This window comes from Diabrotica undecimpunctata, chromosome 10 (genome assembly GCF_040954645.1).
Source record: "Diabrotica undecimpunctata isolate CICGRU chromosome 10, icDiaUnde3, whole genome shotgun sequence".
NCBI classification, from domain to species: Eukaryota; Metazoa; Arthropoda; class Insecta; order Coleoptera; family Chrysomelidae; genus Diabrotica; species Diabrotica undecimpunctata.
Window position 1 is genome coordinate 26293664 of NC_092812.1, and position 72089 is coordinate 26365752.

Consider the following 72089-nt stretch of genomic DNA (forward strand, 5'->3'; position numbering starts at 1 on the left):
TGCAAAATAGTTCATTTGGTCTATAACAGGTATAGACCAAATAGGTATACACTGTCATCAAGTGCCACCAATCACGCACTTCGATGTTCATCGCCCTTCCTTCTGGAACGTATAATTAAATTTAATTGGTTGAGAAATGAAAAAGTTTCATATAAAGGTTAATTTATCTTTAAATATGGGACATTTTCGGATCTCAGGTCAGTCAAGAGAGTACAGTGTACAGTGTGTGTTTTACCCGTGTAGGGTAGCTCCCTAGAGCACTTTGCTCGAAGGGCTCTGTTTCTTTCTAAGACTCTGAAGCTGAGTTTTTTTCTTCTTAGAAAGAATGTGTTTTATTTCTACCACCTAATAAAACCACAATGGCATTGTCTCTTCAAGATAATGCCACAATAAGAGCGTACCGGCCAACTACGCAATATTACACCATATTGCGCAATAGTTGGATAAATTAATAAACATGGAAACTTGCACCAAGTTGCAATCAGTTTTTCATACGTTTATTAATTACACCGGAGACGACAACACCTTATTTGTTCTAATCTTTACTATATTTACGCTAAAAATTAAGACGTGTTTCACACGGTGACTGTATCAAACAAAAAAAAAGAACAAAACAAGAGGAAGTAGTAAATATAATAATTTGGAAATTCCAGGTATGTCCTATTATTAATAAAACAAGGGAAAGTAGTAATTTGGCTATTTAAAAATGACAATATGTAATGATTTATAAATAAATGGTCATTTAATAAATTTATAATCAAGTTAATGGGCCTGCGTGGCGCAAGCGGTAGGATGCTTGCCTCGCAAGCCGGTGGTCCTGACTTCGAATCCTACCGCCGGCAAGAACATCTAGACATTTTAAAAATGTCTATAGGCCCCAGGTCAACTCAGCCTGAATAAAAATGAGTACCTTGGGTAAAACCAGGGGTAATAATAGACGGTTGAAGCGTAGCACTGGCCATGTTACCTTCCTTGTATACCGTAGGCCCTAGATATAGCAGACTACCCTGCTATACTCCCAAAGCCGCGACAGCGGTATAAAACGGGAGACTATTATTATTATTATTAATCAAGTTAATCTTACAAAATCAGAATTTTATTAATAAAATAACTATTTCATTATTAATACACTCATGAAATAAAAACCAAATTTAGCTAACCATACAAAACAAATTATTTTAGACGAGATGTGCGAATTTATAATTATTTCTAGATAAGAAAATATCAAAATGGATAGGTACTAGGATGAATCAGTTTCTCCTTGAGACACTTTTTTTGGATTTCGAAATAACCCTGAACGTGTGCCAATAGAAAAATGGCAAACAGCTACGACATCGTCGATCCGCACAGAGGGAGGAGAATCCGATAATATAAAAATGTTCGCTGATGTTCAACATATACTCTGAGGAAATCTTTCAAGAAGTAGTAGACTAGAGGATGTTGAACCCGGAATTCTAATTAACGGAGAATGTATCAATAAGATCAGATATGCCGAAGAGACGGTGGTATTCGCAGCCCTCCAGGAGTGAATAAATACGATCACAAAAGTAAGTCAGAGATAGGTATGGATTTCACTAAGAAAACATTAAGAAAACAAAATGAAAACTTCAAGAAGCAATTTAGATGAATCTGTGTGGACGGTCAACAAATAGAAAGTGTAAAAACACTTATATACTTTACTTTTATTTATAAAGCCTTTTTTAATCCCTCAGATAAATCATTTGCCTTGTTTTTCGGACGAGGTCATCTTTTGCCCGGCTTAGAAAGAATATGATTATGTTCTTTCACTTTTATAATTATACATACTGTTTGTCGTGATATTTTCAATGCAGCAGCTACCCTTCTCCTTCAATGCAACAGCTACTACTAAAGAATTGTTGAATGATTTTCATAGACGAACGTACATTTCAATATGTTACCTGTTGAACAGATGAAAATGGCTCCAAAGGCCCTTCATTAATTTTTTCTAATTCAAAATATTCCAATACATTTAGCAAAAGTTGTTGTGATCGTACTCAAAGTTTTGGCACTCATTTTGGAACCATCATCAAGAGGGATATGGTTCCGTTTGAGTATATTTTATTATTATTCGAGTAAATAACATGAAAATTCATATGAACCATGTAATAGAGCGTAACTGGGTAAATACTGGAATTTGAAGAAGTTCTGGGGCAAAAAGGTATTTTAAAACTTTTATAAACTTATAAAGTTTACAATAACTGAAAAAATCGATTTCGTTTAATAACTTTAGAGTTGTAACTTTGTAACTGAAAATATATACAAAAGTATGTTCAATCAAATTCAATCGAACTATTTTTTGGGTAGAGAACATGCGGTGTAATTGATAGCCTACCCTTCGTTGGCAACCTAAATAACAATGTTTAGTATTACGTTTTACAAAAGCTAATTACCACTGGTGGATGAAAGAATAATTTTAAATAAAAAGCTCTTGAAACGGACTACACAAATGAAACGGAATATGCAATAAATTTGTAGCATCCATTTGGGCCTTTCAGATATGGCAAAGAGAATAGTTTTACGCATCGATTGAAAGCAGTGTTGCCGAAAAAATTGATTAGGGGAGAATACTAAAGCAGCAATAAAATCCTAACAAACTGAATTCGTTGTTTGAATAACACAATACAAAGAATTTGATCGTAAATTCGTATAATAGATGTTGCATTCTTTCACAACCACCATTTTCGATCAGTGTTTTCAATGATATATTCCCACTCCAAGCACACTCCCATTCGCATGTTCTCAGCTTCCTCTTTATCGTGATAAATCAGTCGCAAATCTCACTTCTGCGTGTTATATATGAAATATCCTTTCAATATTTCCTTTTTATGGTTTATTTGTTGTATGCAAACATACAAATACACAAAAGCTATGAGGATGATGATTATACTAATGTTAAACATAAATTTAAATTTAATAATTCAATAAATTTGACCGATTTTAAATGTAATAATTTTAAACACTTTATTTGGTTTCTAATCTAACGAAAAACAGAAATAAACGCATAAATAAAAAAATAATTTGGTACGTGCTTTTTAAAATATGAATATATTATGCTATGTACACATTATAGATAGACTAATGTATCCCAAGTTTTCATTATGCGCGACAATAACTTTATCCCTCTATAGCTCTTTCGTGCTGAATGTCCTCTTTATCTTCATACAGTGATACCATCACGCTCTCGCTTAATGCATTGGTCATCCTTTCTGCGTCATATATCCTACATTATTTGTCACAACACATCAACCCCTTCCTCTCAAGAGCCTTTCAAACCTCCACAGATATTAGATCAGGTCCTACTGCCTTGACATCTGTAAATAAAATCGTGCTTTTCTGTAGGTCAATCTGCATTGTGGGTCAAAAATTGGCAACATTGGACTCTGGCAAAGATATTCTTTAATTCGAATGAAGGTTGCCTCGCATTTGTCTGGGCAAATGTTTAATAGATTTAAGTTATCGTGATGTGAATTGTAAGCTAGAACGTGACCTAAATACTTCACAGAAAACTGAGCCAATTTACATTCTAATAGTTTTAACAGAAACCCTTCTTGCATGAATGCACGAAGTAATTGTTCTATGTGATGGAGATGTTGTTTAAAATCGGAAGAAAAGATTAAAATGTCATCAATATAATTTATACAAATGCCCTGAAGTCTGTAACGTTGAACTGTAGTGGCAAGTATTCGTTGAAAAATTGCTGGAGATATTTTTAAACCAAAAGGATATTTCTTCTATTGATAATGGCTGGACTGTGAAACAAATTCCGTCTTATAGCGATCTTTTTTCTTACTGGTATTGTCCAAAAAGCTGAATTAATATCCAAAACTGTATACCGCATGCAATTCCGAGCCTTTACTTTAATGTCCTCGATTCTCGGGAACGGTTGTGATTCCGGTAAACTTACCACTGGCATTTGCAGACGATGTCGATCTAATAGGAAACACACGATTAAGGATAAGGGAGACTTTCGTAAGGTTCGAGAAGGAAGCAGAGAAGATGGGGCTCCAAATCAACGAAAACAAGATGAAATATATGTATATGAACTGCAATAACCAAAGCAGAGACAGAATCGGTCAGAACATCACTATCGATGACTTTAACTTTGAGCGCGTTAGAGAATTCAAGTATCTTGGAACAACAATAACTGAAGACAATAACGGATCACAAGAAATAAACAACAGGATCCAGGCTAGCGACAGATGTCTTTTTGCCCTCCAAAACCTTATAAAATCGAAACAACTAACAAGACTTACGAAGATACAGGTCTATAAAACAATCATTCGACCCGTTGTGATGTATGGAAGCGAAACGAGGACGATAACAAAAGCAAACGAAGAGAGACTATGTGTTTGGGAAAGAAAAATCCTAAGGAAGATCTTTGGCCCTGCGCTGGATGAAGCGTCAGGACAATATAGGATAAGAACTAACAAAGAGTTCGAAGAACTTTACCGAGATGCCAACATCATAAAAGAAATAAAGTCCATAAGACTCCAATGGGCAGGACACCTCAGAAGACATTCTAACGAACGAACAGTAAGACTGGTGTGGGAGGAGGTCCCAACTGGAAGAAGACCACGCGGACGCCCTCGTCTCCGGTGGCGAGATAATATAGCAGGAGACCTAAGCACTATGGGCGAGGAGAACTGGATGGAGGTTGCTCAAGACAGAAAACAGTGGAGGCATGTTATCGAGTCGGCTAAAACCCACGATGGATTGTAACGCCACGGAGTAAGTGAGTAAGTAAGTTGTGATTCCGGTACCAAAATTTTATTCAGTTCACGAAAATCAACGCAGAGTCTAGATCGTCTTCCTTTTTCTTTCTTATAAGCCAGTGTGACTGGTGAGCAAAAGGAGATTCACATTCCTTTATCAGTTCTGCTTCAAGTATCTTGGTTATTTGACTGTCAATTCCACGTTCATCCGAAATAGAATATAAATAAGGTTTCTTTGAAATATATGGAATATAGGGATAATATATGGAAGGAATATTCCATTGTTAGCCCAAACTTCTCTTTAAACAGATATTCCTAAAACTCCTTGATATAACTCCTAAGTTTTTTAATGTACCTAGAAAATATGTTACCACGATCACAAGACTGAGATTTGGACATGCTTGTTACACCAAACATTTATTTAAACTTAAGGTTTTAGATAATGATTAATGTGAATTTTGTACAGAAGAAGGAAACCTAGATCATATATTTTTCAGTTGCCTCAGAAATACTATAATTTTATCCAGATTAATAAATAATTTACATAAACACAATATATTAGCCCCTTGGAACCTTCAGTACTTATTATCACTAGACTCGAGAGCAGTGTATGATTTCTTAGTTATGTTTTTAAAAGATAGTAAAATAACCATATAAATAATTATGCATTAGTTAATAACGTAAGCTTTGTTTTTAACCCAATTGTTAAATTCCTTTCTTACCGTGGCCTAGTGTTGTATGTTTAAAAAAATTGCCTTGATGGGCCCCTAGGCGAGAAGAGAGTGACCCTGTCAGACAACAATTTCTACCATGTTGAGTCTGGCTGAATGACTAAAAGTCTATGCCAAAAAAAAAAAACCTTTTCTGGCATAAATCTTGATTCACATACATATTTTATAGCAAAATGAACCATCTTGTATGCCTTACTTGACTGTAAAAACTAGCTGAACAAATACATTACCACGTTTATGAGCCCCTTATAAGGCGGGTAATTTTAATAAACATTGTTTACCGAATTATTTGCTCTATACTCTTTTGTTCAAAAGTATATACAGATAATACGATTCAATTAATTTTTGGAAATTGTCTTTTCCTTATTGTGCAGACTTCCTTCGAAAGTTAATTAATGACTTTTAATTTATATATAACTGTCCTCAAGAGCCAAAGTGATTTATTGTAGAAACTGTCTACCTAAACAAATATAAATTCATGAAATTCCTATTCATCTTAGATAGCGCTTTAGTTGAAATATTTCCTAAGTGATCGGCTGAAGAAACTTTTTTTTGTACTTTTCATTACATCGTGTAATATTATAGTTTTCACCATTTTAAGGTTCAGTATTCTCCTGTTTAACCATCTTTAAAATGACTCTAGGCATTTAACTATAAATGTTTAGGGTTGCGGATTCCATGTCGTGGATAAGGATTATAATATGTAATCTATATTTAAGTATAGCAATTTTTATTTAAGAGAACACTCTTTTAAAGCAGAGTTTTTTATTTTTACAAAGAGTATTATATTTAACTCCTTGTCAGCTTTCTCGTATCTGTTGAGTAATGAAAACAAAGAAAAATAGCAGAAAATATGAAGCAAGAATATCAAATATGTTACAGTTTCATTAATGAAGTCAGTAACCGAATATTCCAATGAAAAAAAGACGCCCGATACAAACTTTATTAAACCATGGTGGAATAATGAATGCAGGGATGCCATAAAATATCAAAAAGAGGCTTAATTACAGTTTAATAGGTATCTTGATGTCAAAATTAGTTAAAGTACATAATTTAAAAATAATTAACTAAAAGAGCTTCAATAAGATGCCGTATGTTGTATTCTATTTAGCATCACATTAGAGAAAATAATCAGAGATTGATATGTCAACACAATTGGTACAATAATAAAAGTTTACAAATACTAGAGTTTGCAGATAACATCGATATCATACCTAGAGACAAAAGAGACATGATCGAAGCATTTAATTTGATAGAAAGAGCGGCACAAAAGAGTGGCCTACAAATGAATGAAATGAAAATGAAATACATGAACGTCAGCAAAACAGCAGTACCTAACCATAGAAGATTAGAACATTGAAAGCGTTAAAACTTTTATACACCTAAACCAAGTATTCCTTGTAGATAACAATATCAGCGAAGAGCTTATGGTAAGAATACATATTGTGAATAATTTGTTTTTATAAAATAATAAAACACTTGTTTCCAAATTTGTATTTAAACGAAGATTATAATTTTGATTTTAACCGTTGTTATTTAGAGGAATTAGTAGAGAATAATACTTCGATTAATACTCCGGTTTCGTTAGAAAAAACAGAGAAAACTATACAAATAAAAACTATAAAAACAAAATACAAATATTGCGTCTTTTTCTGGAACATAATGTTATAGAATTATATAGCTCAACTTTATGTAAGTTAACTGTGCATAGAGCATGATCCGAATGGGAAAATTCCTTATTAGAAACTTATGGCGATAAAACTGGGCGAACTTAGTATACGCGAATATTTAGCATACACTTCTTCTTCTTCTTCAGCCTGTATTTGTCCACTGCTGAACACAGACCTCTTCCATTTGCTTCCATTGATTTCTACTTTTGGCAATTCTTATCCACGGCTTGCCCGCAACTTGTTTGATATCATCTGCCCACCTTTTCTGTGGTCTGCCTACTCCTCGCCTGTTCTCTCTTGGTCTCCAGTTTGTTAATCTCTGTGTCCATTTTTCGGAATTATCTCGGGCAACATGTCCGACCCATTGCCACTTGAGCCTTTCTATACGTTCTGCGACATCAGTAATCTTTGTTCTTTCACGAATGTCGATATTTCGAATCCTGTCTCTCAAACTAATCCCTAGCATGGCCCTCTCCATCGCTCTTTTGGTTGTACTGAGCTGCTCTAAGTTTTTCTTTGTAAAGGCCATGGCCTCCAGTCCATATGTAGTTACAGGCAAGATACATTTGTCATAAACTCTACGTTTTAGACACATTGGTATATCTTTATTCTTCAAAATAAAGCTTAACTTCTTACATTATCAATGGTTTTAATGGTAAGGTTATGAATTGTTGGCGGTAAATTTGAGTGGCCAAGCACTGTATCTTAAATATGTCCATGTTATAATGATTGCCCTAACGGCCAATTACTGTAATTACTTTCAATTAAAATATTTATTATAATTTATCATAAATATAAATATAAATGATATGCAACATACAAGATATTTCTGTTATTACAGAAAAAAATTAACTTTCGGATATTCGACTTTAACTTCCAGAAAACAGTGATGTTACATATAATATAAAAGATGTCACAGAAGATACAATGGCTTTAGATATTCAATCGACATCCAATAATCTACCTTTACTTAATCAAGACAACTCATTATCTAAAGAAATGACATCTTTTTCGACAAATTCTTTTTTTGGCCAAAAACCCCAGAAAGGGCAAAAAGCAAACAGAAAGGTTGCCTTTCGTGCACACTTCTTCAGATCGTCAAAGTGCAGAGAGGCGTAAAATTAAAGAAAAAGCAGAACAAGAAAAAATAAAATAAAACGAAAACAAAAGCGAATTGACGCAAAAGCAAACAATACAGGTCAAAAAATAAAGAAACCAAGATGAAAGTAATAAAAAAATTGCCAAAAGAGTCATTTCCGGGAGCAAAAAATGTTAAACTGTTGTGAAGAGTAAAGAAAATGTTACAGTAAATACAGGTGATATTGCAGACACAAATATTTTGAAAGCAGACACACGTATTCATCATATAATTAAAAACACTACTTTGAAAAGTGTAGTTAGAGTAAATATACCAGAAGTTATTAACCTAAAAAAACAAGAATCGTCACGGAATCAATTTTCTGATTCTGTAGAAGAAAACGTTAATCTGCCCACAAATGATAACATATTTTTTGATGTCTGCAACAATATGAATTCATCAAATTTGAAAAATGTATCCCAAACCAAATGTACAAATTTGGTAACCAGCAAAGAAAACCGTGCTGGTGAATTGGCTAAAGGAAAGTTATTTTGAAACCGAGGGATATCCAGAACATGAAAAAATACAAATTCTCTCAGATATAACGTTGAAACAATCAGACGTCACCAACACACCTGTAAATGACTTTTTGTATACAGGATTATGTTATTCTTGTTCCTATAATATATCTAAATCAAAAGTTGGAATAAAATGTCTATTTTGTGTTAGAGGCTTCCATATTGGTACTTGGGCAAAGAAACAACAAGAAATTGAAAACACAAATAGTTTTGTGATCCTTACCTGCACAAACAAAAAAAGGAAATTAGGAATTATTACAAATGGCCAATGACTGTAATTCTATATGCCAGTAACTATGTTTGTATGGCCAATATCTGTGTAGTTCTGTAAGTTTTCAAATTTGTGTTAATTTTTTATATACATTATTATTTCTGATTAAAATAACCTGAGTTCTTATAAAATTTGATGTTTTATTGCTATTAAAAAACCCTTCAATTGGCAATTCCTTAAATGGCCAATCACTGTAGTTATTACCCTATCTACATCAGCAAGTAACAATAGTTTTTGGTTTTTTTTTTTATTTAAAAAATAAATATTTAAATTATAAGTTGTTTATAGTTTATTACCCCACGAAACGAAGCCGAAAAATCACTTGAAAAATCAAAAAAATTACTGGGTGCTGTTATTTAACTGGAATATCTAGGGGAAGGCAATAGAAAAGGCGTATTATCTCGTTGTTATCGAAACTTTTACTGCGTCATGACATTTAAGCAAAAAAAGCGACTTTTTTCATTCATTTCAATATTGTGAAAAAACTACGCATTCTAGATAAAAACGTTTAATAGACGGCTTTCTTGAAAATACTTTCTCTTTAAAATGAGATTATGAAATTATATTATAATAAATGTTTATAAACAAAAAATTATTGTAAATTAAACCCGAAAGTAATCATGTTTTTCAATTATTTATAATTATTAAAACAAACAATAAAAATATTCAAAACACATTTCATAATGTGAGTTCTTATGTAGTTACTACATTTGCCGAAAGGTGGACACAATTGGTCAGGTAGTTTTTAAACAATTCTATTTTTTATCCCATTTGAGAGAACAAAGGTCATCTTCAAATGGTTATACAGGTACTTTGTTAATACTTCTAATGTAATGTCAAATTCCCATATTTTTTTAAAAACTATAATAATTTTTAATTGTTTACTTACAAATAATTGATACAGATTGAAGTACCAATACCATATTGTCAATATACCTAACTCGCGCAGTATATTTCTGATAAAATAGTTCTTTTACCTACAGCTCTTGTAAATATCAGATATTTTAATGGTGAATAAATGATGACAAGAGCGTTACTAGATTCTGCTAGCCAAATGAGTCTCACTGAAAGCTCCTTTGCAAAGAATTTGCAGCTGTCCCCTCGTACATAAGTTTATTTATTTGATTATCCACATTCTCTCACATAATATGTTCAACAGTACTACTTAAAATAATTTTGACAATTTGTTGTCTGAAAATGTAGATACATTGTTCCGTATACGTGATCCTCGAAAAAGAAGGATCCCATGACATAATTTCCAAGAATTCCAGCCCAAACATTTAATGATCATGTGTGGGTGAAAATTTTCTTGTAAATTGGAACTTGAGTATCTAATATTGGAGATTACGTTTGTTTACAATACAGTTGTTGTGGAAAACAGCTTCGTCTCAAAAAAAAACGTATTCCAAGAAATATGCATCATTCTGAATGTGTTCCTACATCCACCGACAAAACTCTACTCTTTTATTATAGTTATCCTCATGGTGCAACTGTGCACAATATGAATGCAACTTTTTTTAGCATCACTAATTTCAAATCATCCTACCAGGATTCATCACAAAAAGCGTATAAGCAAATATACAGAGAGACTATACGTGAAATCAAATCTTAACTGTCTTTTCTTTTATTCTAGTAAATTTTGAAAAGCTTCTCTTCTTGGTCTATTGTCTATCTGGTAATTGTTGGTAGTAGCACATTTTTGTTTTATCCTCCTGGCAGAAAAGCTGTACCAATTCGCTCCCCGTTAAAAAATTCATGTTAGTAATAGTAACAAAGCTACAGGAACTATAAAATTAGTCTAATGTTAAACTTTTAATCAAGTTTAGTGTAAAAGTCATAGCCAACTAGGTAGAATATTATGTTTTTATTAATATTTTACACACCAACAATACTAAGTATTTATGTATTTTGATATCTCATCCAATACTGACAAACTAAGGAGCAGTCTAGATTATTATGTATGTTTTTCGAAAAATTTGTTTTGATTCAATATTTTCACGGTCACCCTTATCAAATTTCACCTTATTTTTGTTGCAATTAATGTTTGGTTCAAAAAATCACGAATAACTCATAAATTAAGGAAGCTAGGTATAGGGAATGCTTAATAAATAATAAAGTATCATAAAATATAATTTCATTACAATACTAAAATATAGAGTGTTCCATTTAAAAAATACTCATCCTGAGTTTCGACCAACCCTGTATATCAAAATTATCAAAATTAAATATTTCGCTATGTTAATAATTTTAGACAGAAGTAGACTGTATTAAAAATCTTAACATAAATATATTTTTTGATGTCAAATCCTACAATTATACAGAGTGTTAATATTGCTACAAAATTAATAAAAAAAAATCGGTTGCCTGTAAAGTCGGTTTTACGGGCGAATATTTTACGTGACAACGTCTTTTTCTCGGTAGAATATTTATTGATATGAATATTATTAAATTGCACAATAGGAACAAGGAATTGAATGAAAATAAGAATTGCACAAATTTTAACTATAGAAATATATTTTGTTTACTAAAACATTGTACATGTAAACTTAAACTTAACTAATTTCTATTTGAGTGATTTTGTTGAGGATAGGATGATGATAGGAGAAATATGAAATGAAAGGAAGTGTTTCTGCTGTAATGTGTCTTGAACGCCAAGAACGCTCGAGAAAGACAGAGACACAAGCACGGAAGCACGCACCGATTCAACGCGCCTAATTCTCTAGTGCAGCGCGCGCAGCGGACCGATCATGTTTGAGTGGGAGAGAGACGCAAGGCATTCGCCGGTCCGGCGGGCCTCTCTCTCGTTCGGTGACTCACTGTAACAGACGTGAGCGGGCGTTACACTTTTTCATGAATGACTACGAGCCACAACCTAATTTAAGACGTTGTCACGTCAAAAAGGAAATTGCCTTTCCCTCGTAAAACACTGCCAAACGTTATACACTCTGGGCTAAAATTAACCGGCCACCTTAAAAATGCGTAATTTTTGATGTCATATCTCCTAAACCTGTTGTCCGATTTAAGTGATTTTTTTAATGTTTTAGCCTTATTCCTTGACAATATTATTATATTATGTAATAATATGGTTGCTAAACAGGTAAATTTTCATTGTATACCGGGTGTACGAATTAAACTGTGTTTTTTTCTTAAAGTTTGCATCACCCTGTGGAATATTCTAGCATTTATAAAATATTGAAATTAAAACCTAACTATAGCCTCGTGTTTTCTCAACATTTTGTTTTTTAATTCATTAGCTTATGTTGGATAATACAAAAGTTAGGTAGTTTAACAACTAGCCATGTTTTTCATTAATACAAACGATTTAACTCACCAGCAAAATTAACCCCACCACCTTTATTATTGTTTTGTTTCCATTACCTGTGACAGTTTGTTTCCTAAATTTATATGATCGAAGCATTTTTGACATATAGTCGTTGTACGGCATTGTTGCAAATCTGTTTCCGTGTTAATAACAATTCTTGAACAATTTGTAATTAAAATTAAATTTGTAATTAAAATTAACAATTAAAATTGTAATTTTATATCATTGTGAGCGAATATTGTTTAAGTTGAAATTTTAGTGCTTATTTATTGTTTGTGGGTTTAAAAATTCCACTCGTTCCAACTGATGTTGCTAGGGCAGTGGCTTTAGTTGATGCTGGTTACAGTCAACGTTATATCGCTGGTATACTCGATGTACCCAGAACTACGGTACAAGATGCCATCAGACGATTTCGGGAGACAGGATCGTACAACCGCAGGCCAGGTCAAGGCCGAAAACGATGCACTTCAGTTCGAGATAACCGCTTCATTGTCACTAAAGTATTGAGAAATCGCTTTTCACCGCTCCTGAAGCTCTTAGGTCTCTTCTTGAGGTAAGAAACGTTAGTATGAGTAGACAAACGATTAGAAGAAGACTATCAGAAATAAACTTAAGGGCTTTTCGTCCAGCTCGCGCATCACAACTGCTTCCACAACACTGTAGGGCTAGACTTCATTTTGCGCGAGAATATGCTAACTGGACTATGGCGGAATGGAAGAATATACTGTTCTCAGATGAGAACAAAATAGCCCTAAAAGCTCCAGATAAACGCCAACGTGTCTATAGGCGTCAAAATGAAAGGTTTGCTGCATGCGCTATAACCGAAACAGTGGCTTACCGAGGAGGGTCAATAATGATTTGGGAAGCTATTTCTTACAAAGCGCGTGCTGATCTTGTTGTGTTCGGTATAGGGAGTGTAAATGCCCAAGAATACGTGCAAGAAGTTCTCCAAGACCATGTCATGCCTTTTGCAACATTCATTGGTGATAACTTCAGACTTCTTCTTCTTATGGTGCCGTGCACCTATAGTGCGTCTTTTGCGGCATGCAAAAGTTCGCCAGTGTTAGTTACGCCTGTCCAGTTCTTTATATTTCGCAGCCACGACATTTGTTTGCGACCTACTCCTCTCTTGCCCTCAATCTTTCCTTGGATAATTAGTTGAGGGATTGCGTATTTTTCCCCCCTCAGAATGTGGCCCAGGTATCCAATCTTTCGTGCCTTGATCAAGCCGAGCAATTCTCTCTCAGTATTTGCTCTTCTTAGGACTTCCTCGTTTCTCACCCTATCTGTCCATGGTATGCGGAACATTCTTCGCAAGGTCCACATTTCGAAGGCTTCCAACTTGTTAATGGAAGATATTTTCAACGTCCATGTCTCCATGCCGTTTAGCAATATGGACCATACATAGCACTTAACCATTCTGTAACGGAGATTGAAGGAAAGATTGCGGTTACAAAGTAGCGGTTTAAATTTAAGAAAAGCTTGTCTTGCTTGTTCGGTACGGCATTTTGGGCTTCAGACTAATGCATGACAATCCACGTTGCCATACAGCAAGATCTACCCGTGAGTACCTTAATGAGGTCGGGATTCAAGTTCTACGATCGCCAGCATACAGTCCCGATCTTAACCCAATTGAGCATATCTGGGACAACCTCAAAAGACGGGTAAGAGCAAGATTACCAACCCCTGCATCCTTTGAAGAGCTGAAGACAACTGTGGTATAGGAGTGGCACAATATCCCCCAATCTAGGGATGGGAAAAACCTACCGGTTTTAACCGAATTCGGTTTTTTTACTTCGCAATAACCGGTTTATCGGTTGTTTTTTTGTCCCGGTTATAACTGGTTTTTTATTTTTAAAGTAAAAACCGGTTATTAGGTTTTTACCGTAATTAGGATTAGGTTAGGTATTATTTTGGATACCAATCATAATTATTATTCACAAGTAATTATTCCATTAAAACCATAATTCAAATTTTATTTTATTTTATAAATACAGAAACAAACTGAAAGTGCAAACTTACATCAGCCAGAAACAATTAAGTTTTATTATAATATTTCGTTGAAAAGGTATTTGTAGTCGTAATATTTACATAAGAAGCGATCTGGTACATCATCTATTTTTCACACTTGACTCTTGACATTGAAAGTGGGAGAATGGCTTTTTCTGATTACCAAAAATAATGTTCTGACTATGAATATCGAATTACCGATTACGAATACGAATCTCCAAGGATTTTCCAATTTATTTTTAAGTAAAATATTTATGTTGATATTATTTTTTTTAAATCCCATTTGAAAAAGTCTGGGACATTTTTTATAAGTTGAAATGATTGGGGTGGGGAATTTTTTGGGTTTGGAAGGAGAGGAAAATTGGTGGGTATTTTAGAAGATTATATTTTTAAATGGTAAATTAAATTTGCATCATTAATTAAATACAATAATTGCATATTATATTCTACTCTCATAATATATTCAATGACAATAGAACCTGAATTATTTTAGCGCTTTCTGTTGAGCAGTAGTATAATAATTTTGGTTTACTGTTCTCTACATCTGACTACTGAAGTTTTATCGTCTTTCGATGAGGCCACAAAGGAGATCTCGGGTTCCCAGTACATTACTGCTAGCCATGTTATCCCCCTTGTGTCTATTATCGAAAGATCTTTAAAAAAACCTCAAGCCAAACCGTACAGCCCAAAAGTTATACCAAAAGCTTATAACTAGCCTTTAAGAGAGGGGCACTAAGCTTTTACGAAACCCCCTCCTTTGCCATGCTACAATCACGGACCCGAGGTTCAAAAAACTATATCTGAAACCGTCTATGGCGGAGACAGTCACATCCAATTTAGGCTCGTAATTTAGGACGTATCTTACCGAAATCGAATAACTTTCTCCTTCCAGAATGAAGAAGCTAAAGTGAGTTTAAAATCAAACCCTCTTTGGTCTTCACACGATCTGGAGTTGGTGAACAGTGGTTCCAGTTCTGATTGACTCTATATCTGCAGCAGCCTTTGCTGCCGAGATTAAGTGATCCGTTTTCATTCTAGGAGCAGAACAGAACCTGTATGCCAGGCTTGGCTTTTATAGCTAAAAAATACATGTCGTTAGTTGGAAGTTCGGTGGCATCACAGAGACTGGTGTCATCATTGAATGATATTGTGTCAGATGAGAGAAGCCGCTTAACCGACCAACATATATATGAACTAGTTTTTCTCAATAGAGTTCATGAAAAATACTGGCCAACATAATGCTAAATCCATTTCATATAATATAACCTATTTGTAACCTTCTAACCTATACTTTTTTACTTAAAATATTACTTCATTCTACTTATATTATACTTTTATTGTGTATTATTGTAATATGTATATATTAATCTTACTATTATATATAATAATAATCAATAAATATATAATAATAATAAAATAATAAATAAATATAATAATTAGTAGAATAAAATGGTTTTATTAAAAATTTTGTTTTATTTATATTTATATTGATGTTCTTTCGATAGTACTAATTTTGATTATATTGATATCGAGTCGAATGTAGTATCGCAAACTAAAGTGCATTGTAAGTGCAATGTAACTTTGTAACCTATTTTATTAAAAAAAACCAAAAACCGGTTTTTGAAAAAACCGGTTTTTTTGGCCGGTTATAACTGCCAGGTTAAACCGTAAGCAAAAAAAACCGGTATAACCGAAAACCGGTGTTTTGTCAAAAACCGCCATCCCTACCCCAATCTGATATCTAGGATATCATGAATGGATTGCCAAACCGGCTCCAAGAAGTCCTAAGGCCTAGAGGCGGCAACACCTATTATTGATACCCAATTTTTTTTCAATTAGACTTTGATTTCCAAAATATTGTTAATTTGAATTTTCTTCGAAGATTTTATTCATTGGATTTTTACTGTAACAAATGACTTTTTTTCAAAAAGATTATTTTTTCTCTTCCGCGGAGATAAAAATTGATAAAAAAAACATGTCTAGTTGTTAAAGCACCTAACTTTTGTATTATGCAACATAAGCGAATCAATCAGAAAACAAAATATTGAGAAAGCATGAGGCTATAGTTACGATTTAATTTCAGTATTCTACAAATGCTAGAATATTCCACAGGGTGATGCAAACTTTAAGAAAAAAACACAGTTTGATTCGTACACACGGTATACGATGAAAATTTACCTGTTTAGCAACAATATTATTATAAAGATATTGTCAGGGAATAAGGATATAACATATTAAAAAATCACTTAAATCGGACAACAGGTTTAGGAGATATAAGAAATCAAAAATTACCCATTTTTAAGGTGGCCGTTTAATTTTGGCCCAGAGTGTATTAACAAAAAAGAGAACATCGAGAAGAGACCAAAAATATAAAAATATACAGGTTGTTCCATTAAAAAAAGATAAGTTTGGTCCACCCTGTCAGTTCTAATGAATGTACATAACTCTGATTGGGCATTGGGTGCCACACCTGAATATTCTGCAAGTATACTGCGACAAAATAAGATAGAATAAAAAGTGTGAAGCAGGGTATTTTCGCATTTCATTCACTTAAATGGAGTATTTATGTGAAGCAAATAAAGAATCACGCAGAAAATTATAAACCGATTGTCGTGAAACTAATGTGGCTTAATGTGACGACCATATAAAAACAACAGCGTGAAACCAGGTTGAACTCATGTGGCACTCAACGTGTTAATACTAAAAACTTTTTAACTGTAAAATCGCAAGTGTTTAGGTTCCCTTTCTATATTTTAATTAATCATAATTACGACTAATGAAGATGGACTGCCGTTAAATATATTTAGTTTTAAAAGTTTAATTAAGAATGAAAAGATATTAATTGTGATTGCTAATTGTTTGTTTGGTAAAAGTTTCATTAAAACTTTGAAATCCTTTTAAAGATTCTACAAGATCCAACCGTTGGTGGATAAATTAAAAGTACGTAAAGTAAGTAAAGCAAATATTTTATACAGAATTTATATACTAGGAGCAGGATTAAACTAAGAGTGCAAAATATGAAAATGAAATGTTAAATATTAGTATTTTGGTTTTTAAAAACTTTATTGGTCAATTTAATTATAAACAATAATTCTGTACTTACTTTTAAGTAGTTATTGGTTAAGAACAAAAATAGATAGCATCACACATTTCAGGAATTATTTGGTTCAACGCTAGTTTGGAAGTTATTGAGACTACGTCCTGTGCAAGATATCTGAGGGTTGCTGTGAGCCTTTCAAGGGGTGGTGCTTTTCTCATGTAGGTGTCTTGTTTCAGTATATCGCTCGCTTTAGTTCTGACCCCCAGAGGAAGTGTAATACTCATCATAATGCCGTGTATTGTACATTTCCAAAGATCTCTGTCTCTAGTCATTTCCTTTAATTCATGAATAGGTCTTTTGCATTTTCAAGAAGTTTGTGTCATTTGCAAAACCAACTCTAGCAATTGACAATGAGATGTCCATTCGCAAATAATTGTGCCAGTCATCAGGTTCGTCCCTCAGTTCTTTCAGTAACGAGACATGGGAATACTAGCTTCTTTTCAGGAACCACTCCCTTCACCATCTTATCTTTTCCTTATTCATCCTCCCTTTTCCTCTCAGTCGTGTCGTTATAGTTGAAAAAATAAAAGAAAAAAGCCGTGCTTTGTCCATAATAAAAAATGACTCTCAAAAAGATTCACTAAAGAAATTTCAGCCAACTGAAGAGTCTGGACTAGAACTGAGGTAAAAAGCGCAATGAAAAACACGTAATGTATAAACTTTCTGAACAATAGGTACGTTTTTTATGCCCAAAAAAAAACGTATAGTAAGACGTACCGTATAAACTGACCTTTAGAAAGGCGCGCTACTAAAACGAACAAAAGTCATCAAAAATTCTTCACTATTCAATTTATGATAGCAATTTAAGTTCACTATTATTAAAATCTTATTTTTCAACGTAAATTTTGAATTCAAAAGTAAGTAAAGACTTATGCTGCTAGGAAAAAATGTACATATATTATTTTCTCTGTATTCTAAAAACACATAATAGGGGCATACAGCCTTAACACTAAACTTATTGGCTCTAAATCATTTTTTTCTCAGTTGTGGTTTCCAATTGTGAGTCTGATGGCGGTTCTTGCGAACCGTTCAGTAAGGACGGAGTTCTTTTTAAGAGATAAAAGAAATTTTTTGGTATTAACTGATTTGATAAGTATTAAGAAGGAAAACTTATTATGTAAAATTTAAATTTTATCTTATTTTACAAGATACAACGTGTTGCAAAAACGCACGCAAGTTCTGAGGACTATCATAATATACTAAACTAACCATAATGTATAAAATTTGCTGCGAAAGTAAAAAATTACACTTTTTACACATTCCAACGTTGCACTTTATACGATATATTCGTATAATACATAGATCGTACACAAAGGAGACGTACACAATCTCCAGCAGATCGACATCATTTCTTATTTGCACTAGATTTACTTGAGTCTAAAATATGACCTGCATTGTTATAACCCTAATCGTCACCAAATTTTGATCAGCAACTGCTTGATACACTCATTGAAGGGTGACCACCTTGAGTTGGAACTGGAATTGACATATTTATATAGTAAAGTAACTTTTGACAATTTCTCTTCTGAACTACAGTAAAGTTAATCTGTTTTCAGCATGAAAAACAAAAGATATCCACAGCATCTTAAAACCAAAGTATACAATCAATGCGTACTCCCTGTTCTCACTTATGGTTCCCAAACGTGGACATTTACAAAAGCAAACATGGACAAAATCATAAAAACCCAAAGAGCAATGGAAAGACAAATGTTGCACATAAGACTAATGGATAAAAAGAGAAACGAGTGGATAAGAGAGAAAACAAAAGTGAGGGATGTTAGACAAAAAGTTGCAAAATTGAAATGGAGATTTGCAGGACACAATATAAGACAAAAAGAAGACCGATGGAACAAAATTGTTATAAGATGGACACCGTGGAAATATAAAGGAAGCAGAGGAAGGCCCCAAATGAGATGGGCAGATGATATCAAGAAGCAAGTGGGCTCTAGGTGGATGACTATAGCGACAGACAGTAAAGAATGGAAAAGGATTGGGGAGGCCTATGTCCAAAGATGGACCGAAGAAGACTAATTAGATAGATAGATAGTAATAGATTCCGCCATCACTTTTATTGGGAATAAGCCACAATTTTACTTTGTTGCTTACAAGTGGACACTGGTGTCTAGAAACTCATAGACAGTGCCATGATGCACAGTATGCGTTTTAAAGTAAAAAAAGATGGGTAATATTTTAAAAAATGGACATATACTGAGTAGGGAAAGGGGAATATGATGGGGTAGCTAAGGAAAATAACAAAAATGCAGCACAATTATTATATTAATTATTCTTATTAATTTATGGCGCGTTATATGGTTAATCTAACTATGATTTGGTAAAATCTTTGGAAAATCAACTATCACGTTTTTTAACAATTAGGCATTACGAACATTATGAAAACCATCTTGCTCCATACTATGGAGTATGATGGGGTAATGGAATTGGGGCATGATGGTGATGCTAATTATTCTCACAAAACCAACAAATGTGTATTTCCTCCAGATTTTCATTGTTCACCCCAGCACAAGCATTATGAGCCCAACGTCCACAGATCTGACAATATAAGCAAATGGCATCTTTATCACTACTCTTTTGAGTTTTGGTTTTTTGTTTATTTTAGCATTTCTTTTGAGGCGAAAATCATTATTATTCGATGTTTTCCCCGGCTTTTCCAAACGGAGTTAAGATAATAATGGCTGTTTTTCTTGCCGGTATTGTTTCCTTTTTTCTGGTCGTTGAATAGAAGGAATTGACAAAATATTACTAGGGGATGCATTTTCAAAGCTAGACGTCAACTTACGGCACGCTGTATAAATAGGAGGTTTAAATAACTACATGGAAAAGAAAATGCGAAGGCATGGGAGTACCGGTACGAAACGACTACCTATATACATTAAGTTTTGCAGACGATCAAGTAGTGATTGCACAAGACCAAGACGACCTCAGCTACATGATGAAAAAACTACAAGAAGAATATACCAAAGCTGGCCTAGATATTAACCTCGCGAAAACAGAGTACCTATCTACAAGTGAAGAAGACATAGAAGATAAACAGATTGATGACAACGTAACAATCAAAGGAAAGGATAAATTCAAATACCTGGGGTTTATAATCACGAAAAAGGCAACAACAGAGGAAGAAATTACATAAAGATTAGGACAAACAAGAACAGCAATCCGACAACTTAACTCAGTATGGTGGGATAGACACCTAAATACGAAGACAAAAACGCAGATTTATAAAACATTAGTGCGAAGTATTATGACATATGGGGCTGAAAATTGGATCATAAACAAGAAAACCAGCAGTAAGATAGTAGCAACAGAGATGGAATGCCTGCGAAGATGCTGCAGAGTAACAAGAATGGATAGGAGAAGTAATGACGAAATAAAGCAAAGAACATCAATAGAAACAGACATACTAACATATATAGAACAAAAAAGACTAAAGTGGTATGGACATGTAAGAAGAACTAGCGACAGCAGATGGATAAAGAAAATAACCGAATGGAGCCCCATAGGAAGGAGGAAAGAGGACGACCCCGAAAATCCTGGAGGAACGAAGTAGACGACGCCATGAGTAAGAGAGGACTGAACGATGGAGAATGGAACAACAGAGAGAGATGGAAACGGTTGAGCGAGGGAAGGCAGTGAATACTGTAGAATCCCTAAATATATATATATATATATATATATATATATATATATATATATATATATATATATATATATATATATATATTAAATGAATAAGAAGGTCCAGGTTCAGGCTCCAAGACGGGTATTTGATCAGCTGTTGGCGTAAGTCGTTCGTAATATTTGGTGATTAACTCTGTTTTAGGTGGAGTGGAAGATGTTGTTGTAGCTTCAGCTTCTGTTGCAAGAGTTTAAGTGTAAGAAGATATTGTATCCAGTTGCAACTATTTTTGTTGAAGATAGATACGGTACTACCCCAGGTTAAAGATCTTCGGCTTCTGATAGCCTTTGTCGTTCAAGATTTGACGAGTCTGCAATATTTGATATGTTTGTAGTCGCAGCAGAAATGGACCGCAAACTGCTGTTTTATTTGTTGTCTCGGAAAAATCATCAGTGGAGGCATATAGGTTCTAGCAGCGTTAAAACATATTTATACTGTAATAGTGTTCATCCTCGTTCAGCAGATGATAAAGAACCCACTTGTTTTCGTCTTTTGTAGTCAGTAGCGCACCTAGAATTTGCCTTTGGGGGGGTTTTGGTTGGTCACCGAAATTTTTTTATGATGTTACCTCCATTTTGAGTTCCTAAAATGTGTAAGTAACAATGACGGAATAGGGTCCGGGGGGGTTAACCCCCCTCCTTCGTGCGCCACTGTTTGTAGCTAATAATTTGCTCTTGGTTTTAGAAACAAGGGAAATTTCAGTTCATCGCAGTTATATATTTTGTCAGGGGTCAATTTAAAAATTATCAAAAATATCTCTAAGCAACTTACAGAATTTACTTACAGCCACTTTGTTGAATCTCATTGCTCTAGCTACTGATCTGGCTTCAGGTTTGCGAATTGATAAATTTTGATGACGTTTAAAAAAAACTTTGAGCCAATCAACACCAATCATCTTCTTATTAGTACTGCAATTGTGTGCCTTTCCATTTTTAACTGACAATTGATATACTAGGCGTCTCAATTAGATAATTATTAATCCAAAAAGACGCTGTTCCATATATTTCAGATATGCTTCCATTTCGTCTTCTGCTTTAGGTGTAAATATTGTTTTTTCTGGCCTAAAGATAAACCAATAGTATCTTCGCCGTCTCCCTTCATTTTCTTTTCTTAATATGTCGTTCTAAAATAGTCTGAGGCACTGAGTATGCAGAAGCAGCTGTTTTCTATCCCATCTCTTTACTTAAAACTTTATCTATAGGTGTTTTCATAGCATCTGTCGACCACTATCCTCTTTTTGTTTTTTTCTTGTAAGTATGTGCCAATTACCTAAAATATTCCAATGTTATTTATTAAGAAATTTAAACTAACCCAGACCTACAACCCCACTTTACTCCTAATCCCTCATCATACCCCGGAAAAAATACCCCATCTTGCCTCGCAGCATCGTCATGCCACTTTCCCTACCAGCCATGTTTTTTTTTTAAGGTGGGAAGCTAACGTGTTAAAAGAATTTCTGATTTAGTGCAAATTTTTAAATTTCTCATGATTCGATATCAAAATTCATTTAATTGCGAAAACTCTCTGGGGTAAAGCATCATTGGTCAAGTATAGCAATACCCTGTATATGAAAATAAATTACCTCGATAAATGCATAATTAATTCATAACTACCAACTTAATACAAATAGTATATTTCTCGTAAATTTGTTCACAAATCCATAATAGATATTTGTAGTCATATGAGAATTATATATTTAGGAGGAATACCAATTATTTATGTTACCACAAAATTACACCAAATTCTAGTTTAACAGTCAATGTATTCTTTATTATTTCGCGAATTGATTACTTGAAATTTAAAATTTTAAGAAACTGTCGTATATCTATACGAGAATATAAAATAAAATGGAATTAAGCCAAAAGCCAAACTCAGCAAGATATTTAATTTACATATTTTTTAGGTCCGCCATTGGTAAGTTTCGCCATGACATCTTCTGGCTCTGGGTTTAACTCCCTCCCAGAGAGTGAAACGCTGCCTTCACTACCCATGGGACCACCTGCAATTCCACAAAATCGTTTCGATCCCTACTTCGATGCAATGACTCCCAGCAACGTCACGGCTCTTGTTGGGAAATCAGCCTATCTCAGTTGCCGAGTTAGAAATTTAGGAAATAAAACGGTAAGAAATTTATTTATTGAAAACATTTAAGTTGGGGGAACTAAAAATACCGGGTGCGCAATATATTTCGCTGAGTATGTGGTTAACTTTTTACAATAATTTTATAAGAAAATATTTTTAGTAATAAATAGCAAAAGTAGTATATATTATGTCACCTGGTAAAAAATCAGGTCTGATTTTAAAAAGTTAGTACGTTTTGTTCATAGAAAAAATTTCGGACATCGTTAAAGAGGAGACAACCAGAGTATAGCCGCAAAAGTCAACCATGCAACAAATTATTTCAGTTTGACAGTGTGGGCATGTTTTTATAATGTATATATGTTTTATGCTTCAAATACACTCACCGGCAAAATTAACGGAACACCTTAACAATGGGTTATGTTGGATGTCTCGAATTTCCTAAACCTGTTGTCCGATTTGAGTGATTTTTTTATTATGGTATAGCTATATTATTTTACAATATCGATGTAATAATATTATTTCTAGACAGGTCAGTATCATTTTATACCGGGTGTAACAATCATACTGTGTTTTTTCCTTAAAGTTCGGAACACCCTGTGGAATATTCTAGCATATATAAAATATTGAAATTAAAACTCAATTATAGCCTCAGGCTTTCTTAACATTTTCTTTTTTGATTCATTTGCTTGTGTTGGATAATAAAAAAGTTAGGTACTTTAACAACTAGCCATGTTTTTCATCAATAAACGCTCATTTTCTGCTTAGTTTCACCGGCATATTTAAAGGAACAACCATAAAATCTGAGTATTTTCTCTCTAGTCTATATATTGTTAATATTGTTTAGATAAAATTATAATACGAATGTTGGTGACGTATTTTGAATTTATATTACAATGGTAGTACAATATGAAACCTGTTTAAGAAGAAATATAACACAAAGATGTCAGACTCAAACAAAATACGGATTTTAAACACATTAACTTTATTGTACAGTTTGAACTTAAATTGGTTTTTTATGCATTTTTTTTTTTTGGCTTTTATAGCGTGTGTTTCCCCCACGAGCCCTTACAACTGTCTCTCCCATTCCTCAATCAAAGCAATTCTGACTTCCTCTCTGTTTTGAATAGCAGGAACCCATGCCCTAAGTTTTCTGCCTAGCATGTCCCACACATTCTCTATCGGGTTCAGGTCTGGGGAACAAGCTGGCCAATTCATCGTTGTTATACCCACTTGTAATAAGAAATCTCTTACACAGCCTGCGACGTGTGGGCGCTCATTATCCTGCATTAAAATAAAATTTTCGCCAATATATGGTGCAAAAGGTACCACATGATCTTGGAGAATATCTCTGATATACCTATCTGCTGTTAATGCTCCATCATCAATCGCCATTAACTCTGTTCTTACTCCCAAACATATACCGCCCCACACCATAATTAAACCTCCACCAAAGGGGACGGTGGTAGTAAAATTGAAAGGGGCATTTCGTTCTCCTTGGCGTCGATACAATCTTTCTCTACCGTCGATGTAATTTACACAGAAACGACTCTCGTCCGTAAAGAGAATTTGACTCCAGTGGTTATCATTCCAATTTTGATGTACTCGACCAACTTGTAGTCGTACTAAACGATGTTGTCTCTGGAGTCTGGGAGATTTTATTGGCACATATGACTTAAGACCGGCTTCTTTAAGTCTCCTTCTTACTGTGCGCTCACTTATGGTAGTTTCACGAACATTTTGCAACAGGTTTTTGGTTTGAACTGCCGTTTGACGTCTACTACGTAATGTTTACAAAGTTATAAATCGATCATCTACAACCGTGGTTAAACGTTTTCTACCTTGTCCCCTTCTTCTTACATACTCCCTGGTTTGTCTCCAACGACTTACACAACGATGGATGGTTGATGGTGATTTACCAAATATTCCAGCAACTTCCCTGTACGTTCGACCATTGTTGCGGCCCTAGCAATATTAGTCGGTATTAAATCACCCATTTTTACTTACTCTTTGCAATAAGAACACCACTGATTAGAACAAATCAACAGAAAAATCACATCCAACAAACTCAAACAAATTAACTTATCAATTAAATACAAGTTTGTACTTGTTATCAACAGACAGAACGACTGTAAAATGTAAAACACAATACAAATAAACAAATTAATTTGACATTTTGACATTTAAGACTTTCTTGTGTCAAGGAGCATTCAAAGCTATGTAGATATAGTCTATAAAATAGAAATATAAACAAATATTGCATTAATAACTTGTTCCTTTAAATTTGTCGGTGTGTGTATTAAATTGTTAACTTCTCATAGCCTACTTTAGGCTTGTTTATTAAACTAAGCAGAAAATGATGATTTATTGATAAAAAACATGGCTAGTTGTTAACTTACCTAACTTTTTTATTACCAAACACAAGCAAATGAATCAAAAAAGAAAATGTTAAGAAAGCCTGAGGCTATAATTGAGTTTTAATTTCAATATTTTATATATGCTAGAATATTCCCTAGCGTGTTCCGAACTTTAAGGAAAAAACACAGTATGATTGTTACACCCGGTATAAAATGATATTGACCTGTCTAGCATCAGTATTATTACATCGATATTCTTAAATAATATAACTATAACATACTAAAAAATCACTAAAATCGGACAACAGGTTTAGGAAATTCGAGACATCTAACATGTCCCATTTTTAAGGTGTTCCGTTAATTTTGCCGGTGTGTGTATAAAGAGAGAAAGCTTTTAAAAAATACATTTTGATTACATTATTTTAGAAATTCTGCAATTTTTAATTTATATAAAATAAAAAAGAGTAATTATTTATTTTTATCGAGATTACCTAATTGCAGTTATTAGAATTTCTTATACAACTTCGCTTTGACAGATTAGCGAATAGATTTGAGAATTTTTAAACCACCAATTGCTAACACTTCGATGGCCTGGTTCCAAAAGTGGCTAACTACAAAATTGTCGTTTTCGATTAAACGAAATTTTTTAACCCTGTCGATCAAATCAGGTCTTTCAAATAGAATTATTGTTTCTCTATAAAATATTAGGTAGTAATACTGACAAACACATTAGATAAGTATAAGAATAATAAATAGTTCTTTAAATTAGTAGTTTGGGGAGGGTTTTTCGTAATAAAATGCACATAGCTACATTTGGAACTTAACTTTATTTTAAATTGAAAAATGAATAGTGGTTATCTACAATATTACAACTACAGTAAAATTTATAAAAATAAGTAATAAATAAACAACGGTGTAAACTTCTTGTAAAATTAATATTTCAAAAAAAATCTTGCTCTTCCTGGTCATTTATATCGGGTAATACCGTCTCGTCCTCAATATTTGGATCTCCAATTAAGTCTCTATAAAAGGTTCTGCAATCGTCGGGAAAATTTACGGCACTACTGATTTCTTTTAAGTTTTCAAGTTTTGCAGCCGATATTTTTCTTTTTTCTTCAAATAAAAGCTTTAAACAATTTTCCATGGTGGACGTAACTCTTCGACCCCTACGAGGAACAATCAATATTTTGTGAAATAGTTCTTCATCTAAATAGGTTTTAACGTGCATCACAAAAGGATTACCTTTTTCATAACGAATCCACTTAATGTCACGCCAATTAATCACAGTTACATCTTCAGCTTTGTTTCGATTAACCATTATAAGTTTTGCAAGGGATTTTCAATCAATAAAGCTAAGGTCAGGTGTTGTATAAACTTCATATTTTGGAGCAGCATTTCGTTTTGCGTTCTTTGCAATAGTAACCCATTTATGCGGCAAATATGTAGGGATATTTTTGGCCGCGGTTTCTATTCTAGCATGCATTGAGTCACATTCCATTTGACTGTGACCAGAAATAAGAAATTTTTGATCGATTACTTCAATAGGTAAAACCTAAACAGCATAAAGAAACATGGAAGCAATAAATTGATTTTTGTTCTGACCACCGCAAGTGTCACTGAATAGTCTAACTCTTTTAAATGTTTGAAGGAGACTCCTAAGATGCTGAAACAAGCAAGACACTACTTCTGAGGGCCCACGTCTATCCTCAATCTCAGTTAACATGAAACATTTACCAGTATTATTTCGAGTATTGAAAATCGTAAAATTATAAGTAGCAAGTTTCATTTTATAAAATAGAACCGGATTTGTCGGATCCGTTGGAACGTACAGGACCTGTTGCAGGTCAAAATTACAGGCGTGTATGGTTGAGTTATTTAACGCAGCGGCAATTTTATCAGAATTTTTTTCATCTCTTGCCCTGTTCTTTAATTATATGTGGCAGTTGTAGTTCTGCTAAAGCGTGTGCTTGTCTGCAGGATTTGCTTTTTCATAGTACATGTCAGACACTGATCTTTCTTTGGCGTATAAAAGGATAAATTAAAATGATTATTAAATACTTTTCGGTATTACGATTCTTTGAGACAAGTTTTATTGTTTACCATGCACTCTGATTGATAAAGTTTGAACATGGTAGAAATATTCAATTTTGGATCTAAGTAAAATCTTTTTGAGTCTTTGCGGCAATAATGAGATTCCATAGTGGGAAACTTTTTGATATGTTCTTTCATAAATTTCAAAAATATTGATGATTCATCGGATATTTTTGATGTTCCATAGTCGCCTCTTTTATCATGTTCAGTACTAGTACTATTAGGAAAACGTTTTTTAATTGCAAAATTTGGTACTCCTTTTTTTATGCCTAGAGTTTGTAAAAATATCGACCTACATACTCTTTGACGAATATTTCCAATAATAAAATGAAAGTTTAAAGTTCTTGATCGTCTTGAATTTTCCTCTGTTATGATCCTTCTTTTGCAATCTCCAACTTCTACTAAACTATTTATAAAATCACGTTGTCTCTCAATGTTTCCAAGTTTCCAGTAAGATTTAAAAATAAGAAGCCGCTCTTCCTTGTCTATTTGTGCATTACATTTGAGCCTACAATTGCAAAATATGAAGATTAAATTTGCAAAAAGAGTAATATATTTTACATTACCTACAACTAGATTTTAGAAATCAATTTATATATATTTATATATATATATATATATATATATATATATATATATATATATATATATATATGGGAACCCTAGAGCTAAGATTAATACTATTATAAAAATTAATATTAAACTCACCAGTCTTACGGGTTGAACCGCGTCGATATCCATTTTGCCGAGCTTTCGACATCCTCTCTGATGTCTTTTTCAGGGCTTCCGAGGTCTCAGTCTCCCGAGCCCCCAGACACTACTACACTCACTAGTCACTTCTAGTTCACTCACTAGTTCACTACTAGGACTGGGACCAGGGGACGGTTCATTTATACCGTCGATGGTGACGTGGCCTAGGTAGTGGTTAGGGTGGGGATTGGCTCGAGAGTTGGCGCGAACATTTCCGACAGTGGGATTTTGACTCGAGGATGGAGGGGGCGATATTTTGTTTATGAGAGGTCTCCATGTAGAAGGTAACCGTATGGCGTCATCTCTTTTATATATATATACAAGGATTTCCACAGTTTTCACTGTATTCCTTCACTCAACCGTTTTCTCCAATTTTTCCTGTTTAGCCAGTCCCCTTCCTGTAGGTTTCTTCTACTCATTGCTTCGTCCACCTCATCTCTGAAAGATCTTCGGGGTCTGCCTCTCTTTCTTCTTCCTATCGGGCTCCACTCTGTTATTCTATTTATCCACCGATTTTGGTCTGCTCTTCTGACATGTCCGTACCAGGTTAACCTCTTCTGTTCGATGTAGTCTATTATGTCGGAGTTCATGCCCATTCTCCTCTTAATCTCCATGTTATTTATCCTATCTCTTCTTGTTACTCTGCAGCTTCTCCTTAGAAATTCCATCTCTGTTGCTCTTATTTTGTTTTTGGTTTTCTTATTTATTGTCCAATTTTCACACCCATAAGTGAGGATACTTCTTGTCATGGTATTATATATTTTTTTCTTTGTTTTCATGCTGATGTTCTTATCCCATAGTACCGGGTTCAATTTTCGTATGCAGTCTCTTGTTTGTCCTAGTCTATTTTTTATATCTTCCTCCGTTGTTCCTTTGTTTGATATTATGAAACCTAAATACTTATACTTGTCTGTTCCTTTGATTTGTTTACCTTCGTCTATTTCCAGCTGTTTTATTTCTGTATTCTCCGTTGTTAGGTATTCAGTTTTCTTTATTTTTATTTCCATCCCATTCTTTGTATATTCCTGCTTCAGTTTTCTCATGATAAAACTGAGGTCGAGGATGACCTCTTGTGCGATCACTATTTGGTCGTCGGCAAAACTTAGCGTATATAGATATTCGTTCCTTACTGGTATACCCATTCCTTCGCACTTTCTTTTCCATGGTTTCAGGGTTTTTTCCAGGAATATTTTGAACAGGGTGGGGGATGTGGAGCAACCCTGTAGTAGTCCCTTTGTCGTCTTAAATGGACTGCATATTCTATTGCCCGTTTTGATAGCTACTTCGTTATTCTTGTAGAGTGCTTTTACCGCGTTTATTAATCTTCGTGGAACTTCGATGTTTTCCATTGCTTCCCATAGCTTGGTTCTAGGTATTGAGTCATATGCCTTCTTAAGATCAACAAAAGCCAGATGGACGGATCTATTTTTGGCCATTCTTTTTTCTATTAGTTGTTCGACCGTGTAAATGTGATCTAAGCATGCTTTCCCCGCTGTGAAACCTGCCTGGTCTTCTCCGATTTTATCTTGTACATATATTTCTAATTTTTCCTTTATGGTCTTTCCATACAGTCTGCCTATAGACGATATAATGCTGATTCCCCGATAGTTTTCGCAGTTTTTTCTATTTCCTTTCTTGTATATTGATGTCATATATGCTTGGGTCCATTCTGCCGGTAAGTCTTCTCCATTCAGTGCTCTCTCAAACATTTTATGTATCATACGGAATAACTTTTCCGATCCGTTTTTTATCAATTCATTTGGTATTCCGCCGGGACCTTCTGCTTTTTTGTTCTTTAGAGTTTTGATCGTTCTTTTTACCTCTGCTAGGCTTAATTCGATTTCGTCATGTGTGTAGATTTCTATTCCGTCTATTTCGGATTGTTTGAATTCGGGGCGGTCTTCGGTTAGCAATTTTTTATAGTATTCTTGCCATTCGTTTTCTTTGATTTGACCGATCTTGATTTTCTCTGTCTTATTTCTTTGGAGCGATTTTAAGATGCGCCATGACTCTGAATTTCTCGTTCCTCCTATGTGCTGTTCTATCTCTGTGCATGTTTTTTCCCATCTTTCGTTTTTTTTCATTTGCTACTTTTCTTTTCACTTCTTTATTTTTTTTTCTGTATAGTTCCAAGTCCTCATAGTTTTTTGTGTTCAGGTATTTTATATGAAGTTCTTTTTTCTCTTTTATGCATGTTAGTGTGTCTTCGGTTAATTTCGTAGTTTGGTGGGTGTATTTTTGGTCCGGTTCTCCAAGAGCTTCTAGGGCTGCTGTCTTCATGCAGGTTTTTATGTGTTCGTATGTTTGTTCTAATGATTCATACCGAAACTCTTCTAGCTTTTGGTCCAATCTTCGCTTATATAGGTCTTTTATTGAGTCTTCTTCTAATAAATTGATTTTGAATTTCTTTTCTTGTGTTGAGCACGTATTGACAGCTGTAGCCGGAGCCGTAACTTGGTCAGACTCTCCCTGGGTCGGTTTCTGTTGGGTCCATATGAAGGGGAATTCCATCCAAGCGATTACTAGTTTGTGATCTGTGCCGCATTCTGCGCCTCGCTTTACTCTCACGTCTTTTATTTTTATCGAGCTTTCGTGGTTACTATAACATAATCAATAATAGACCTCAATTTTCTTGTTTCTTGTGTCCAAGTGTATTTGTGTATGTCTTTATGTTTGTAGAAGCCGTTTGTGATCTTTAAGTTGTTTATTTCGCATAGCTCAATCAATCTCTCCCCGTTATCGTTCATTATATCTTCTCCAAATCTACCAACTGTTCTGTCGTTTTCTTTTCTTCCTGTTCTTCCATTTAGGTCACCGGCGATAATTATTTCTTGGTTCTTCTTTCTCTTTTCGATTTCTTCTTGCAGTTGTTCTATGAATTGTTCTTTTTCTGCAATTGAGCTGTCTTCTGTTGGACCGTATACTGCTAGTAAGATAATTTGTCTTCCGTATACTTTTAAGTTAAGCTTGGCAATTCTTTCGTTTATTGGTTCCCAGTTTTCGATTGCGTGTTCCCATTTCTTTTTCAGTATAATTGCAATTCCTGCTTTTGCCCTTTCTTTCTTATCTATTCCGCTCCAACAGTGAATGACTTCTCCCATTTTTTCGGTACCGTTTCCTTTCTTTTTCGTCTCAGTCATTATCATTATATCTAGTTTCATTCTTTCGAATTCCGCTATTACCTCTTTGTCTTTTGTTCGCCATCCTTGTACGTTCCATGTGCCGAGTGCGAGTTTTCTCTGGCTTTTCTTTCTTTTTGTTGTTGTTGTTTGGTTGAGTTTTGAAGCTGGGCTTCTTTCACTTAAAGCAAAACTGCCCCTGTCATCTCTTTTATTAAGGCAATTTGGTCTTTTTTCTATTTCTATGGCTTCTCGGATAATTATTGGTTTATAAAAGCGGATGGGGGCTATGGTTCTGGAGTTTTCAAAATCAATTTTGTGACCTGTATGAAAATGGTGTTGACCGAGAGCTGAAATTGAATCGGAATTGCGAACAGAAATGTAATGTTCATGGCCTATATAGGATCGGGGACAGACTGCACAAGGAATTTCATAAACTCCGTGCTGTTCATTTGGAATATTGTCTTTGATTGATCGGACAATAGATGAAAGTTTTTGTTGGGGGGTAAATATGGTTTTTATTCCTCTTGGTTTAAGAATTTTGTCGATTTTGTCAGTGACATCTTTGATGTAAGGAAGAAAAGCTTTCGTATGATAAGGGTCTGAGTCTTTGGATTGAGATTGAGTGGGAGATTGATGTTTGTGGATGCGCCTATTGATGTGATTTTCGCGGTAACCGTTTTGGATGAGTCTTTTATTAATGATGGTTAGAATTACTTTGCTCGCATGTGATATCAATGCTACTGTATGGTAATTACTGTAATTTGTCGGTGAACCTTTTTTATATATGGGAATAAACGTAAGTTTATTCCCATATTCCGATATTCCAGATCTCATTGCAAATTCTAAGCATTACTTCCGTTCCTAATTCTCCCATTTCTTTGAGTGTTTCAGCTGGTATCCCATCTTCTCCTTCTGCTTTTTTGAATTTTAGCTTTTTAATTGCCACCTTAATTTCTGATTTCAGTATTTGAGGTTCGTTTTCATAACTTCTTTTCTGGATCGTTTTTAGAGAATAGTATTTCACAATATTGTTTCCACACCTCTGCGATACCGTCTGGGTTTGTTATGGTATTTCCACTATTGCGAGATGCATATAGGCACAACATTTTCGCACACTATAAATATTGCTTAACTTATAGGTAACACTAGGATATTAAGGGTTAAAATTCAGTATAGCCCAAAATAAACAGTACTGAACTTATACTGAAATAAACAGTAATTATTTTATTGTTTTAAAAAATACATATTATTGACATTTGATAACATGTTCTAAATGAGCTCCTCCTTTCTCAAGACAGACTTCATACCGATATTCCAGATTTCTCGTAATGTTATGGAATAAAGTTTTAGCCATGTCCCAAATATAAGCATCTGGAAATGTTAAGTCTGGAGAATGTGCAGGATAGGGGAAATCAGTAAATCGTAAAATGAATTTGTTTGGAAAATATCCCTAAAGAAATTGAAAATGTTAGAAGAAGTTAAAATGTGTATGTACCTCTGTTGATTAAGTGTGACTTGCCTACCATTTTCTTCGATAAAGTATGGACCAATGATTTCGTGTCCCGAAACTGCACACCAGACACTCACTTTTGCGCTATGTAAAGGAACTTCTTGAACTTTATCTGGTCTGGCAAAGCCCAGAAATCGATTTGTGCGACAATTTACATGACCCGAAAAATGAAAATGTACTTCGTCTGAAAACAATACATTTTTCAAAAATTTAGGATTTTCATACTGTAATGCAAGAATTCTGGCACGATATTCCACTGTACTTTGATAATCCATGGAATGTAATTGTTAATGTACCTGAATCACATACGAAAATGCACCCAGCTCCTTCAGGATTCTTTGCAAGGAAGTTCGTTTTAAGCCAAGATGCATTGTCTGGCTGGCTTTCGGATTTTCCAAGATTCTCTTAAAAACACGTTCATGGTTATCGTTGTTGTTAACTGTCCTGGGACGCCCTGAGTTTCCTTTTCATTGGCACAATACATTACCCGTATTTCTAAACTTTTCAACAACTTTCAAAGTTACAGAGAACTTAACAGAGAACCATTACTTGGAGAACGTTTATTAAACCTTTGTGTGAATTGATCACACACGTATTGCAGATTTGCAGTATTACCTCGGCTGATTCCGTATGAGCGAAAATAGTGCTCCACCAGAAACACTTTCTCCTCTGTACTTAACACCATTTTTAACAATTAGGCCTTAATAATTAATTGTTAAAGGATTACTTGACAGGTCTATACTAGTTAATTTGAATATGACAGCCGCACAAAGAGACATCTATGTTTCAGTTTTAGTACTGTTTATTTTGGGCAATACTGTATTAATGTGAAAAAGCAGATAAATACACCAAAAATATAGAGATTGGTCATAATGACACAATAGCTATTCACTATCGAAATAATAATGTCTATAAATAAGTATTGATGGTTACAAATATACTAAGGGAGTTACAAATAGGTTTAAATTTAATACATGTTTCAGGTTTCTCGTATATACGAGAATAATTCGGTCTCAGGGATAAGGTGTAATCCTTCGAAACTGCCACCTTATCCTGCATAACTTTACAAATAATTTGCAATGGTAGAGGTAGTAAACTATTCCAAGATTAAACACTAGTATAAGTTGGGAGCATAGTTATTTGGGGTGGTTTCGCTAAATAATTTATTTAGTTTTATTTTGATTTTTTAAGTATAACTCAAAAATCATAGTTATTTGAGGTGGTTTCCAAATATTTACTATTTTTGTTGGGAATAAGTCACTAAGGTGCCCTTCATAGCGACTTTTTTTTACACAAACATTACAGGCAACGGTTAAAGGCAAATGGCATAAAAGGAAAGACACTGAAAAAGGCAGTTTAGATTTTCCGTTTAGTGCGTTTGAAAAATTCCAATAAAATCGATCTAATAGTTTAGTTTAAATAAAACAGTTTCTCTGTCTTTGTCGAAACGACAAAGACAGAGAAAACTAAGAATCGGCTGGAGAACAAAAGCCAGTGAAGTAACATCAGAATTCGAAAAGATGAATCTCGATATCCTCGTCACAACGGAAACAAAAAAGAAAGGAAACGGCACGGAAAGAATAGGGGAACTAATCCATTGTTGGAGCGGAGTAGAAAAGAAAGACCGCGCAAAAGCTGGAGTTGGAATTCTACTAAAGAAAAAATGGGAAAAATCTATAGACGATTGGGAACCCATAAACGAGAGAATTGCCAAACTGAAAATCAAGATGTATGGCAGAGAAATTATAATACTAGCAACATACGGTCCAACGGAAGACAGTCCAGCCAATGAGAAAGAACGATTTATCGAACAACTTCAGGAACAAATGGATAAGAGAAAACCTAAACAAGAAATAATAATAGTGGGGGATCTAAATGGAAGAGTCGGAAGAAAAGACAATGACAGAACAGTTGGTCCATTTGGAGAAGACACAATTAACGACAACGGAGAAAGATTGGTAGAACTATGTGAAGTAAATGATTTAAAAATTATGAACGGATTCTACAAACACAAAAATATACATAAGTACACATGGACTCAAGAGACAAGAAAACTAAGATCCATTATTGACTACATTATCATGAACCACAAAAGCTCCATCAAAGTGAAAGACACCAGAGTGAAAAGAGGGGCAGAGTGTGGAACAGATCACAAACTTGTGGTGACATGGATGGAATTCCCCTATATCTGGACAAAATAAAAACATACATCGATTGTTACAACGGGAACGACAATAAACGAAAAGAGGCTCAAATTACATCTATTGCAGGAAGAATCGATAAAAGATTTATACAAAAGAAGACTAGACCAAAAACTAGAAGAATTCAGATATGACACGTTAGATGAAATGCATGAACACATAAAAACCTGCCTGATTTCAGCGGCCTTAGAAGCTCTTGGAGAAGACGACCAAAGAAACACCCATCAGAATATCAAATTAAGGGAAGACACATTGAAATGCATAAAAGAAAAGAAAAAACTACACATAAAATACCTAAACACCAAAAAACAGAAAGACTTAGACCTATATAGAGTGAAAAACAGGGAGGTAAAGAAAAAAGTAACAAATGAAAAGAACGAACGATGGGAACAAGCATGCACAGAGATAGAACGACATATCGGAGGAACGAGAAATTCAGAATCATGGCGAATATTAAAAGCACTTCAACGAAATAAGACAGAGAAAACCCAGATCGGCAAAATTAGTGAAAACGAGTGGCAAGAATAATACGTAGAACTACTTACAGAAAACCGTCCCCAATTTCAGGAAGAGAATATAGAACATACAGGAAATGGGGCATACGACCAGATAGAAATAAGCCTGGCAGAAGTTAAGAGATCAATCAAGACATTGAAGAACAAAAAAGCCAAAGGACCCGGAGGAATACCAAACGAACTAATTAAAAACGGAACGGAAAAGTTATTCCGCATGCTACATAGAATGTTCGAAAGAGGACTAAATGGAGAAGAAATACCTGCGGAATGGACACAAGCATACATCACATCCATACATAAGAAAGGAAACAGGAAAAAATGTGAAAACTATAGAGGAATTAGTATAATATCGTCGGTAGGTAGACTTTACGGGAAAATTATTAAGGAAAAACTAGAAACTGAAATAATAGGAAAAATTGGAGAAGACCAAGCAGGGTTCACAGTAGGAAAATCATGCCTAGATCATACGTACACATTAGAACAACTGATAGAGAAGAAAATGGCAAAAGGTAGACCGGTCCATCTGGCCTTTGTTGATCTAAAGAAAGCATATGACTCAATACCTAGAGTCAAATTATGGGAAGCAATGAATGATCTCGGAATCCGACAAACACTAATAAAAGCAGTTAAAGCATTATACAAAGAAAACAAAGTAGCTATTAAATGTGGAAATAAAGCCTACAATCCATTTAAGACGACAAAAGGACTTCTACAAGGCTGTGCTACGTCCCCTACTCTGTTTAAAATATTCTTGGAAAAGACACTCAAACCATGGAGGAGAAAGTGCGAAGGAATGGGCATACCAGTAAGAGACGAATACCTATACACCTTAAGTTTTGCCGACGATCAAGTAGTCATCGCACAAGATGAAGAAGATCTCAGCTTTATGCTCAGAAAACTAGAAGAAGAATATAAAAACAACGGAATGGAAATAAACTTAGAGAAAACCGAATACCTAACAACAGAAAACAAGGATATGAGAAACCTAGAGATAGAAGAGGGAAGACAAATAAATGGAACAGATAAATTCAAGTATTTAGGAACCATAATATCGAACCAGGGAACAGCAGAATAAGATATAAACAACAGACTGAGACAAACAAGAAACTGTATAAGACAACTAAACTCAGTGTTGTGGGATAAGAACATTACGATAAAGACAAAAAAAGAGAATATATAATACCCTGACAAGAAGTATCCTGACATATGGGTCCGAAAACTGGACAATAAACAAGACTGGTAGAATAAGAGCAGTAGAAATGGAGTTCCTGAGGAGAAGCTGTAGACTTACAAAAAGAGACAGAATTGAAAACGCAGAGATTAAACGGAGAATGGGAGTGCAATCAGACATAATCGACTATATAGAGGAGAAGAGACTCTCCTGGTACGGCCACGTCAGAAGAGCGGACAGAGGACGCTGGATAAACAAAATCACAGAATGGAGCCCGATTGGAAGAAGAAAGAGAGGAAGACCCCGAAGGTCATTCAGAGATGAAATCGACGAGGCTATGGAGAAAAGAACCCTGCGAGATGGAGACTGGAATGACAGGGAAAATTGGAGAAAACGGTTGAGTGAAGGAAGACAGTAAAAACTGTGGAAATCCTTAGTAGTAGTAGTAATATTGAGCAATCTGATTTTAATTTGTACTGAAAATAATCTTGAATATTGTCTATGTAAATGGCACAGCCAACACCAGCAGGCGATTTTGAGCCATCCGTATAAATTTTACAAGAATTTTTACAGTCTTCCAGCTTGTTCTGTACTACTAAATCTTCGTGAACAATTGAAACAGATAAAGGGATTACTACAGCGGGTTTATATTCATATAGTATGTCATAATTGGAGCTAAAGAATGGAATCTCCTCTGCATTAAATGAATATTGTGATAAATTGAAAAAAGCAACAGCTAGAGTTGGAGAGTTTTTATTTGCCCACCATTTGTTTGTTAGGTTTTCAACAGAGAGACAAGACATTTTTTGTAATAAGCTGTTTTGATTATTAAACTGGCATTTAAGAATAAATTTTTCTGCCAAAAATAGACGTCTTAAATGTAAAGGTGGCTCGTTACATTCTGCCAAAAGGGCTGATGTGGGAGTAGATTTGAGAACTCCTAGGACTAGCCTTAAAGCTTTGTATTGTATTCAATCCACTTTAATCAAACGAGATGCTTTCGCTGAGCCCTGAGGTAACCCTTTGTTAACTATCCTTGGGCAATAAGTGAATTATGTAAACGAATATGGACTTGTCTATATAAGTTGATCAAGCAGCAGGTCGAGAATATGCACCAGAAATCCCAGATCCACAGATAAAGAAGCTGTATCGTGGTTTTTAGAATAAGTTAACTGGATATCTGTTGCCAAGTGTGAAATGCAATCCATAGTTCCTTTCCCTCTACGAAACCTAAGCTGACCTTCTGGGAAAGGTTGTTACTTTCCATCCACCATTCTAATCAATTTTTCATGATTCGTTCAAATGTTTTCAATATACATGACATAAGAGGTATCGGTCTTAGGACATTGGGATCATTAGCTTTTGGGATAGGTATTACAGACACTACTTCAAAGAATCACAGTTATCACCTTTAATTAGAATATTGTTAAAAATATCACGGAGAAATTGAAGTACTATTGTAGGCAAGTTATATATCATAACTTAAGATAATTGATACCATCAATCCCAGGGGAAAAACTCTTAAGGCGGGTACACATTTGCGAGCAGAACTGTTCGCGAACCGTTTGTGAACGCTATATTCGTTAATGTGTATGGCAGAAAAAACCGCTTGCGTACTGTTTCATCGTGACTCGTCGCGAACCAAATTGTTGCGGTTTATTTCACGACTTCAAAGGAAGCTCGGCTTTCAGTTTGGACGGCGCTTACTAGACGCAGCGAACATTTTTATTGTGTCATCAAATCGACATTGTGTGAATGACGTGTTCCTTCCTAGAGAGACGTGAGAAAACAGTAAACTGATTATTGTCATGGACGTATAAATAAAGATAAAATCTTTATTTATACGTCGATGATTACTGTACATAATTTTATTTTTGTTAAACAAGCAAAAACAGGAACATAAATCAGTACCCAAATTATAAATAAAATGAATCATTTCGCACATGTTTGTTCGTTGTTGGTTTGTCGCTTTCCATGGATCGAGATAAGTATGCGATTGGTACGATGTAGAATATTTTTCAAGGATCTGTACGCGTACTGTACGTATACCGTTTGGCTCGCATATGTGTACCCACCTTTAAGAGAACCTAACAAACCGTTATCGTAGAGAACCATTTCTTCAGCAGTTAGTTCATTGATACTAATAGGAGATAACAAAAAATGTGATTTAAATTTATCTTCAGTGGGATATATTGGAGAAGGAACATAGCAAGGAGCTATTTTATGAAACAAATTTTCAACGATATTTTCGTCGTGCACATACAGTTTTTTATTTTTTTTTTATTTTCTTAATTCTATCCCATATATCAGTTGGATGAGTTTGTCTGTTCAGATTGAGACAGAAGTTGGCCCAACGATTTCTACATTTCTGTTTAAAGGTTCGTTTACATTTAGCATTTATTTTTGATATTCAGCAAAGTTTTCCAGACACATAGTTTGTTTGTACCCTTTGCATGCAATTTTTCTCTTATTCGATATCTCACGGCATTCCTCGTCTCACCATTTAGGTGATTTGAATGATATATTTGAGGATGGTCTTTGAATTTTGCAAGCTTTGTTCGCAGCATTCTTAATCTGTTCCAATAAAAATATACACATACCGTTGGTATCGTTGGTATAAGTATACCTACTTACCATGTAGGGATTATTCCCAACAGGCTTTATTGGCTTATTCCTAACAAAAATAGTAAATTGCATTAAGATGTCACAAGAAAACAGCTTCAGAACAAGATAAAAAATCATAGTTATTTGAGGTGGTTTTGCTAAAATATTTATTTAAATTTATTTAGATTGTCCAAGAACTAGTACAAGTTAAAAATGATCAATATTTAGGGTGGTTTTGCTAAAATATTTATTTATATTATTTTAGGCGAGCGGTTTACCCCTAAAATGACGCTTAGAAACGAAATATACCAACTACAATTGCCTTTTTTTTTAATGTAGCGAGATTAAATAAAACGAGCGGTTCGAATTTATATAAATATATTTATTTATAAGTTTACAGTTCGGTACTCTTATCAACTAACTCTACTCCTAACATCGTTACATATATATACCAAAAGTATTATGTTCGAGAATATTCTGGAGTAGTCCCACCTCTAATTCGTCTCATCGAAAGCGCATCGAAGACGGTCGGTATTGAAATGCCAATTCTTGAGTTCTCTAGATCTTTCTTTCTAAGAATTATGACGTATCGGAGATGGGCTATTTCGTTACATTAATTTTATCAAGTTGACCGGAAATTGTTATTAACAAATAACAAATAACAAAAAAACAATTTCCCGAAATGCTTCTAGTAAATTTTTTTAAATGTATTTAATCGAAGTAACTACTTTTTTTCTTATTTATTTTTCGAAAAATGCTTCTTTTTTTTTCTAAAAAACTATTATAATTCTACAAAACCTTTACGTATAAGTAAAAATTATTATATACAGTGATATATTGCTCGAAATGCATATTATTCGAAATATTTGGTTCCATGTTTTGAGCAAGACGGAATCCATTTATCCTTGTCACAATATTCTTACTTATACCTGAAGGTTTAAAGGTTATAAGGATTTTTATAGAATTGTAATTCATTTGGCAGCTTTTTAGAAAAAAAATCACTAATTAAGACCTTTTTTGAAAAAAAAATTGCATATAACTCGAAAAAGAAGCATTTTTCGAAAAATTACCAAGATAGCAAAAGTATTTATTTCGATGAGATATGCTTAAAAATGTTTTTCGAAGCGATTCGGGAAAGTTCAAAATCATAGTTATTCCGAGTGGTTTTCTTCACGAGATTTTCGCATGTTTACGAAACCGTTGAAGTATGAGAAGCTCATGAGACGTCTTTTGGTAATGCGATTCTGTTAATTCGACTCTCCTGTTGAATCTTGGGCCCCGATTTCCATTTCCGACTCTATGTCCAATTTGTAGTTAAATGTTTAATGGCATATTGCTTTTTCTGGGGAATCATTATTTAATACAGTAGTTTCTTATTGCCTTCGGTGTCCATATAGCGTTAACCATTCATTTGTATATCCATCTTTGTAGCCGGCTTCTCAACCCCAGAACAAAAGAGTGCCCAGTAAGAGAAGGTAAATTAGTCGGTAAATTCTTATACGATTGTCATACACAATAAGGCTTAAGCAACCTAATAGACATGGTCATCATTATCATTATCATCAATATCAATCGCGTCACAACTCCTTGTGAGTTTTTGTCGTGTTAACTATTTTCTTAAATTTTTATCGGTCCTGTGCCACTATATCCCACTGTCTTACTCCCATTTTCTGCAGATCATCTTTAACTGTATGTTTCCACCATTCTGTTACACTATCTCCGCAAGAACTATTTGGCAAAATCGAAGGATTTAAAGTTTCCACATTAGCGATTTATTCACCTCTTTTTTTGTTAGCGTTCATATTTAGTATATATTAACCTACTAGACAGGAGTCTGAAACTTCTCTGACCCAAAATTAGACTTAAACTATAGTTTAACTGCGGAAGATGGTTAGAAAAAGAACTGTTAGTGGCTAAATGGGATATTATGCTCATATTCTTTAAATCAGGGGAGTCATCAAACTTGTCAAAAGCTAATAGGGCCAAATAAAGAATGCTTAACTTATGGTGGGCGGGAAAAAAATTAATGTTCATAGAAATAAATATATTTTTTAATAGTACAGTGTAATAGACATATACCATGTGGTCCATATTTATGGAATAAATTCATTTTCGGCGTTATTATGTACTATCTGAAAAAAAACCTGAAACAGGTCGATTTTTATTCTTAAATTGACAATTTACAGTATCAAAATATTATCCCCTTCCAGCACCCCCTTTGAATTATAAGCACCCCCTCGAACATTTTAAATAACAAAGGGGGTCGTGTGACACCTTATTAGAAAGGGATTTTAGTTCTCTATTCAGAAATATAAAGTTTTTTAAATTTGGTGCAATTATAACTGAGAAAATTGATTTTTAAGATGTAAAATTTGATAATGTCTCTATCCCCAAACTTAAGGTTGAATGAAGATAATAATGTTACATAATATTTAGAATGTATTTTTCAATGTAATTTTCAATTAAATTCTTCTTCTTCTTCTTCTTCTAATGGCGCTACAACCCTTTGTGAGTCTTGGCCTGCTTAACAATGTTCTTCCATTCTGCCCTGTCGGATACTTTCCTTCGCCACTGCCTGATGTTCATGGTTTTAAGATCCCTCTCTACGTCGTCTATCCATCTTTTACGGGGCCTTCCTCTTGTTCTGTTTCCTTGGGGCTTCCATCTTTGGACTACTTTTACAGCTCGATTATCTGGCATTCTTTCTAGGTGACCAAGCCAGTTTAGTCTTTGTGACTTTACAAATCTGACAATATCTGCGCTCTGCATTAGTTCATCCAGCTCGTGATTCATTTTAATTCTCCACGAACCATCGCTGCATTGGGTTGGTCCAAATATCTTCCTTAGTATTTTGCGCTCAAATATTCTCAGTTTTCAATTAAATTAAATGTTCAAAATAACCACCATTCACTTCTTGACAATCGCCGAGGCGATTTTGGAATTCTCGCACAACATTTTGTACGACCTCGGGGGTCATTTTATTCATTTCTTCCGTTATCCTAACTTTTAAATCAGCAATACTGTTTGTTTTATTAAAATATACTTTAGATTTTAAATAACCCCATAAGAATTAATCGGGAGGAGTCAAATCGGGGATCTAGCCGGCCATTCGATCGTTCCACGTCTTCCAATCCACCTGTTGGGAAAAACTTCGTTTAAATAATTTCTAACTATACGTGCAAAATGGGGAAGAGCTCTGTCTTGTTGGTATTAAATAAATCGATCTATCTCATTTGGATGATTCATATCAGGAAAAAATCTTCCTAATGTAGGCACCAAAAAATTAATCAAAAAATCTAGATAAACCTCACCATCAACTATGTCCTCAAAAAAATAAGGACCAATAATTTTATTGTAAATGATACCAGCCCAAATGTTAATTTTTTTAGGATACTGCGTGAGTCTTACAGTAAGTATTTTCTCTGAGTTTATTAACCGTTCCGTTTAAATGAAACGTCGCATCATCAGAAAAAACTATTTTGTTTATTAACTGCAAATCTGCGTTTATTCTGCTCATCATCATTTCACAGAATTCTTGCCTTCTATCAGGATCATCTTCATTTAACTCCTGAACCAACTGAACTTTGTAAGGGTGGTATTTTTCTTTATGCAAAACTCTCAAAATAGATGATTTACTTACATCATTGACGGCGGCCAGTTTTCGAGTTGTCTACATCATTGACGGCGGCCAGTTTTCGAGTTGTCTTATGCGGATTTTCCTCAATTTCCAGAAGTATATCTAACTTTCTTTCATCAGTAAATTTAACATTTCTACCTGGTTTTTCAATATTTTTTACATGTCCAGTATAACGAAACTTCTTTTCAATTTTTCTAACTGTAGACTGCTAAACTTGTTGACCAGGGTATTTATTATTAAACATTTTACAAACCTCGTTTTGAGTTGTTTTATTACCAAAACCAATCATAATTAAAATGTCTATTCTTTGAGTCTTGGACAAATGAGCTATGATTAAATTTAATACGCGCACAAATATTATACTGATGTCTTTTAGTAACTTTAAATATCTTTTGATATTATGTTATGATGCACAAACTCAAAAAACTTTATATTGCTGAACAGAAGACTAAAATCCCTTTCTAACAAGGTGTCACACTACCCCATTTGTTATTTAAAATTTTCGAGGGGGTGCTTATAATTCAAAGGGGGTGCTAGAAGGGGATAATCTTTTCATACTGTAAATTGTCAATTTAAGAATAAAAATCGACCTGTTTCAGGTTTTTTTCAGATAGTACATAATAACGCTAAAAATGAATTAATTCCATACATATGGACCGCATGGTATATATCGTCATATCCCAGCGAGAAGTCACTAACTAAAATTTTGATGTTATGGAGATATTTGAAATTAAAGATAAAATCTTCACTATAAATCAGGTTTTTAAAATTTTCTTTAACAAACTTTTTTAAGGTGTATTTACTGCTCTTAGATTTATTAATCTGAAGTTACTAATACTTTGAAGATACTTTACTATGTATTTTGTGCAATAGTATCAGTTAGTGATTTTTTGCATAAACAACAATAATGAGTTTTAGTAATAATTATTTATTACGTATAATATAATTATTATTATAATTATAAGTTATAATAAAAAAGAATATTAAAAAAGTTCCTCTTCTTCGTCATTCTCAACTGCTGGCTCGGTTATTGTATCTGGTATATTATTGGTTGTTGGTAGAGATGCATACCATCCATGCAGTTCCTCTGGTATAATTTCTTTTTTACATAACTTCATTAAATCCACCTTTTTTTGTTACTAATAGGCAGTAGTTGATTATAAGCTCTTTTTATTTCATTCGCACAATTTTTCCGACCTCTTCCGCGTACGTTTAGTTCAATATAGGGCTCTGTGTAACTGTACCGAAATTTTATTATATCTGGATTTGATTTTTCATATCGTAAAGATTTGATTTCAAGCCATCTGACCGTGTTACCATTCTCATGTTTCAGACGATTTTTAATTGTGCGTTTTGAGAGATCTTTACTATCCAACATATCGGAAAAATGCAGCTGTTTGACATGGTAGGGATTAGCGGAGCTTCTGTTTCTGTTTGATCTGGCTCTTTTCATTATGTTCATCCACTCCATAACAGAATTAACAGACACATGCCTTTTTTCCCTTTCAATGGCACTATGCATGCTGTCAACTTCCATGAAAGAATGTCCAGATTCTAGGTATTTCTGCTCTATGATTTCAATAGGAGTAGTTTGGGTCAAATAGAGCAGAATCACAGAGATGTGCTAATTGCGATTTTGACCCCCACAAGTGTCTGAAAACAATGAAATCTCTTTAATATTCTTTGGAAGTCCATTAACCCACTGCATTAAAGCTGTACCAATTTCATTGCTGCCTCTTCTACCATTCACCTCAGACCACATCATGCAATATGCTTCATTTGGAAACCGTGACTCGTAAACAGTGAAATTATAAAGGCAAAGTTTACGACAGTAATATAACAGAGACTCTTCACCAGACGGTATTTGAAGAACACTCTGTAAGTCAAGCGTTGCAGACATAAATATGGGGTCATTTTCAGATTTGATCTTATCTTCTTCTTTGGCAATTGTAATTCGTTTTGCATCCCTAATTTTATTACAGAGGGTGCATTGATCCTTTTTTGGCACGAAAAATGATAAATTGTAACACTCGCAAAAATTTTTTCTGTACTTTAAATGACTCACCGGAACTCGATTATTCTCGTTACAATGGACGGTATACAAGGAAAACATTTTTCTAATAGACAATTTTTCATCTAAGTAACATCTGTGAGTATTTTTCATACAATAATGGGACTCTATTGTAGGAAACATCTCGATGTGTTGTTTCACAAAAGCCACATCTTCTGGTTTAATTTTATTATGTGGAGATTTTTTACCTCGTCTATCTTCTGCCGTAAAAACACTATAGTTAGAACCCTTAAAGGCTTTATTAATAGGACCGTTGCTAATATTAAGAGTTTTTTAAAAGAAATTCTGACATACTCGATATTTCTTGTTATTACTTACAAGAAAGTATGCTCTGCTGCACTTTCTCTTTTTATTAATTGAAACATTTGCCAAAGGTCTCGCCGGTTCTTTTGTTTAAACCATTTTTAAAATGAAATCTTTTTGTCTTTTATAATTAGAAAGAGACCAATACTTTTTACAAATGCTGATCCTATCCACTTCCGAAAAAATTTGACCACATTTAAATTTACAAGATTGACAGTTTGCTGGTTGTGGAATCTTTGCTGGCTTTATACCTTTTTTTGTTTTATAGGGCAAACAGTTAAACTTATTTTTCTTCTCAATATTTTTTGACCATTTAGAGGGATCAGATTTTCTACATCGAGAAGAAACTTTCTTTAGAGGTGTATTCTCATCATTATTCCCAACAGAATTATTTATGTCGCTTGTTTCTTTGCTATTAGTTAATTCTTCATACTGCATAGAGTCATTACTACCTTCTGAGATATCAGTTTGAACCCAGTCCTTATCTTTAACGGAGTCGTCTTCTGATTCATCCTATAAATAAGTATTTATTATTCAAATAATAGATTTCACTTAAGTCAGTGAAAACATTAAAAACCCAGTAGATGAACATGAAATACGGCGATACCGTGGAATAATCAGCTTTATTTTTGTTAAGAATATTTTTTTCGATAATATGCTTACTTTTTGATTTACTTGCGAAAAACTGCCTGAAAACGAGTTTTTTTTTGTTGAAAAATAAACATTTTCACTCACAAATAACTCGAAAAATGATTGACAGTTAAAAAACTCTATAGAGCAAAAGTTACTTAGAATTAGTCAATTTATCCACGACAATTTTAAACGTGTATTTTTCACCCCCGAGAAGGGGTGACTTTTACCTTCCAAGTAAAAGCAACCAACGGCACACGTCCAATAATGAAATAGAGCGTAAGAGAAAACACAATCCAAATTTTCACGCAAATCCGTCGTGACGCTGAAAATTACACTCCAAAACGGTCATTTACTGGGCTATAATAGTTCAAATTTACCAAAGGCAATTTAAGGCAAGTTCGACCAGTTTTCAAGATCGAGAAGTCATATTTTTAACTATTAAACTTCAACAATCAGTTGGTATAACAATATCTAACAAGAAACGTCACCAAGGAATATTTTTTTAGCGAAATAATACGTGTTCACTCACTAACTTCATATCAATACCTAAGAAATAGAAGTGTAAAATCAAACACAGCAGTGATTTATTATTCTGGAAAAAGTCACCAAGTGCCATTAATGAGTTTTAACGCATATCTCTACAATTTGTTCGTATGTAAAAAGTTACTAAGTCACTTAGGTATTTTTGGCTGCTTAATATTTTCTGTATTAACGGGTTAGTAATTTTTTAACACACAAAAATAGCCATTTAGAACCACATTTAGCAAGTAGTGACTTTTATAATAGAAAGATATGATGAATTTCATGTGATCGGCGAAGTTAATGAGTTTTTTCACAAAATGTCAGTTAGTGACTTTTCGCCGGGATATGACGATATATAGTTAGACTATTGTTTACGTACTGATCCTTGGCCGAGACTACTTCCAAAATTGACCGAATGTGAGCGGTATTAATACAGTTTCGGATAGGAGGTCTCCATTCATAATAGAAAATAATTGCTCGCACTGATAAGTACTTCCAAACATGGAAATAATTTAGAATCTTGCCGGTAAATACGAGTAATATTCAAGCTCAGCCACTTGGTGTGCCTTCAAATGAATTTTGCCTTCAAATTTGAGTAACGCTAAATCACAATCTTTTGTATTGGCATGCTACTGGGTACTGTGTTTAGGTATATTTATTGGGGAAATCAAACAAAATTTGTCTTTCCAATAATTAAAATCTTTAAACCTTGTTTCAAGTTTTGTTCAAAGATTTGAATTTTTTTTCTGCGGATTTTTGATACGATTTAGTATCCCCTAAACTAGATTTGTTCTTATTTGCACGTTAAGAAGTGTTTGAGATCTTTATTTTCGGTTGATTTTCCCAAAGGAATAATTTACATTTGAATGCTTTATTTATACCAAGCACGTTCGTAATAATGTGATCCTTGCCTTGGAACAATAAATTTAAATTGAATAAGTGTTTGGTTATATCAACCATAAAAGATAAATCTGCTACCATATTTAATCAAATAACAAGCTTGTTTCTTGATTTTTAGTTTGTACAAAGTCTTTCATATTTCTTAATACATAATATTTCTTCTCTGAAATCCCATAATTATTTGAGAACCTTGAAGAAAGATAACCAACGTACCTCGCTATGGTATGATAAACCTGAATTTCCGTTGATTTAAGCCTCTAGATCTTATAAAATTTATAAATTTTTTATATATGACAAAACATTCTCCATTTTGATCACTTTCGTGCATAGTGTTTCTTGATTTATAATGCAATACGGATGATAATTTTTGGACCATGAATTTTACTAAGCTTTTGTTGTAGTAATACTACGAAGCCCTTGTTTTTTCCGGTCATGGAAGGAGCTTCAACTGTCTTTTTGCAGAAGTTGAAAAACACTATTAAATATAGCATGTCCTGTAGTAGTACCATTCATCTGTATTAGCTTCAATAATTACTCAAAAATGGATAAATCCTTTTCGCAAGCACAAATAAACACAGCTTATTGAGCTATGTCACCAATGTCCATAGTTTCATCATAGACGACGAAATAATTTTAAAAACTAGATGATTTTGCTTTGATCTGATCACTTAAATTGGCAGCCAAGTCGGTAATTCCTTCTGGAAGTGTATTTTGAGATAAAGAAATTATTTGAAAAGCCTTCGAATTTTCAGGACAAACAATTTCTGCAACTTTAATTAGACTAACTTGCATTTTCATTTACTTAAAATACTTATATATATATATATATATATATATATATATATATTGTCAGCATCCAAAACATCCTTACAAACCCTTAATTCAGTGCATAATACTGCTATCCGCCTCTGTTTAGGAGCTTTTCGTAGCAGTCCAGCTGAGAGCCTCTACCGCGAAGCCAACGAACCCCCTCTTTGGCTTAGGAGCCAATATCTCCTCCTTTCTTATGCTGCCTCTACTTCAGCTAACCTTTCTAATCCAGTACACACACTGCTGACATTACCCAACTATACTAGTACTCACCCTCCTGCTCCACGCATACACACTATCGCCCTCCTACTTCCAACTTTAATACCACATATAAATTTATCGCTAACTAACCCTCTTCCGATCCCGCAGAATTCTCCTTGGACCAAAACTTTATCGAAATTTAATGTGTCACTTACAAAGTTTAGTAAGGCAGAAACCAACCAGGATTTGATTAGGAAATCCTTACTAGAAATTCTTAATTTTAAGAAATTCGATCGGGTACTCTACACTGACGCATCAAAGAGCGAAACGGGGGTTGGTTGTGCGGTTACCACTACGGAAACAGTCGTTAGTTCATGTCAAATACCTGACACATGCAGCGTTCACACTGGTGAACTGTATGCTATTTACCAAGCCTTCAAACTCTGTACAGCACCCAATCAACATACTGCCATCTGTACAGACTCCCTTGCCTCTATCCAGTCCATCAATAATCTATTTACTAATCACCCTCTTGTAGAAAAAATCCATGACATTTACCAAAATATTATCATCCACGACATCCATATCACTATCATATGGATTCCCTCCCACATCGGGATTATGGGTAACGACAACGCCGATCGCTTTGCCAAAGAAGCTGCTGTATCCAATTGTACACCACGTAATATACAAATTGCCAGTGACCTAAAAACTAATATAAAGAAACTCGTACGAAATTACTGGCAGAATCATTGGAAACAATCCAGTACATTTTTACACCACATAGATCAGACGATTGAGCGGTTCGTTATCCCTGGTATAACTAGAAATGAGATGGTTGTTGCTAGAAGATTGCGTATCGGTCACACCAGATTTACACATGGTCACCTAATGAATTCTACACCTAAGCCAATCTGCCACTATTGCCAATCTCCACTAAGCGTTCTACACATCCTTGTGGACTGCCCTCATTACAATAAACGACGCCAAGAACTAGGCATGAAGGACGACATCACAGATATATTATCGAACCAGAGCCAAGTCATCACAGCTATCCAGTTCCTGAAGCTAGAAAAAAAAGCTCAATTCCCACTTTATCTGGAAAATTCGATGTTCATCGGCGATTTTGCGCTTGATTACCGCTTGGCTTCGATATAGACATTGGTTGGTACTAATTTCGATTCTAATTCACATTTCTATTTTATTTTTACTTTGTTCATCTCGGGCCACATGCTACCCACGTGCCGCGAGTTTTGCACCCCTGCTTTAGATGATGAGAAGGATGCACTAGTATTATATCCTTATCCAGATAAGGTACCTGATTGACATATCTGTAATTGAAAAGATTGGAAAGTGCAACTAAAATAATATCACAATAATCACTAAATTTTTGGCGTTATAGTATATATTACACAACACTTTTGTGACTTAGAAATTAGTGAAGAGCGGATTTTACTACGGCCAGGATATTTTATTATGGATTATTTACATATGTTCGTCCACAATCAAGTAAAAATATTTCAATCTTAGCATGGTGAACCAAGTTAAATAATTTTTAACAAAGATTTATGTTTTCAGGTGTCATGGATCAGACACAGAGACATTCATATCCTCACAGTATCTAGCTACACCTACACCAGCGATCAGCGTTTTCAAGCAAATCACCATCCTGAAACGGACGACTGGACTTTACAGATCAAATGGGCTCAAAAGAGAGATGCTGGCACTTATGAATGCCAGATTAGTACTCAACCAGTAAAAAGTTATTTCGTCGTCTTAAATGTAGTCGGTAAGTTGTTTTCTATTTTATTAAAAATTGTCGTGAAGCTATTTCTTACTCAATTTTACAAACAAAACTAATCTGATTTAGTCTAATGTAGAAATATTATTATGCTCAATTTCACATTGCACACATCGTCTGCAGCCATTAGATGTAGGTTTTATGAAGCCACTGAGTACTTACTGTAGTAATAATGTGAAAAAATGGTTAAAAGCCACCCAGATTGTGTGATGACTCAATTCCAAACGGCAACACTATTCGGACTGGCAATTGTAGCTACAGGCACAATGAAAACTGCGATAAATGCATATAGAGCAACAGGAATCTGGCCTATAGATCAAAATATTTTTACCAATGTAGATTTCATGCTGATAGAAGCTGCTGATAGCTGATAGAATTCAGCTGTACCAGCTGAAACTAGAAATAATCCGGAAGGCAATACATGCTCTAAAACTTGTCTGCTAGCATCCAACGATTCGCAAAATTATTCTCAAGTAATTCAGTTTACTGTTTACTATACCAAGAAATAACAAATGCAGAAGTAACTATGGCCATTAAGCGAATTAAAGATGCAAAATCGCCAGGACCTGATAAAGTACATGGTGAAATCTTAAAGCTATTAGAGGCACACCAAATCACGGCTCTTACAAAGCTATTCAACAGCATATATGAGACTGGCCACCTACCAAAAGATTGGCTACTATCAATATTCAATTCACTTTCCAAAACCGCCAGGAAATGTGAAGAAAATAGATTAATTAGTTTGATGAGCCTTGTCCTTAAAATACTCTTTACTGTCATTTACTCGAGAATATACGCCAAATTAGAAGAACACCCAAGTGAAGTTCAATGAATATATGCAGCAAATGCTCAATCACTTAACTGAAGAAAAAAAAAGAAGTAGAAGGTAAATGCAGTGATAGCATGCTATTTTTGTTAAATTTCAGCCATTTAAGGACTGATTTTAAAGAAAAAAAAGAAGCAGAAGGTAAATGCAGTGATAGCCTTCTATTTTTGTTAAGTTTCAGCCATTTAAGGACTGATTTTGAAGAAAAAAAAGAAGCAGAAGGTAAATGCAGTGATAGCCTGCTATTTTTGTTAAGTTCCAGCCATTTAAGGACTGGTTTTGAAGAGAAAAAAAGAAGCAGAAGGTAAATGCATTGACAGCCTACTATTTTTGTTAAGTTTCAGCCATTTAAGGACTGATTTTGAAGAAAAAAAAGAAGCAGAAGGTAAATGCAGTGACAGCCTACTATTTTTGTTAAGTTTCAGCCATTTAAGGACTGATTTTAAAGAAAAAAAAGAAGCAGAAAGTAAATGCAGTGATAGCCTGCTATTTTTGTTAAGACTGGTTTTGGATAGACATTACCTTTTTGGCCTCATTCATTTTTCTGAGGTATAGGAGTTTGATGTATTAATAAATATTGTTTTGCTAATTTTTTTAATTAGGATTTTATACAATACTTTATCAAATTCTATATCTACATCCAATATTAAAATAGAACAGATCTTCCATTATGATGATATGCCTAATTCGTTCTTGGATTCGTTATTTCTGTTTTTAAATTTGAAAATAAATTACGTAAATCGACATGAACTATTGAAAATATTTAATACAACCAAAACAACTAAAATTGTACCAGCAGAAACTACTAAATAAAATAGTTCGACACAAAAATCGACATAAACCTGTCTGGGTAAACAGAGAGAAAAATTGGCCGTTGAGCTTCAGATTTAATGATACAATTTATTTTTGATGTTTTATACAACACTTTGTGTTGTGATTTAAAGAGGATATAAAAGAAAAATATATTTCGAATCAGCGATCAAAGACATAACATATTGGGAAACTGTGAGTCGAATTAGAAATTTTCGGAAATACGTCGCAACATCTTTCTACGTTATTCATTTCTGTTTATAAGAGTATGTGAATGTCTTAGTCCCATAGTATTTAAGAATAGTAATAGCAAATGACCATATTTGTTATCATAGTTTGACACCAATTAAACTATTGTTACATACAACTTAATAAAACAATTTCCAAATAAAGATCTGACATTTTTAACTAGATCAAATATTATATATATATATATATATATATATATATATATATATATATATATATATATATATATATGTATGTATATATATATATATATATATATATATATATATATATATATAAATTAAGGATCACTCAGAAGAGTGGTGGGTTTTTTCGGTCAAAAGGTGATATATATGTATATATATATATATATATATATATATATATATAATTAAGTTGTTCTATATTTAGTTCGGTATAAACCAGCACAATGAGGAGGTGTATGAGAAATGACGGGTCTAGTATCGAATAATACTTAAATAGTATTTACGTTAGTTATTAGTAAATACTTCTATTGGCTAAAAATACAGTTTCAAAAATAAAATATAACAGGTTACTTACACTTTTACACTTAGAAAACTTGGCGTCACCTGGCATCTGAGTGGAATATGCTGGGCATTCTAATGGATAGAGACATTGGATGGGTCTGAAAAACTGTCCTCTTTCTGTAGCGTTTATAACTAGTCGAATCTAAATAATCCTTACCATGAAGAATATCGATTACATGACCAATAAGCCGATTGTCTTGGTGATTGAGATTCCTCTTAAATTTAACTGACCGAGATACTCACTTTGAAATCTTCACCTAAGATGCTTCAATAATTTTTGTATATGCAAAGCTTTTCTGGATAAAGTTCTTTCATCTACTGCATCATAATCAGGAATATCATCCTCTGCCTAACCTCTAGAAAACATCTGTGGTGTTATAGTTACCAATTAATTAGCATCTGTTGAAGGTCAGGTCAGTGGTCGAGAATTTATGACAGATTCTCAATCACATTTGACAGTTAATAGACTCAATAATCAAGCGACACATGATCCAATATATAGTTACTTCAATATGCCTATAAGCCGTTTCCAAAAATAATTTCCCGTCTGCCAATAAATAATCTGCCAATTTTTTTATTGATTGAAATAATTTCAAACAAAGCTAAAGCCGTTATTGAGAAAACTAAGTAAATACAGTGTTTCAATTCATTATGTTTAAATTCTTTGCTTTTTTTACAGTACCGACAGCTCAGATTCTAGGAGGACCAGATTTACATGTCGATAAAGGTAGTACCATCAACCTAACCTGCTCCATAAGATTTAGTCCTGAGCCACCAGCCTATATCTTTTGGTATCATCACGACAATGTAAGTACAAATGTTGGATATTTAACGATTAAAATTATAGTTTTAGAATATTGTGACCATTTTACTGAAAATATGGGTTGATTACTACTCGAAATGTCTACCTATTAATAGAGAATAATAATCAATAAGTGTATTTAATCCAGTTATCTCTCTCTCTTTCAGTTTGGAGGGGAGATCTAATAAACACGTCACTTGTGTGATTACTTTTTTAATCTTCTCGAAGGCGCTATTTTAGCGTATTGTTTCGTGTAATAAACCTGTACGGACTATTTTGATCTTCTCTCTCTTTAAAAGTTTTGGTTGCAAAATTTCTACTTCGTATAAAAATTACAATTTTTTACATTTTTTGATAATTTTTTTAAGCAGACTTTCACCGATATTACCTTGGATCACTAAATTAATAGTTTGAACAAATCAAGGAAGGCTTACTTAGATATTTCATTGTCTATATTCCACTCAAAAAGCAGCCCTTGAAACTGACCCCTGTGGCACCACAGCCGTGATATCCATAATCACACCCCTCTCAACTCAGGATCCTTCTCTCAGATAGATGGTCCGAGACCAGGTTCCTTCAGTAACCAGGAAAGTTTCCATCCTCAACCACTTTTCATAACTGTTCCCCATTGCAATGAATTGAAGACGTTCCTAGCGTCTAGCAGAAGTAAAGCGGTCTATTTTTGGTTGCGGGTCTCCATATTCAACACTCTGTGCACTCCCAACAGTGCATCAGCGGTGATAACATTATTACTGCCTGGAGGATAAGCCTCTATACCTTTCAATCGCTTCATCGATTCTCCCGCTCAGCATTCTCTGGAACAGTTTACACATACAAGGAAAGAGGCAAATAGGTCGATATTTTTCCTCTCCTTTATGCAGGAGTATAGGTTTTGATGTTTTCCAGTTTGCGGGAAAGATCTGTCCAATGAGGACAGCGTTTACATTACCCAAAAGCCACGCCAGCTCCAATAGGTCCAGACGTTAATTGCCTTAGGCTTTATCCCATCTAGGTCTGGGGTCTTGCAGGTTTTAAGGGCCCCTAACGCTTCAGCGAGTTCGTCTAAGAAGAAGGGTTCAGCTTGCTAAGCAGACGCATCCCTACGTATTTCATACCATTCGCCAGACGCCTAACTCCCGTGTTACCTTCCAGCTCGTCGCACGTCTCCAGCATTATTTTTTCTAGAGTGAATTAGCCTATTTAGTACCCTCTTCTACGCATGATATTCATTTTCCATTCGCAGCACCTCATCAGCATTTACTCTACGTCTCCTTGCACGCTGTACCCTGCAACGTAGAGTGTACCCACATTCTGACCTAGAATTCGCAATCTCGGCATTCAACCAGTAAGGCATTATCCTTTCCCTTTGTGGGTCTACCTTACTGGCCCTCATAGCACCTTTTATAACTTGTTCTAGCCCTATATTCTAACTATGTTCTGATCCTATATTCGGCAATATTAAAGCTTTTACCTCAAAAATTTGTTTTGATATTATTTGGAGTGTAAACTGATATAATATAGAGACTAGTGTTTTCCTCAGTGAAGGTGGTTTTTAGGATTCTGTGGCCAATATATTCGACATCTTTTATGCCGTTTTCAAATATCTCTTATAGTAAAAGACACCTGAGCTTGCATAAATTTTTTGTCCTTTCCGCTGTAAGTGAGGGAGACATTTTGGTAGTTTAATGTTCAGTAAAATACCTTTTTAGACTTTTAAGACTGCTTTTTTATTCTAACCCAGTCGGAGGGGCATACAGATACACCACAATCAGCGCTCCCCCATCATATCCTGCAATCAGCTATAAACAACTAGTAATCTTATTTGTTTAACAGGTTATCAGCTATGATTCCAGCCGTGGTGGAGTAACCGTGATCACCGAAAAAGGCGATGTGACTACAAGTTTCTTACTAATCCAGAATGCTGATATATCGGATTCTGGAAAATATTCCTGCAGCCCTTCAAATGCTGACGTCGCAAGTATACGAGTATTTGTATTAAATGGTAAGTTTTTAATTTTCTCACATTAAATATTTTTAACAAAATTCTTACTTATTTCACAACACAACAGTATCATTGAAAAATAAACTACAGAAAATGGTCCGAATATGGACCTTTATTTTTGCTTTATTGGATAACATCAATTTTTTACCAATTTCTTTATATTTTTGTGCAGACCTTCTAGAAAACTTGCACAAAACATGCACTATGTGTCATTGTTTTCTGGTATGTTACCTATTTTTTCTCAATCATCGTCTTCGTCAGCTGGAACAAAATCTTCATCTTCTTCTGAATTGCTTTCAAGTTTCTTCTATTTTTTCCAGACTTTTTGTTTGCTAATTTAGAAGTAGCAACGACCTTCCTTTCTCCTTTTCCTTTTTCTGCTGCTTTTGTAGCTGCTTTTTCCAATGGAAATCTCTAACTCTTGTTTTTGATCTTTCTGCTTCGGATGGCTGTTTTCGTTTTAATAGCTCTCAAAGGTGTATGGTGTAAACCTTCTTTTTAGTAGCTGGCAGTTTGTTTCCATTTTGCGCCATCCTGTTGCTCTCATTTGCGGTCTCCCATTTTTTGTTTGTGGTTCTACGACTACAATACCCTGCATAAGTACCTTAGTCCATATCTTACGTGTTTGCCGTAAAGTAGGGGTTCGCAACCGCTGGTGCGCGTATGACTGGTGGTCGTACTCTACTTTTACTTCTTTCAAGAAAGAAAATAAATGTATGACAAGCTTTGTCACTACTGATACTAACTTAAAAACCGAGTCCTACCTTGCTTATTCAGGATTGTAAAAGATGAAAAGCCTCGTACAATAAATGAGACTCTTCTACTACCGTCCGTTGTAGATAAGGTTATAGATGTGTTAGGAGAAAAATAAGTCAGAGAAATTTAAAAAGTACATGGGCTAGTTGTATTTGTATGATTTTATTATCATGAATAAGTTGTGGTTTTTGTTCTGCAGACCACTTAAATCATTCACTACAGTGGAACTCATTTTTAACCTGATTGATAAGTATGTGCTCAAAATAGGCATTCCTTGAACAAAGTGTATGGTTTTAGACATAGATGGAGGAAAATCTATGTCAGGAAAAATGATGAGAGTAGCAGCAAAAGTATATAAAGTTGCTCTTGAACACCAAAGTGCACAAGTTTTACCAGATGCTGTGAAAGTTATTTTCATAAAGTCCATGGGCTTTAATTTAAAATTATTTTCCTTGATGTATGATATGGAGGCAGGTTCAAAACTCCTCTCTTGCACACAGACGTCAGATGGTTATCTGGTGTGAAAATTTTTACTATTCTCTTGGAAATCAGGTCAGAAGTTTTAATGCTTTTAACTGAAAAAAATAGTGTCATACTTATTCTGCGATGAAAAATGATTGTCAAGATTGGAATATCTAGCTGACTTTTTGATAGACACAACACACTGAACATGAGTCTTTAAATTGATTACTTGAAATACTTGAGAAGATTGTCTCAGAATTTCCTACATTGTCATGATTTTTTAATGAAAGTGACATGACCCTAAAGGCAGATGTTTAAATCATTATTTACTTGGAATGTCTTCAAGAAAATGTGGTTAATTTTTAATTTTTCTCACTTTTCCCTTAAAGTCTCCACTAATGTATACTGGCCCCATTTATGTAATTTTCTTCAAGATATTTTCTATCTTATTGCAAATGTCGTCAATGTCTTCATCTGAGGTATCTGTCGTGAGAATGAATACTAAAATAACATCGAAATTTTGTTGTTATTTTTATTGTTTCATACGGCCTGATATATTTCGATATTTATTAGTATGGCTACTCTACTAGATCCAGTGTTATCAGATGCTGATAGTTAAATAGAGTGGTTTTTTGTTTTAAAATATCCTTGATCTCTCGAGTGTGTTTCCCTTCTACATGAAGTTTTACAGTTTGGAGAAGATCTGTGACATTCCTTGTCCCTATATTTATTGATTTTCTGCTTTGAAGCTTCTGTGTTTCGCTTTCTTTTCCAAACGTACATTTCGCACGAGCGACCTGGTTGCTGGCGCACTCTCTCCTCTATCCACCTATCAAGGAGTTCTCCTTGCCTGCCTGATCTTAGTGTCACAGCTAGTCGAATCATATTATGGTATTTCATTAAAGTATCTGTTATAAAGCCAACAGCAAAAATCATTCCATTGTAGCCTTGAATCAGTATCGACATACCATATGCCAGCGGGTACTTACTTGGATATAACTTCTTCGCACCTCTCCTATATATCAGGACCATTCTCTATCAGCCATTGGAATCATCATTCTAAAAATAAGCTTCAAGATGTAGTGTACAACATATATCCAGTGTGTCAAAATTACAGTATAAGAATAGATACAAAAAATGCAATATTAATTGTTAAAACTACATACTAAATTATTACCAGCGTGTATACAAATCACTACCTAATATATTTTTCTTCTAGGTGAAATGCCAGCTGCAATGCAAACAGGTTCAGATGGATTGTCCAATAGCTCATTCAACATCTTCGCCCTCATAATAGTTTCTTACTTATACACATCCTACTATTTTAGCAACCTTGACCTAAACCAAGCGACGTGGAGGTAGCTATATTTTGGAAGTACGAATTTGTAAACTATTTGGTAGTGGTCTAAGTGTTAGTTAAGTCATTGTTAATGTCATCTATTTTTTTGAAATGTCTCTTAGGAAATAAAATAATATTACTGGGTATATTTTAGTGGGGATTCTTGTTAACAGGGTAAACGTTTTTGTACGTAAATACATTTGACTAATTTTAAAATATTCTTATTTAAGATTATAAATTGATCATTAAGAGAATGATTATGATCTAGAAGGTAAAGTGTAGAATCGTAGAATCGGGTTTTCTATTATTTAAAGCTTATGTTCTGTTATACGTTTGAAAGATTCTACCAGTTTGACCGATGTAATTTTTTGAGCAGTCACCTGTAAGTTTGTATTACTGTGTAAGTGCTTTTTCTTTTTAATCTTGTTGTTATTGTTTGTACATATATCTCTACAGGGTGTCACAAAATTATTGGTCATAAATTATACAACAATTTATGACCAATCTTTAACACGATAAGATACCAGTAATGTACACTACCAATACAATCTACAAAATATCGTGTACCATACATTTATATTGTATATTTAACAATATTTTACTTCATAGATGATGTATTAAGAATATTTTAGAAATACTCATTTTGCTGTATAAACAACTACATTTTGTTGTTGAGGGACCTTCTGTACGAAATTTTTGTATGTCATTGTATCGAAATTTCTATCGATAATTTTCAGTGAAATCTATGTATCAACTTAAAGTATGTGATGAACTCAAATTAATATGTAATAAATGTTAATTGTTAATATTTAAGATATTTATATATAAGTACATGTCTATACACTCAGATACACTCAAACGCAACGTAGAAATTTAAAGTATTTTAATTTTTTTATTTTTAGCCCTGTTTTGATGGTTTTGATGGCACACTGTGTATACATTTATCAATTTTAATTTGGTATAGTCAGTTTTTTGATAAAACTTTATATTTGACTTATTGTACGGGGATAATTAAAACGTGGTTTTATTATCCTAACTTTGCAACATCCTGTGGCATAATTTCGTTTGCGAATTTTCGTAAAACATTATTTTTCGGTTGCAACCATGTCTCCTAAGTATTATGTTTTTGTGTTTCATGTCAAAATCTGCCTTGGTTCGTTTTTTAGAGCCAAATGAATTTGCCATCCACAATTTAGGACTTTTTTAACTATGATTATTTTGTAATACGACGAGGTGGCTTTGGTGACATTATGTCATATTGACATTTACGTTTTGTTTACCTATGATTGATCAGGTTCTTAGTGTTGAAGATTGTGTGAAAGCCGTGGCTCTGGTTGAAGATGGGCGAAATTATGAATATGTGGCTAGAGTACTACACACTCATGGCTCTACCATCCAAAGGGTAGTGGAACGTTTTATACAAACTGAAACAAACAAAAAGCGGGAAGTGGCAGGAAGCGCAAAACTACCGCATTAGATGATCGTTTGATACGAGTCAACGCTTTGTGGGATCGTCATTTAACAGCGGAGCAAACAAGAAATCAGCTTCAAGAGGTTCGAGGCAATAATGTAAGTGTATTTAAAATTCGTCGAAGATTACATGAATTTTTTTTGCAAATTTGCAGACCAGCAATTGGGTCCAAATTACTTCCACGGCACAGAGTGGCTAGACTACAATTTTCCGAGGAACATTTACATTGGAATTTAGGACAATGGAGTTATGTTTTTTTTATGGATGAGTCGAGATACTGTCTTTACTCATCAGATGGGAAAGAACGAGTATGGCGTCAAACTGGAGAAAAATTTGCGGAGTGCGCTTTCAGTCCCCGCGTTAGTCATGGAGGGGGTTCGGTAATGGTATGGGCAGGAATCTCCCGAGATTCACACACTGAATTAATATTTATTGAGGGTTCGTTGACTGCACACCGGTATATTTAGGAAATTTTAGCAAAACACGTAGTACCCTTTTCTCAGTATATGGGCGATGATTTTCTATTAATGCGCGACCCCACTCTACAATGTGTGTCCCGCAATATTTAGACGAAGTTGGTATAAATAAAATGAACTGGAAAGCATGTTCGCCAGATCTGAACCCAATAGAGCACGTTTGGACATGCTTAGTAGAAATATTAGAGGTCGCGAAGTCACACCAGCCTCAATCAACGAACTTCGCTTGGCTCTAGAAGAGGAATGGCAAAACATCCAGTAAGATGATATTCGCAACCTCATAGACAGCATGAGCTGACGTGTGTGGGCAGTTATAGAGGCTAGAGGAGCCGAGGAGCCAATACAAAAGTATTAAGTTATTTTTTAGTAGTTTTCTTTGTTATTTGCGTACTTAGGTTAGGTTACATTTGAGTTATTTTTTTTATGTTTTGTTATTGTTATCATTGTTCATTAAAACCAAAAGATCATGTCGTTGCTTTTAATCATTATTTAAATACAGTGCTTCTGGGACGTCGATATGACATTTCTTCGATATCAGTCACCAAAGCCCCCATCGTCGTATTACAAATTAATACAAAAGATAATGGTAATAAGAGGAAACGTTGTAAATTGTGGGTTGCAAAGTCATTTCGCTCCTAAAAATGAACCAATCCATATTTTTACATGAAATAAAAAACATAATACTTAAAAGACATGATTGCAACTGAAAAACAAGGTTTTATGAAAATCAGCTAACGGAATTATTCCACAGGATGTTTCAAAGTTCGGATAAAAAACCACCTTTCTATTAACCCTGTATAATAAGTCAAATAAAAAATTTTATTAAAAAACTCACTATACTAAATTAAAATTTATAAAATTTTACACATTGCGCTAAAAAAAATCATCAAAATAGGGCTAAAAATGGAAAAACTGAAATACTTTGAATTTTACCAAAATTTTCTCCGTTGCGTTTTTTTTGCATGTGAGTATATATGTAAACATCGGAAAAGTCTAGGGATATTTTTATAACATAATAAAATTAACAAAAATAAATTCGTGTAGTCGTTTAATTTTAATTGAGTTTATGCAGTTGCTCATCCTGTAGTTTTTGTAAGTAAAATAAAACGGCAAAAGTGATAACGAAGACTTGACGTTTCTTACAGGAGAGGAAAAAACTATAGCTTTTATACTGCAGTAGAGATTCTGGTAGTTTCGATTTTTTTCGTGCTATTAAGTTCTTGTTTAGTTAGTGCATTGAAAATATCGTTTTTTAATATGGAAGGACGTCATTTAACTTTGGACGAGATTAATATAGCAGTAGGCATTCTTCAATCTGACATGCGGCAAACTAATGTAGCTGAGCAAGTGGGAGTCTTCCAAGAAGTGTTATAAGTCGATTGTGGTGGTGTTGTTGTGACACTAAAAAATCCAGCCGAAGGTGATTCAGGACGTGAGCGCGCTATAACTACACCTTAAGACCGATTTTTAGTGATAACTGCTAGAAGACAACCAACAATTACAGTACCTGAATTGGTTAGCGAGTTGTAGCGGGCATACCAGGTCACCATAGGCCGTTATACTGTAAGAAATCGTCTCTATGAAGCCGATCTCCACAGTCGAAGGCCATTAAGATGTCTACCTATCTTTAGAGGCAATCGTGCTATAAGATTAGAGTCATGTCAAGAATATCAAAACTAGGATGCAAATGATTGAGCTACAGTTTTATTTTCCGACGAATCTAGATTTAGATTTCATCCAGATTCTCGTCGAGTAAGAATGTGGAGATGCTCTGTAAATGTAGAAAGCTTAAAACATACCCGGGAAGTTTACATATACAGAGGTGATACAATAATGGTATGATATGTAATAATAATCGGTGGCAGAACGGACCTCGTTTTTCCAGACCGATTCTTTACAGCTCAGCAGTACCTCTACACCATTCTTTAACCTATAGTTCGTCTGTTTGCTGGTGCTGTTGATCAAACTTCAACCTGATGCATGATAATGCTCGTCCACATATCGCATGCTTAGTGACAGACTGTCTTGTCAACGAAAGTGTTGATGAATTCCACCTACCTGAATTCCACCGACCTACACGGTCGTGTACATTCTTCAACGAAGAATTGTTGCACATATGGACATATGTGTTATATAAGAATGGACAAACCGACCGCAATAGGATATCGACAATATCATTTTGTCTATGAACCACAGAGGAAGAGCCGCAATAAACCAGGGAGGACGCTATACTTTGTGTTCATTTTGATTTTTTTTTTATTACGACCATATTTTGTAATGAACTTTTTTTAAATTTTACTTAAAGGCATTCTCACTATTGTTGATATTTCAACAAATTTCGTTGTTTATTTATGCAAAATAATTAAAGAAGAAATTACTTCTCTTTCTAAAAATATCCCTTGACTTTTCCGATGTATATATATATATATATATATATATATATATATATATATATATATATATATATATATATATATATATGTATGTGTGTGTGTGTGTGAAAAAAAAAATGTTTGCCTAATTTTCTTTTGGGAATTATGGTCAATAATAAACACTGGTAATAAATGTCACTCAAAATATTCATAATATTACATTTTTTTGACACGTAACATAAATTCAACATTTGACATAAAACATTGTAAAAAGTAAAATGCGCATGATTATATTAAGAAACACGTGTCATATCTGATGAAATTCATGACAGTTGTTGCAGTAATTTGTTGATAAAAACGCTTTCGTTAGATTAGTTTTATTTCGCGTTTTTACTCACTAACTCCAACATCAACGTAGGTGGTTTAGATCTACCTAAAAAAAGACTGGTGACTTCAGTACTAAGAGTACTAGTAAGACTTCAACTATGGTAAAAAGTACAAATGAAAGGCACTCGTATATCTTTAAGCGGACAAAAGTTTATAAGAGTAGACCATTTCAAATATTTAGGATCAATAGTTACAGAAAATAAAAACAATGATGAGATAACAGCGAGAATTTCACTTGGAAATAAATCCTTCTAGAGCCTACACACTATTATAAAGTCAAAATTAGTATCTATTGACTCAAAAATATAATATACACAATAGTTGTGAGATTTCAATAGCAGGTTCACTTTGACTAGTGAACAAAAGGAATATCTTCTTATATGGAAAAAAAAATTTAAGAAACACATATGGAACTATACAGGAGAATGGGGGATGGCGTATAAGAATGAAAAAAAAATTTAATAGGCCGACTATCATAAAAGAAATATTAAGTAAACGACTGCGTTGGTTGGAACACGTAGAAAGGATGGATGAAAAAATACAAAAACAGATATATAGGCCTAGAAATAGATGAATTGATGGTATTAATCAGGAATTAAAAGAACTAGGAATAGGAGAAAAGGAAAAACAAAGGAAAGGAAAACATGGTCAACTATAGTCAAAGAAGCAAAATGACACTGGAATGATCTCCTCAAAGAAGACAAACTAGGAAGTAGCATTAAATATAAAATGTTGGACTTTTTGAGGAGTTGTGCGTGCTACTGGCCTCCACACCATGCAAACTTCAGAACCTGGAAACCCCAACTGGCGACCATGGCCCTCCATGATCTGTCAGTGATCGCAGATGATCACGATGAAACACTGCAGTGAATACAGAACAATATCATTAATAAATCATGTTCTCAATTTATTCTTGAAAATAATACATGGTCATATAAATAAAAAACTGGAAGAATGTATGAATATGATCTTAATGTGCATGAGCATGATGCGTTGCTTTTGAAAAAGCATTTGACAAAGTAAGACATGAAAAATTAGTCAAAATTCTAAAGCCAAAAAACGGACTTATCTCTTATCTCTATGGGTGACGTATGTCACTCAAGCCACAAATGGAGGATAAAAGGTCTATTGATGAATAAAAATAAAATAAATTTTAAACTCGAAAAAAATCTGTTTACAGCTAAAATAATAAAAAACTACACATTTTTTTTTAACAACAAAAAAACCTCAATCAGATTTTAGTACCTCTGGTACCTAAACTTGTCGGTTACCTTTTAGAATTCCTGTCCTCACGAAAACTTAATTGGGCTATTGATTATGTTCAAAAAAATAGGGCTAAAAGGAACTGCAACGTTAAAAGGGTTTTATTATTTCATATGGTCAATGGACTCCCTAATATGAAAAAACCGCGGAGTACTACCATTTAAAGGGAAGCGTTTTTGTAATTCTATGCAGTTTTCCTACATACATATCTACACAAAAGTTATTCGGAATTAAATTTCTTATCGAAATGTCACCTGTTACAGTCAATAATAATTTTCTTTTACAAAAATACATTCAAAAAATAAAGCAAAAAAAAAACAGGAACACACGAGATGTTTCTTTTTTTGTCCCATAGCTATTTTCTACAGGGGTATAGGTACAGGCATTGCTTTACAGAAAAAAAACTTTTATCCTTCCCCTTTAAAATGATGTTTGGTAAAAGTATCTAGGATTTACAGTATTCTAGTTACTATTCTTCTACATAATTAAAAAAAGAAAGAGTTTTTGCAAACTTAATCAATTATATTGTATATATTGGTTGCTAACCAAAATACCCAAAAGCAAATTTAATATATATATATATATATATATATATATATATATATATATATATTATATGGGATATAGTTAATGTAGTTTATATTGAATGATGTTTAGGTATAACGTCAATCACATTTTATACTTGTTACTTTCACTGATGGTAAAACTGAAAGTGTTGTAAGTATATAAATAAGTACTTTCGTCGGGGTTTAATGAAAAAAATACTCTAGTATTAAGATATTTATATATATGAAATCTAACAGGATTCACGCACACAGATACAAAACGTGTTTGTGGTGCTCTAACTGTAGGTTAACGTCTGAAGCTACCACCTGAACTATAAATTTGATAAAAATAGTCGAAAACTCATTTGATTCTTTAATTGATCAATCTTAAACCTAACCTAAAAATTGGAGAGCGAAATAGTCCATTATTATCAAGAAGATAATTATTATTTAAATATTCTAAAGGTGGGTCCACATATGCTCTGAATACCGTCTCGGACCACGTCGCGTTCTTAAATGTGGACGGAGTCATGTAACCGCGTACCGTACCTCGACGCGTCAACGACGTACATCGAAGCGTTGCACTGGCTGTCGCAAAATGCCTTCGCATCAAAAGAAACGTGAGCGCGATGATATACACCGTGAATATGAATTCATGTCTGGACTTGCTTGCGAATCTTCTATCGAATTTCCAGTATTCCGTCATTTCAGTCTGTTATTTTGAAGGTGGTTTAAAATTAAGTGTGTCAAAATGGAATGGATGGAAGAAAATAGTCCCAAGCCAATGATTCCAATACAATTTCTTCAACTATATTCTCTATAGATATGCCAAGTTTGGACTTGAATTATATCAGGGCTTAACATAATTATAAATTAAATTCGAATAAGAATAAATGGGGCGTATAACTATCTGAATGTTTTCAATCCTTGGAATATAGCTCTACATACTTCCGGAATTATTACACTTATAGATTATTTCGAGATTTTAAAAAGGTATTGTAAACTAGTGAAAGAATCTCCAGTCGCCTAAAAACGGATCGTGACAGCCAACCGTTCTTGAACAGAGAGAGCTTTTCTCCATTTTGTATCTTTTCGACCTACTTTTGGACCCACTAATCTGATCAAAAATTTAAAGTCAGAAGGCGACATCCTTGTGAAATTTTTATATAATCCACTGATCAACTGAAATTCCAAATTAAAAAAATAAGTGATTGTCACCATATTTCTCCCTACTTTTATACATTTGTGTTCGCCACCACCTTTCACGAGTATTTTTTGTAATTAGAGTGTTCCTTATATTAACTGATGCATAAGAAGTAGGCTACTGCAGCAATCTCTACCTTGTAGATGCGGATTCAACTCAATTACTGATGGAACGCCAAAATGTTTGGTACGAAGTACGGAACGGTGTTCGATTCGTTACTTATTTCAATGTCCCCTGTAACAACGTCGCAAACTTCTGTTGATCGCGTCGATGTACATGTTCGAGACGGTATTCCGAGCAAATGTGGACTCACCTTAACACACATGTTTACGTTTCTCTGAACACTATGTGAACGATACGTTGATTGGTTAATAGAAATTAAAATATGAAATATTGCAAATTAATTGCAATTACCACATGTTTTTTGACATCGACTACCGCCAATCGGCAAGTTACAACAAGATATGTATGTAATATATGGATTAAACGTACCTCGAAAATAAATTGACCAATTTAATCTTACTAAGTCTCATTCGATTTGTAATTAAAAGGGTTAAAATATAATTAATTTTGCATAAAAAAGAATGTTCACAAAAGTTATTTAAAAAAAATGGAGTAAAATTGACATTTTTGGACTTTCAATCGTTAATTTTGCATAAACTATTGAGTCAAATTTAATGGAACATAACTCAAATTAAAGCTTTTTATATTCACTTTCATGTTGTACTCATTTTGCATAAAAATGTGGATTTGATAGAATAAAAATAAAAATAATAAAAACATGGTTTTTTGCACCTTAAAAGTGCCATAAAAAAATTATAACCAACAGTTGCAAACACTTGAAGGTTACTCCAGGCATTGGCCTTCATAACGCTGTGCTGGTTTCAAAAAATCACTAATTAATGCATGTTTTTTCTCTACAGCTTGGGCTAAAATAGTAACAGTTACATTTATTATCATGTATAATATTTATTAAGTATATGCCCTGACTAATATAGATACTGACAAAGTTAAGTAGATAAAATTGATGGTGGCAGCTTCTGGCTGATCTAATATCTAACAAATTGGATCTAAAAACTTTTATGATTGTACAAATTTTATTAAGGCTTCGCAGTGGAAGGTAAATAAGAGGATATCGGATATAGGGTGGACATAAGAGCAGTTCGGATACAAGAAAACACCTGCCGGAGTATGTGGCATGTGGCTCATTAAATGTTGCACCTGCTGTTTTGTGCATAATTAATGTCGCACCTGTTTATGTGTACCTGGTTTATTAAATGATGCACCTGTTGTTTGTGCATATAGGGGCTTATTAAATGTCGCAGCTGTTTTTTTTGCATACCTCATTAATTTAGTGTGTGGTTAGCAGGTGCATTGCGTACACCTGTCCTCATTAATTTAAATAGAGTGCACCTAATTATGCACACCTGTCCTATTATACTCTCCCATTGGTTATCGGTGGGTACGATATGGAGTATTTAAGAGATGGTAGTTAATTAACGCTCATCAGTTTTGTTTTTACCTTCGAGATGAACCAATGAAAGTGTGGTAAAACCTTTTCACGCGTATACAACCTACGCGTAGGTTGTGTGTCAACTTACATCACAACGACTAACTTGATGAAGGTATAGATTATTCTTAAAAGTAAAACTCTTTCCGCATTTATTACACAAATACGAGCTTGAGCGATCGTTGTTGAATTCATTCATATGGCGACGTAAGTTGTATACGCGTGAAAAGATTTTACCACACTTGCATTGGTTTATCTCGAAGGTTCTGTATATGTATCTGTAGAGTAGGGAGGGCGAGTTAAGTTCCACAGCATTTAGGCCACAATTGACCCATTGTGCATCCTTCCCACAGAGCTGTTGCCCTTAGCTCATTGTCCATCCTGCCATTTCTAGGAAGGTGGACAAGTCACCAGGAGACATCTCACTTATGTGGGCAGGACTCGCCGAACGCGAGTTCGGCATGCTCTAGAGTTTCGTTTTTTCTCCCTCGCACTTTCTACATAGAGGTTTGTCTGCTAGCCTCAGTGTGTGGAGGTGTTTGCTGAGTTGACAATGACCCGTTAAAAAACCAACTGTCAAGCGTAGGTTTTTTCTAGTCATTTCCAAGTACTTCTTTGATGCTGACTATTTAAGGTTACTTAGTGTTACCATGGCAAGTTTACATCCTTGCCCTTCTTCCGATCTTTTTACAGTTTGCACATGGGTGCGACATTTGACAATTTCCGCTATTATTGTAGTTGACCAACCAAAAAAATCCCCAGGTCCTAAGCGTTTTAGGCCTCCCGCCTTTCTAGCCAATTGGTCAGTAATGCGGTTGCCTTTATTCCTATTGTGTCCTTCCACCTCAGGATGATGGTATTACCATCCGAAGCTTGAGTTAGTGACTCGTGACACTCCATTAGTAACCGTGATGTGACACGTGGTCTATTCCAGGGTAATAGCGCTTGTCTGCTATCTGTGCAGATTATTATAGTTTTCCCTGCTATACTTTTTTGGGTTATCTCTTTTGCGGGCAGCTATGGAGATACCAGCCAGTTCTGTGTGAACTACACTGGCATTTTTGCCCCTACCCCACTTTATACTTAGGTTGAGTGATCTCGAGTATATCTTGCATCCTGAGCTTTCTTCCATTTTGAAGCCATCGGTGTATATGCAATAGGCATTTGCCACGTTTGTCTCCCTATACTGTCTTGTTTCGATTTCGTAGGGTTTGTTAAAGACAAAATTTGGTTCAATTGAGTCGCGCCTGCCTGTAGCAGTGGTAGCGCATCCAGCTCTTCCTGCCAGAAACTAGTTCTCAATTGTCCCATTCCTACATCAAGGTTTGCACCAGCTGAGCGTAGGCGCATCATTGTCACTAGCGCCACCTCTTTGACATATATATCTAGAGGCGTGATGCCAATGATTAACTCCATTGTAGCAGTTGGTGTTGTTTTCATGGCACCTGTTATATTTATGCAAGCCATCCGCTGAATATGGTTTAGTTTGTTAATCGCTGTTGCCTGTAACGCTTTTGGTACCCAAGCAATGGCTCTGAAGTTAGCATTGGCCTAATGACAGTGTAGACCCAGGCGATCACCCTGGTCGAAAGGCCCCAGGTCGTTCGTCGACACTGCTTATAGGCAATATATGCTCTTTTAGCTCTACCATCTAAGTATGAGTTCCATGTTAACTTCCTGTCAAGGGTAATAGCAAGGTACTTCTCCTCGTCAGAAAAATTTAGACTGTAGTTTAGAATCCTTGGGGGTATTAAACCCGTGATTCTTCTTTTCCTGGTAAAGAGGACCATCTCGAAGGTTAAAAACAAAACTGATGTGCTTTAATTAACTACCACCTCTTATATACCCCATATCCCATCCACTGACAACTATGGAAGAGCATAATAGGGCAGGTGTGCATAATTAGGTGCTCTGTATTTAAATTAAAGATGACAGGCGTACGCAATGCACCTGCTAACCAATTTAATTGTATCTAAAGGTATGCACATAATGACATGTGTGACATTTAATAAGCCCCTATATGCACAAAACAACAGATGCAACATTTAATGAGCCAGGTACATATTGACAGCTGCGACATTTAATAAGCCAAGTGCATAATGACGGGTGCCAGATACTTCGGCAGGTGTTTGCTTGTATCGGAACTGCTCTTATGCCTACCCAATATCCCATTTCCTCTTATTTACCTTATACTCTTCGCAAAAGATTTCTAGTTTTAAGCTTACAGTATTCCATCAGTATTAGTATTTATTACTAATTTAGATTTAAGTATATCATTTTAAAATCTCTTTAGATAATAAATTTTAGTGGGGCAGTGATTGTTGTAAAGTGACGATATGTGATAGAAATGTTTTATATGGACTTGTTTTTATTTAAGTTAGGTACAATTGACACTAGTTATAAAATATTTATAAAACAATAATGGCTTAGTCTAAATGGAAGTGTATAGTGTAATAAAGTATATATTAAATCCTTCTTAGAAGTATTATTTTTAAAATTATCTACCCTCTAAACGTTTTATAATAAATAAATGAATATTTTTGCAATCCAATAGTTCAGGAAAATAGCTAAAATAAGAGGAAATTCTAAAACTGTTATGTTATGGCATTTAAGTTAAATACTGTATTTTAAAAAGAAAAAACAAACCAGGCGACCACTAAAAGGGCACTACACAGTATCTTCATTATTAATGAATGTCTAGCGACATACGAGATATAGGAAATATGGATCAAAATCGATGTATTATAAGACAAATTTTGATTTATTGACTTAAAGAAGGCCTCTGGTCGAGATCAAAACAAACAACTGATCTAAACCTTACATGCGACACAGCAAATGAAAGGGGAGTATATATAACGAATACATTGTGATAGAAAAAACAAACCAGGCGACTACTAACAGGCACTACACAATAACTTCATTATTAATGAACGTATAGCGACATACGAGATATCATAGGGCACTACTGTAAGACAAATTTTGATTTATTGACTTAAAGATGGCCTTTAGCTAAGTACAAAATGAACAACTGTTCCAATCCTAACATGCGATATGCCAAATTTAAGGGGAAGATATGACAAATATATTAAGATAGAAAAAAACAAACAAGGCGACTACCAAAAGGACACTACACAGGATATTCATTATTAATGAACGTATAACAATATATGCGATATCATATTACGCTTATATTATAATAAATTTACTTTATTGACCTGAAAAAGGCCTTTGACTGAGTACAAAATAAACAACTAGCCAAATCCTAAAATATGACACATCAAATCAAACGACGTGAGATATATATTTATAGTACATATAATGTATAACGTAGTCGATCAACCGAACGACCGCTTATCTGAACTCCCGACAAAACGAGCATAACGATACCCTAATGCTGATAGGTCGTAACCCAATTTTAGAAAATTTTACAAGAGGCACAAAAAACTGTATAGCATAATTATAAAAGATTGCTTGTGTAATGTTTTCTTAAATAAATAATTATGTAATGGCTACTAAGTTAGTTTATTGTAAAAATATAAATTTGTTTAATTTTGATCAGGGTACTAAGGGATACGACATATTGTAACCAACGTCATGGCGGCTTACGAGTATATCGAACTCTTAGAAAATGTAGTAAGTTATTATAACTCAAGGTGTTCTCATAAAAGTGTGGTTTACGTCATTTTAAATCGTAATCCTTATTTTTTTATTTTTAATAATTTCAAATAAAAACAGATACAAATGTGTGTTTACTTTAAATAAAATGTAGCAAACTAAGCGAATACCATTTAAACAACGTTACAGTTAACATTTTTAGGAATAATTAAAATAAAATAACTAAATAATAAGTTTAAATTTTGGCTTTCTTTTTTTGATTTTTGTTATTGTCTTTGGTGATTAAGTCTTCGTGAGGCAGGTAATACAGACTTTAGATCTTGAAGGTCCTTCCATTTCTTTGTGGTTATTTTTAATCTATTCGAATAAAGTTGATCGTAAACCATATCGTGATTGACGGTGTTCTTTCTCTGAGGAAGGAGTTCATATTTTTGATCATGGGCCACTTTGTATAATATATCCCCATTTGGTAGGTATTTTAAGCCTCTAACATCTGTTACCTTCAAATCTCCTTTTGATTTACCTGGACGAATTGAGCTGTAGCGAAAGTTTTTAGAGTCATTGTAGTTTAGAAAAAAAGTGTGGGTGAGATAGGTTACTTCCAAAGGTGCAGGATTCTTCCTGGCTTCTGATATTACCGAAATATAGTCTGAGGGTAGAAATATTTGCCGATTTTTTAGTCTTCGTTCAATTAGACTGTGGGTAGAGTCACACTCCATCTGAGTGTGGCCTCTTTCTAGAAATTTTTGCTCAATCTCGACTTCATACTTGGAAGCTAAAACCGATAAACCATTCGCAAGGACGACATTCCTATTCTGATAACCACAGCCGTCCGAGAATATTATAACATTTTTCTTTTCAAAGGTCAAATATTGTTCTATATTTTATTAAACACGTAGTGACTACAGATGAATCAAGGTCTGCCTCAGTCTCATTCCAAACGAAATTCATGCTGCGATGGTTTTCCAAGTTATATACTGTAAAGTTATGTACTTGTAGCTTTGTTTT

General features: G+C 34.2%; 1 protein-coding gene across 1 annotated transcript; it reads left to right on the plus strand.

Moving 5' to 3' along the window:
- Positions 1-23109: 23109 nt before the first annotated feature.
- LOC140451659 (zwei Ig domain protein zig-8-like) lies at positions 23110-55707 on the plus strand. Its single transcript, XM_072545504.1, has 4 exons — positions 23110-23308; positions 50243-50453; positions 53557-53684; positions 55513-55707. Exons 1-4 carry the CDS (start codon positions 23114-23116, stop codon positions 55705-55707), a joined length of 729 nt encoding a protein of 242 aa, XP_072401605.1. The 5' UTR covers positions 23110-23113.
- The last annotated feature ends 16382 nt before the right edge of the window (positions 55708-72089 follow it).

Coding starts and splice junctions, on each gene's coding strand:
- LOC140451659 (XM_072545504.1), top strand. CDS start 23,114: ATGACATCTTCTGGCTCTGGGTTTAACTCCCTCCCAGAGAGTGAAACG. Junction 23,309..50,242: donor GAAATTTAGGAAATAAAACG/GTAAGAAATTTA, acceptor TTATGTTTTCAG/GTGTCATGGATCAGACACAG. Junction 50,454..53,556: donor CGTCGTCTTAAATGTAGTCG/GTAAGTTGTTTT, acceptor CTTTTTTTACAG/TACCGACAGCTCAGATTCTA.